This window comes from Phragmites australis, chromosome 18, assembly GCF_958298935.1.
Source record: "Phragmites australis chromosome 18, lpPhrAust1.1, whole genome shotgun sequence".
Classification (NCBI taxonomy): Eukaryota; Viridiplantae; Streptophyta; class Magnoliopsida; order Poales; family Poaceae; genus Phragmites; species Phragmites australis.
Genome location: NC_084938.1, coordinates 12,355,342 through 12,427,430, shown reverse-complemented (window position 1 = coordinate 12,427,430; position 72,089 = coordinate 12,355,342). Strand labels below are relative to the sequence as shown.

The 72,089-nt window shown below is 43.2% G+C and overlaps 1 protein-coding gene across 3 annotated transcripts; it reads left to right on the top strand.

The window, feature by feature from the left end:
* Positions 1–27,006: 27,006 nt before the first annotated feature.
* LOC133899057 (exocyst complex component SEC8-like) lies at positions 27,007–66,038 on the top strand. Of its 3 annotated transcripts, none has more exons than XM_062339970.1 (26): positions 27,007–27,274; positions 27,362–27,574; positions 27,683–27,856; positions 38,684–38,788; positions 39,647–39,756; positions 40,036–40,212; positions 44,681–44,816; positions 45,747–45,853; positions 46,359–46,657; positions 46,743–46,906; positions 47,518–47,633; positions 51,558–51,625; positions 51,862–51,974; positions 52,058–52,107; positions 58,297–58,397; positions 60,875–60,987; positions 61,071–61,178; positions 62,796–62,987; positions 63,536–63,621; positions 63,968–64,163; positions 64,260–64,337; positions 64,781–64,882; positions 64,976–65,050; positions 65,232–65,327; positions 65,399–65,448; positions 65,663–66,038. In XM_062339970.1, the coding sequence occupies exons 1-26, from the start codon at positions 27,212–27,214 to the stop codon at positions 65,748–65,750; spliced, it is 3,180 nt and encodes a 1,059-aa protein (XP_062195954.1). In that variant the 5' UTR covers positions 27,007–27,211; the 3' UTR covers positions 65,751–66,038. The 3 variants fall into 3 exon arrangements, with proteins under 3 accessions (XP_062195954.1, XP_062195953.1, XP_062195955.1); XM_062339969.1 differs by having other exon boundaries at positions 51,555–51,625; XM_062339971.1 differs by lacking the exon at positions 40,036–40,212 and having other exon boundaries at positions 51,555–51,625.
* Positions 66,039–72,089: the final 6,051 nt, after the last annotated feature.

Genomic DNA, 72,089 nt, shown 5'->3' with positions numbered 1-72,089 from the left:
TTTGGTGATTGTCAATGTTGTTTGATCAGCAATCTTGGTTGTAACACTCTTCTAGATGAAACAATTTATGTGATGGTTGCAATTATCTTGTATTTATTTGTTTGGGATTTCATTGCTTAAGCTTATGTTGTGGGCTAGCTAGATATGGAAAACACATAAATATCTGAATGAGGGAAATTTTATTGTTACAAAAAGATTAGCTAGTAAGATTTAGCCAGCTATACAAAAAGTTTGTGAGTTTTCATAGTATTTGTGTGCAAGAGTCATCAAGTACCTTATTGTTTTCATTTGAAAATAGGGTACGGCGTCATAACCTATGGCATCGTATTTTGTAAGTATGAAGCCACAAGGTACAATGTAATATCCCTTTGACACGATGCCATGGGTTGCTTCTTCCCAGAAAGTTTGGGCATGGCATCGTGCTGAAGGGGTATGGAGCCATAACTTGTGGCACTGTACTTACAAAATACAATGCCATATGTTATGACGATGTGCCCTGTTTTCAAACGAAAATAGTAAGCTACTTGATGGCTCTTGCACACAAATATCTTGCGCTGCAACCAACTACATATTTCAACATATACCTCAACCCTTTATGCATTTACTTTATATATAGATTGATGTTATCAATGGATGAAGGTTTGGCTAGAGTTAATGGATGAAGGGATTCAGGAAGTTAGTGAAGACAAAATTGATTGTAATAGAGAGGCACAACATAAATATCTCACATGGAGAGCTGAAATAACACATCAAATTTCATAATTGACATACTACAATGACCGTAATTAAAGGATCCAAGGATATTAAACATATATTTCACATCAAGTTGCATCATCAAGTTACATGAATTGAAATAACACATCAAACTTCTTATAACACATAACACTTCATCACGGACCAAAAGTTAGCCACAAGTCCCATGCTCATAACCACCATCGCCAAATGAGTCACATGCTAATCCTTGTCACCATCAATTAGCAACTCATCATCATCATCATCTTCAGGTACAACTACGAGAAAATTAGCCGCAAGTCCCTTCATAATCTCCATTTGCACCTCTTTAGCCGCCTCCTCTTGAGCCTTGCGCCTCCTATTGTACCAATCCATAACATCCTTGTGTGACTTGAACCTTAGGATCTTATATTCTCCCTCCGTCCTCCAATCCTCATACCCTTTAGATGACGGCGGGTATTTGTCACGATTCTTCTTCCACCACATCAATGCCTCCTCCATACATAATTTCTTCTCCCTTATAATTTGGCTCAGAACATCCCACGATGGAGATGACACACCATACCTACTCCTCATCTCGTTCTTAATCTTTTGAATTCACCTCTTCTTATCTGAGGGTGCGAGCTGGCGAATATGTTCCAACAATTCACTCTGACCAATGAAACTCTCCCAATTGCACCTCTATGTCTCTTGCCACATAGTATCTAAATATTAGAATTTCAAAAACCAACAACAAAGATACCATAATTCGTATACTCACCCAATCATCATCGATCATGTTACCATAAAAGTATCAATGTCTGAGCTCAGATGGCACTATACCCTCCTAAGCTAGGATCCCACACTGACACATTATCGGTGGGTTCACATCGCATGGCATCTTTTCATTATATGTCTTGTATTCTACCTGTTCCTCCTCCTCTGGTCAGTATAGCTTCAGACTATATATGAACTCTTCAAAGTTTCATACAGCCCATCCATCCATCACACATGTTCAAATTAGCATACCAAGATCATAATATTGTTATTTCAAGTGACATGCTTCAGCACTTACATGGTCCTGACTCAAGCAAAGGAAGAAAGGAGTATATGTCAACCCTCGCCCCCCCCCCCCTCCGACAGACCCTAGAGCTCGGCACGGACACCACAATGGCACAAGGAGGGTTCCTTTGGCACCTATCACTAGATTCCCTAGGTAGTGCAACTTCAGGATTGCCAGCACTCAGACAACCACTTCTTCCACACCTCTTTGGGCTTAGATGGAAATGTGGCCAGCAACCGCTAGCTGGAAACTATCGAAAGCTTTAGCTAGCTGCATCACCCAACTAGACAACCAGGTGGTACTAACATCCTCCAAGGGCTTGACCTGAAGTCCAACTATGCAGAGGGCATCCTAGAATAGGTTTATGGGCAAGGCAAGGTGCTGCTGGATGAAACTCATCCAGATCCCCTCTTGGACCAAGGTGTCCCGGGTTTTGGATAACTCTGCAACAAAGATACTCAGCTAAAAAGAAGGTAGTGCAGTGCGACAAGACATCTACTATGTACGAGAAGCTTACCCCAAGAATTGGAAGCCAACTCGGAGTGCAGCTCCTCCTTCTCGGTGGCCTCCTCAGCTAGCCAGAGATCTTTCTTGACTAGCCAGCAGTCCTTCTCGGTGTCTAACTCGGTTAGCTACTGCTCCTTCTCTGCATCATGCCCAGCCAGCTAAATATTCCAAATAGAGTTGATCTAGATCCCAAGTCAAAATTCAAATTTAAAATTTTCCAATTTGAATTATTCCCAAAATCCCTCCCTCTTTTTTTTTCCTTTTCTCCTTCTCTTTTTTTCTTCACCCGGGCCGAATTTCCCTCCCCCCTCTCTTTCTCAGCCCACCAGCCGGCCTTTCTTTCCCTCCTACAGCGCGTCGGCCCTTCCTTTCTCTCTCGCCGCGCTCGGCCCACATCACAACGCTGTCGGCCCAGCTCGCACGTGCGCGCTCGCGCCCCGTGCGCCGCTCGGTTGTCCGCAGGTCCACACGTCGCTGATCCGGCTTCCTTTCCGCACACATTATCTCCCACCTCCCCGTTCCAGCGCGACGACGCCTCCGCCGGTCGTCGTTCCCCGGGAAGCTCTCCCGACCGGCTCCCCCTTTCTCCGCTCTCTCTCTTATCTCTCCCTCTCTCTCTCTTTCTCTGCCATGCGTCTACGCCGTGACTTCGGGCGCCCATGCGCTTGGCTGGCACAGAGCATGCCCATGATCTGGGAAATAAGGTGGGCACCGGCTGCCACCTCACCGCCGACGTCCCCATGACGCCAGCGCGCGCACCGCCTCTTCGTGTTCTCTCTCCCCTTCTATAAATAGCAGCCCCGCGTCTCTCTCTCCCCCTCTTCTCCATTCGCCTCGCCACACCGCTGCCGCCTTCACCATTGTCGCTGCTGTGACATCTTCGACGCCCGTCTACCGACGATGTGCTACCAGCGAGCACCGAGGGGCCATCACCATCGTTGTACCACCGTCCAATCACTGGGAGCCTGACGGGAAACCGTCCGTGCCAATAGTCGGGCATCGCCGCCGCCACCTCTTCGACGAGTCGCCAGTCGCCGACCCGCTTCCCATCGTTCTTCAGCACGGTGAGCCTCTTGGTTCCCCTAACACCCCTGTAGATAGCATGTAGGCGTCTCCCAAGCCCCCTTTTTGCTTGTCGTCGTGTGCCACCGCATGATTGCCGCGCGCCGCCGTGCAAACGTCGCTACCGACGTGCTTATGCACTCTGTGTGGTCACCAGTCGTCGTGCCGTATGCTCTAGCGACGTCCCACCGAAATTCTTCAATGCCAATCGAATCTCTCCCCCTTCTCCGTCGCGCGCTCGCGCGTGCGTAGCCGGGCCGTCGCTCTCACGCTTGGAAATCGGCCATGGGCCGTGGCTCAACCTGGCTCGGCCCAATCGCTGGCCTCGCTGACCGACCCGCTAGACGGGCCGCTTGGTATGCCGACCTGCCTTCGCGGCCCGTTAGCCAGCAAGCCCAAAACCCAAGCGGGCCCATCCAAACCCAATCACGGCCCAATCTGGGCCCATCCCAGCCAGATAGGATACTGTTCATGTGGGCCCGAGTACTGTTCGTATTGCCCATCTATGAACAGTGCCATTTCTTAATTTCTCGATTTAAATTCTGATTAAATCTTTCGGGAGCCGTAACTTCTCCGTTCTGGCTCCGATTTCGGCGATTCTTTCACCGAAATTAATCTAAAATCAAGATCTATCCATCTGTCACGTTGTGGTATCCATTAGGGATCATCTGTCTTTCCATTTGGTGTTAAATTGATTCTTCTTTAGTATCACCATTGTTGATCGTAGTCATGATTTCAGGGCAACCCAAGTTCTGCGAGTGCTGCACCAGAAGCATCAGGTGTGAGGAGGATCTCGATTACAATCAAGACTTTGAAGAAAATTCCGGAAAAGGCAAGCCCTATGTCCTTGATCATACTGAACCTATGGTTTTCAAATAATATCTTTGATCAACTAAAACTGGACTTATTATCGCATGTGCTATATATTGCGTTTTTTTCAAACTATTTGTAGTAGTTAATCCTATCAACACTGTCATGCCTTACATGTCATCATCTAGAATACATATCACCCTAGGATTACCTGTCGTTATCTATATTAACGTTGGACGACTCCATGATATATAGCATGCTTAGGATTGAATACATCTCCTCGGAGATGTCACTTTTGAAACACATCTCCTTAAAGACAAGATTTACTGTTATCAATGACAACTCATATACCATGCCTCCTTGATGATTGTGAATTCCATGATGGTTGTGAAATCCTTGATGCCATGTGGGACATGAATGGTGACGTGTAAAAATGGGTGAAAACTGTTTTGACGTGGGCAGGTAGAGTGGTCCTCCAGGAAGGATGCTCTTGGGGGCTTGAGTTACATGGTTGTATTCATTGCCCATGAAGATGCCTAGCCTAACCGCTTAAGGACCGAGTCTTGCGCCGTCATGGTTAGCCACCCCCGTGTAACCATGCATCCTGTATGGGCAGGACTTGACTTTCTTTCACTGGATTGAGTTGGGCATCATACCAGGAGGCTGAGAGCAGCGAGTAGCCAAGGGTCCATCTGTCCCGCTGTTTGGAGGTTTTAGGGACCGGCTTAGGCTTAAAATGGGATGCTGGCCTTCGGAACATGCAACTCTGGGACTTGTCGTGTCTCGTGGAAAAGCCCGGTAGGAAAGGTGTTTGGAGAGTCTCGGTATGATTCGCTCCTCTTCTTGCAATGGTTGGAGGCTGGGCATATCGCGTGGCTAAAGTTGTACAATCTCTGCAGAGTGTAAATCTATTCGAATAGTCGTGTCCACAGTCATGGACATGCGAAGGCATGGTCATGCTTGAATAGACTCCGGGTGCGTGAGTTTTGATGAGTGAGTATGTGGACTAGATGTCCGTGTGATGTGGTTCCTAGCTCGCTCCGCCAGAAGCTGTGTGGTACTAGAGGTACTCCATATGTGATAAAACAGACTGCAGAGTGAGGTGTAGCCCCTCCCAGGACTGAGAAACCCCAAATACAGCTCATCACTGGTATTTGAACTACTTAAAATATCTTGAAGTCGATCATAGTTGATACAATTGGTAATCTGCATAAACTGCTTTACACTTAAATATAAACCGTAAAGCCTATCCTTGAATAAAACCCTTTATGCATCTATCAACACTTTGAAGTAGTATAGGGCTTGTTGAGTACCTTCCATACTCACTCTTACTGTCATTCAGATGAAAACCCCAATGCCGACTCCGCCGAAGGTGAAGCCGGGGATGAAGTTTAGTCTATGAGGTCGCGTTCGCCCCCTCATTGCTTGTGGCTTGGGCTTTTTCTTCCTTTGTGTGTTTTGCTGTCCACTAGACTAGGCTTGTAATATTCGGTATGGTTTGTAAGCCTTTTGTACCCAGAACCTTACTATTTACATACGAAGTTTGACTGTGATACTACAACTGTTATACTGTGTGTATCAGCTACGTAATTCAGGGACTGATACAAGAGGCACAAGAGATCCAGGTAATGGGGGTCTTACAGGAGTGGTATCAGAGCCATGCTTAGCTACAGGACGTGACCTTAGGATAAACTAGCTCATGTCTGTTTATTTCCAAAAAATATGTTAAAAAAATGCTTTTGTACTTACCTCTCGTCTTGTTACCCTTGAAAATTGGATATGCTGGTACTAAGTTGTTCCCTTTTCTCGGCAGATGGAAGATGAGGATTGGAACACAGTACGATGTCTACGAGTGAAGGGCTTCCCCAAACTGTTGTGGGAAGCCTGTTGCCGTCTAGGGTACACTCGACGCCCAGAGTACACCGGGCGTGAGTACGATGACAATGGATCCCAGAAGTGCCAGGTTTTTCTGCAGATCTTTGATTGTCCAAGGCACCCAAGCTGGCGACCGTGGCACGTCAGCACCATTGGAGTGCGGTACCTGACACATACCAGTTGGTGGCCTATGAGGCACTTCAGCACCTATGCGGGAGGCGTGTCAGAGAGGTTGCACACACTCCTATGAGGCTCTTTCCAGCTGTCGTAGGACAGCGAGCTGCTTGGTGTGCTTGTCTAACCGCCATGGAGGATGCAGAACAGGAGGAAGAGGAGGACGACACCACCGTGTCCGTCACAGCACAGTACCTCCATGCCTTGGAGCACAAGCACAATGAGAGCTATCAGCTGTTCCAGGATGCTCGTTATCGGACAAAGGAGTCTAAGACGCGGGAGAGATCTCTCTGTGTGATGCTAGATCAGACCAGAGTCCAGGCCGCAGCTGCAGAGGACACCGCGGTAAGGAACCGCGAAGGATGGCAGGGGGCGATGAGAGACCATCATAGGGATCTCAAACAACAGCATGCAATGAGTGGCTCCTGGACCAGGACGACTGCCAGGAAGAGCACCTTCAATATCCCTACAAGTAGGACCCAGCATGTTGTCCTTGCAGGTGTTCCTCTCCTACCACCACATATAGCAGCAGCTATAACAGATGGCCGGATTGAACCCTCGCTAGTTCCCGCAGCCACTAGAGATTTGGTGCCTGTCGAGCCGATCCAGGATGGAGATATGGTGATACCCACGGAGGACTCCGAGGAGAAAGAGGACCCTAGCGAGCGTGAGTTTGTTAGTGACCACAACGATGACAGCTTCTACAGGATCTCTGACCCCACTTCTGCCCCGACACCGGCAGGGACCTTCTCACCTACTGAGTCAGCTATTAACAACATCGCCGACAGGTTCACTAACGACGCTTGAGGACGATGCGTCATGGCCCGATAGTATTAGGAGAAGATCCTTTTGTAGCTTTTGTTGTAGATAGCCTCATAGCATGATGCTCTACAAGCACGCTTACGATGTAGTAGATCGAAAACTTTTGTACTAGTGACCTAGTGGAGATGGTCCTAGGGTTGTTTAATACATGTTGTTTTTACTCTTGTATGGTGTTGCTTCTTTTTTTGATCTTGTTACGTGATTGGCAAGGATTGTCCTTGCTCCTATCTTGTTTGCCCACGTCTTATAGCTGGATCTCAGCTCATTCTTTCTCTCTTATCTTCAGATAATAGATGGAATCATCCAGAGAGTCCTCTCGTCACCATCAACAACGATAGATCGTATCTATCAATGGAACCCGTGGGATGGGATCTCAAGCAGGAAGTACGATAGGGTCCCGAGGAAGGCGCTCCGAGGACCAAGGTAGAAGAAGAGACAGGGGTGCTAACTCCCAGCCCAGTCATGAAGTCCATCAGAACCACCACAGCAGTCAAAGAACCCCACTGCCCCCACCGCCAGAGAATGATTTAGTGGCAGTAATGACCAATCAAACCCGCCTACTGGAGGCCATAGCTTAGGCAGGAATCAACAATAGAAGTTATGGACCTCAGAGTAAAATGGCAGAGTTTATGAGGATCAGGCCCCCAACCTTTGATAGTACCGACGACCCATTGGAAACTGATGATTGGCTCTGGGCAATCACTAGGAAGCTCCATGTCGTCAACTGTGAGGGTCGAGACAGAGTTAATCTTGTCGCCCACCAACACACCGGGTCGGCAGCAGAATGGTGGGAGAACTACTGCGAAGCATCAATGAATGTCGATGCCATCACTTGGGAAGAATTCTGCAAGGAGTTACCATGTACCGATAGGGATCATGGAGACGAAGGCTGATGAGTTACGTGACCTAAAGAAAGAGTCAATGACAGTGAACCAATGTATTCGGAAGTTCATCCGCCTTTCCCGATACGCACCGGAAGAGGTATCAACAGATAAGATGAAGAAGGATCGCTTCAAGAAGGGACTGCAACGCAGCTTGTATGTTCAGCTTGTGCTTGTTATTTACCTTGACTTCAATACCCTGATGAACAAGACCCTCCTACTAGAAGAGGCCCATGCACCCATTGAGGTGAAAAGAAAAAGAAAGTTCGCTGATCGAAAGCCGTAGAGCAGTAGGTCCCAGGGGACCTATTCGAACTGAAGATCGAAAATTCAGTATCCGCAGCAGCAAACCATGCAGTACCCCAACTCCGGGATTTGCATCCCGCACAGCAGCATCTACTCATTGCAGTTTGAACCCAGGACAGTCTCAGCAGAGCAGTGCTCAGACTCCAACAGCTACACAAAAGACCTGCTTAATTTGCCATCAACCAGGGCACTACATGAAGAATTGCCCGAATGCTAATCAGAACAATATACCAGCTCGATCAGCCCCAGCAATAGGGGCTGGATGAGGAGGAAATCGATCAGTGGGATAGTCACGGAAGACACTCAGGAAGCCCAGGAAGCACCAGAGGATATACTCGGTGAGTTCCCCGTCAACTCCACCCTTGCAACAATTTTATTTTATTCTAGAGCCTCGCATTTGTTTGTTTCTTCAAAGTTTGTTGTACTACCTACTGTACCACTTAAGAATCTGAAGCTGGTTCGATCTCCTCCGGGAAAGATCCTTTGTCATCTAGGATGCCCCTGGGTTAAACTCCGTTTAAGTGGGGTAGAGTTCCTGGCAAACCTGGTGATCCTGAATTCAAGTGGAATAGATGTCATCCTGGGATAGATTGGTTAACCAAGCATAAGGGCAATATAGCCTGTGCTAGTAGAAAAGTTACCCTGGTCAATCACAAAGGAATTAAGGTAGAGTTTGAACCCAAGGGACCCAAGTTTGACCCTATGGCCTGCAACCTGTCTACCTAATCAATAGAGGATGTGCCTGTGATTTATGAATACCCAGATGTATTCCTAGAGGAGTTACCTGGTATGCCACCAAACCGTGATATAAAATTCGTTATTGATCTCTTACCCGGGACCGCCCCAATTGCAGAAAGACCTTATAGGATGGCAGTCAATGAACTGGAGTTATTAAAGGAGCAGATCAAAGAATTACAAGCAAGTGGTTTCATCAAACCTAGTTCTTCACCTTGGGGATCTCCAGTTCTATTTGTAGAGAAGAAAGATGGGAGTCAAAGGATGTGTGTTGACTACCGCTCCTTGAATAAGATGACCATCAAGAACAAATACCCACTACCCCGGATTGATGACTTGTTCGATCAGTTACGAGGAGCCAAGTACTTCTCTAAAATAGATTTGAGATCTGGATACTACCAATTCAAAATTAGGAAAAGTGACATCCAGAAGACCGCCTTTGTGACAAGGTATGAATTGTATGAGTTTACAGTCATGTCATTTCAATTGGCAAATACCCCGGGCTACTTTATGAATCTAATGAACAAGGTGTTCATGGAAGAACTGGACTGATTTATAGTAGTGTTTATCAATGATATTCTCATCTACTCAAGGAGTGCCGAAGAGCACGAGCAACATCTGAGAGTGGTTATGGAAAGGCTGAGAGCACATCAGCTCTACGCCAAGTTCAGCAAGTGTGAGTTTTGGCTTCAAGAAGTGACATTTCTTGGTCGTGTACTGACAGCAGAAGAAGTATAGGTGGACCCTTCCAAAGTAGAAGCAGTGGTCGATTGGATTCAACCACAAAATGTCTCAGAAATCAGAAGCTTCCTTGGATTGGCGGGTTACTACCGTAAGTTTATTGAGGGATTCTCAAAAATAGCTAAGCCAATGACCAAGCTTCTCCAGAAAGACGCCAATTTCGAGTGGGATGAAGCCTGTGAAGAGAGTTTCCAAGAACTCAAGAAGAGACTGACTACAACCCCAGTGTTGAAATTGCCAGATATCCAAAATAACTTTGTAGTTTATTGTGATGCCTCCCACCAGGGTTTAGGCTGTGTGCTTATGCAAAATGGCAAAGTTGTGGCTTATGCATCCAGGCAATTGAAGTCGCAAGAAGAGAATTACCTAACTCATGACCTAGAATTAGCAGCAGTTGTGCATGCACTTAAGATATGGAGACATTACCTACTTGGAAATAAGTGCGAGATCTATACGGATCACAAGAGCCTAAAGTATATTTTCACTCGGCCAGAATTGAACCTAAGGCAACGAAGATGGCTAGAATTGATAAAGGACTACGACCTGAGTATCCAATATCACCCGGGCAAAGCTAATGTGGTGGCTGACACCCTGAGCAGGAAAGTTTACGGCAATAATCTACAAGTGCAAGAGTTAAGGCCAGAACTTCTTGCGGAGTTGCAACGTCTGATTCTGCACGTAACACAGGGACAAGTTCACACTCTAATGGTGCGTCCAATGCTAGAAGATAAGATCCATGAGGCCCAGTCAGAAGATGAAGATATTCTAGAAGTCAAAAAGAATCTCGGCTTAGATAAAGCACCTGGATTCCGAGTAGATCAGCAGGGGACGGTATGGTACAAGAATCGGTTATGTGTACCGGATCGGGAAAACCTTAGGGAGTTAGTCGTGGATGAAGCCCACAACTCCCCCGACTCCATTCATCCTGGATGTACTAAGATGTTCACAGATTTGAGGGACAAATATTGGTGGACAGGAATGAAAGTTGACATAGCAGGGTTTGTCGTGCGATGTGACACCTGTCATAGGGTCAAAGCAGAGCACCAAAAACCAACAGGATTACTGCAGCCACTGCAAGTCCCAACCTGGAAGTGGGACAAAATTGGTATGGACTTTATAGTCGGATTACCCAGAACTCAGAAGGGTAATGACTCCATATGGGTTATAGTGGATTGTCTAACTAAAATGGCTCACTTCATACCGGTCAAGACAACTTATAGAGGGGATAAATTGGCAGACTTGTATATTAACAATATTCTGAGGCTGCATGGAATACCTAGCAGAATTGTCTCTGATCGAGGACCACAATTCACATTAAGGTTTTGGAAAAGTCTACACGCCGCCTTGGGAACTAAACTGGACTTTACTTCTACTTATCACCCACAGACTGATGGTCAGACTGAGAGAGTAAACCAGGTCTTGGAAGATCTTCTGAGAGCTTGAGTGATTACCTATGGGAAAGACTGGGAGAGAAGTCTATCATTTGCAGAATTCTCCTACAACAACAGCTTTCAAGCTAGTCTAAAGATGTCACCCTTTGAGGCCCTGTATGGAAGGAAATGCAAAACACCTCTGCTATGGTCAGAAGTAGGAGAGCGTACGCTCTTCGGGCCTGCATTGATTAGAGACGCAGAAGATCAAGTTGCCAAGATAAGAGAGAACTTAAGAGCAGCTCAAAGCAGACAGAAAAATGATGCGAATAACCGAAGGAGAGACTTGACCTTCAAGGTAGGAGACTACGTTTACCTCAAGGTATCCCCAATCAGAGGCACTCGGAGGTTTCAAGTTCATGGAAAACTGGCACCAAGATATGTGGGGCCATATGAAATATGGGAAAGAATTGGAGCAGTGGCGTATAGGTTAGCGCATCCGGAAGAGATGTCCGATGTACACAATGTGTTCCATGTTTCGTAATTAAAGAGGTGTCTGAGAGTTCCAGAGGAACAAGTTCCCTTGGAAGTTATGGATCTGCAACAGGATCTTCAGTATGAGGAAAGATCCATCCGAGTCTTGGATGTAGCAACTTGTCAAACCGGAAGAACAGCAGTCAGGTTCTGTCGAGTATAGTGGAGTAATCACACAGAAGCAGAACTTACATGGGAACGCGAAGAGGATCTGAAGAAGGAATTTCCAAATCTCTTCGATGAGCTTTCCGAATCTCGAGGTCGAGATTCCATTTAAGTGGGGTACGGTTGTAACATATTGAGTTTGTGCATGTTAATTAATTACAAAATTCATTCCAAATTAAAAACTTTTTAAGGTTAATTAAACTAACTATGTGTTAAGAGAATAGGTATGTGGATATATATATACCAGTATATGTATACATTCATATTTATAAGTTGAGCTGAGTTGCATAGGTAATTCAAAGTGCACTAGAATCATATTCGAATAGTCTCTACATTAAGTTGGTTCATATGCATTACTTTGAAATTTCTTTGGTTCTTTGTGTGGAGGTTTGAAATTGAATGTTTCTCAACTTCAAATCTACTCTTATAGAATATATTCAGCTCCAATCCAAATTGAGTTCGAATCCTTTGTTTCAAATCCTTCCCCAAAGATCTTATTCCAAATTCAAATCAAAGTTCAAATATTCCAAATAGAGTTGATCTAGATCCCAAGTCAAAATTCAAATTCAAAATTTTCCAATTTGAATTATTCCCAAAATCCCTCCCTCTCTCTTTTTTTTCCCTTTTCTCCTTCTCTTTTTTTCACCCGGGCCGAATTTCCCTCCCCCCTATCTTTCTCAGCCCACCAACCGGCCTTTCTTTCCCACTTCCCCCGCACCGGCCCTTCCTTTCACTCTCGCGCCGCTCGGCCGTCCGCAGGTCCACGCGTCGCTGATCCAGCCTCCATTCCACGTGCCTTCTCTCCCTCCTTCCCTTTCCAGCGCGACGACTCCTCCACCGATCGTCGTTCCCCGGGAAGCTCTCCTGGCTGGCTCCCCCTTTCTCCGCTCTCTCTCTTCTCTCTCTCTCTCTCTCTCTCTCTCTCTCTCTCTCTCTCTCTCTCTCTCTCTCTCTTTCAACTCCCCATGTGTCTGCGCCGTGACTTCGCGCGCCCATGCGCTTGGCCGGCGCAGAGCGTGCCCATGATCCAGGAAATAAGGTGGGCGCCGGCTGCCACCTAGCCGCCGCCATCCCCATGATGCCAGCGCGCACACCACCTCTCCGTTCTCTCTCTCCCCATCTACAAATAGCAGCCCCGCGTCTCTCTCTCTCTCCGCCTCCTCTCCATTTGCCTCGCCACAGTGCCGCTGTCGTTGCCATTGTTGCCGCTGCGACCTCTTCGACTCCTGTCTACCGACGACGTGCTGCCAGGGAGCACCGAGGGGCCATCACCGTCCTTGTGCCGCCGTCCAATCGCTGGGAGTCTGACGGGAAACCGTTCGCGCCAATAGCCGGGCATCGCCGCATCCACCTCTTTCACGAGTCGCCGTCCGCCGACCCTCTTCTCATCGTTCTTAAGCACGGTGAGCCTCTTGGTTCCCCTAACACCCCCCTAGATAGCATGTCAGCGTCTCCCGAGTCCCCTTTTTGCTTGTCGCCGTGTGCCACCGTATGATTGCCGCACGCCGCCATGCAAACATCACCATCAACGTGCTTATGCACTCTGTGTGGTCACCGGTCAATGTGTCGTGTGCTCTAGAGGCGTTAGGCCTCTTCTCCGTGCAAGATTGGCCCCTCCCCCTTGCAGGGGAGGTGCTATCCAGTTGCGTCGCACCGCTGTTTCCTCTTTGGAGGTGAACTGGCATCGTCTTCGCCGTCGGCCGACGATGAGATGCTCCCAGTCAAGTCCGCCGTATCACGTAGAAGGCTGACGCCTGCTCATCATCGTGAAACTCCAGTGAAAACCCAACCCCAACGACCTTTCCGGCGATGCCCCACTAAAATTCCTCGCCACCGGCCGAATCTCTCCCCCTTCTTCGCCGTGCGCTCACGCGCGCACACAACCGGGCCATCGCTCGCATGCTTGGAAATCGGCCACGGGCCAGGGCTCAGCCTGGCTCGACCCAATCGCCAGCCTCGCTGACCCAGCCACCAAATGGGCCGCTTGGTAGGCCAGCCTACCAAGCGGCCCGTTAGCCAGCCAGCCCAAAACCCAAACGGGCATGCACAGTGCGGGCCCAGCACTATGCAGCTCAGCCCGTCCAAACCCAAACCTGGCCCATCCAAGCCTAAACCTGGCCCAATCTGGGCCCATCCTAGCCCAATATGTTACTATTCATGTGGTTTCGAGTGACTGTTCACAGTGCCATTTCTTAATTTCTGGATTTAAATTCTAATTAAATCTTTCGGGAGCCGTAACTTCTCCGTTCTGGCTCCGATTTCGGCGATTCTTTCACCGAAATTCATCTAAAATCGAGATCTGCCCATCTATCACGTTGTGGTATCCATTAGGGCTCATTTGGCTTTCTATTTGATGTTAAATTGATTCTTCTTTAGTATCACCTTTGTTGATCATAGTCGCGATTTCAGGGCAACCCGAGTTCTACGAGTGCTACGCCGGAAGCATCAGGAGTGAGGAGGATCCCGATTACAATCAAGACTTCAAAGAAAATTCCGGAGACGGCAAGTCCTATGTCCTTGATCATACTGAACCTATGGTTTTCAAATAATATACATGATCAACTAAAACTGGACTTATTATCGCATGTGCTATATATTGCATTTTTTTTCAAACTACTTGTAGTAGTTAATCCTATCAACACTGTCATGCCTTACATGTCATCATCTATAATACATATCACCCTAGGATTACTTGTCGTTATCTATATTAACGTCGAACGACTCCATGATATCTAGCATGCTTAGGATTGAATACATCTCCTCGGAGATGTCGCTTTTAAAACATCTCTCCTTAAAGACAAGATTTACTGTTATCAATGACAACTTATATACCATGCCTCCTTAATGGTTGTGAATTCCATGATGGTTGTGAAATCCTTGATGCTATGTGGGACATGGATGGTGATGTGTAAAAATGGGTGAAAATTGTTTTGGCGCGGACAGGTAGAGTGGTCCTCCAGGGAGGTTGCTCCTTGGGGCTTGAGTTACATGGTGGTATTCATTGCCCATGAAGATGCCTAGCCCGGCCGCTTAAGGACCGAGTCTTGCGCCGTCATGCTTAGCTGCTGTTTGGATATAAGAAAATATATCCCTAAGTTTAAGGATGATAGAATTCTACTTAGAAAAGAGTTCAGAGGCTACATGTATATATACAAAGCCAAGGGACACTGCGGAGGACAAGCTAGAAAGAAGCGGCATGCGCTAAATGACTCACTACGAGCCTCAAGCCATCGACAATCATGATCCACATCAACATCTCGCCGAGACCACACACGAGGAGCCTTTAACTAGGTTTAGATCACATCTAGCTTAACCAAGACCCTCTTATAATCCATCTCGAAGATCAATATAAGGGCACATAATATAGTGCTATTATCCTCCTAGAGGCATGAACCTATATAATCTCTGTTTTCTGATGATTGATTCGGCAAAAGAAAGTATCCCCCATTCTAATCACATATTCATAAGATTGGCGGTTTACTAATCGTCGACACTATATCATTGCTCTTGACGTATTCGTTCAACAGTGCTCACATGATGTATTCACATCTTCATACCTTGAGAAACCAAGTTGAAATATGACTTGGTTTATATGTGATTAGTGATTGACAATGTTGTAATTTTGGTTTGTTGATTTGAGGATTGAACGAGCATTTATATGTGTTGCAATTATGGTCATGGCTAACCAAAGTTGCAGAGAGAAATGGAGTTGGCATGTTTGTCTTTGAGTCTAGGAAAATTATACACACTAGATAATCCAGCGCTTGGGATTTAGTACACGCCAGAAGATCCAGTGTTTAAAAGAGGTTCACGTTGCAGCATTTCTTCCAAAGAGGTTGCAAATTGGCTCCGATGGACTTACATGCATTGGATGGTCTGGCGAGGGAGTGAAGTGAACACTAGAGCTTTTCTTGCAGAGAGGTTGCAAACTGGCTTGGTGGACTTGTACTCGCCGGATGGTCCGACGTTCAAAGGGATGAATGTCAGATGCTTCGCCGAAGCATTTCTTGCAGAGAGGTTGCAAGATGGCTGATCCAGAGAAGCAGTACATGCTGGATGGTCCAGCGCTCAGAAGCTGTGAACACCGGATCATCACGCATTCATAATTTTTTAACATGTGTATTGACTGAGGATTTTGATTATGGACTAATTTTTAATGGAGTTGGAAATATGTGTTTGCTTGTCTCATGTTGTGCAAGTGATTGATGTAACTTGGTGGTCGATGGCAGAATGATCAGGGACAAGCGGGGTGCTTGGTGCTGGACGGTCGAGGAGGCCGGACGGAGACAAGGGTGGTCCTAAACTATGCACATAGAGAATGAGAAAAGCATGAGAAGATGGATGAAGACGGCGTGTTGCGAAGGGGATGTCGGTGCAAGTGACAAGCCGGTCTGAGGGAACGAGAGCAGGAGAGACTTGCCGGTGATCAACATTGCAAGATGGTGATCAATATCGAGATACTTGCTTGAGGTGAAAGTAAGTGGCAGCAAGTCACGCTTTGAGAAGTATGTAAGGCGGTTCTGTGGTTTGGCCTCAAAACTATGAAAGGATGAAGGGCATGCGGCATCATCGCAAAAATTGCGTCAAGGCGAAGCTAAGTTGTGAAGGTGCCATGGCCATTCAATTTATGGAGTGAAAAATAGACCAAAATGCGCTGTGGTAGGTAGGAGGCCATTGAAAGGGAGGGGTATTTTGGAACAAGGAAGCTTAAGGGCTAAGCTACCTCCCTTGGTCTATAAATAGAGGGGTAGAGCTATGTGGGAGGGTAGAGCTAGCCATTTGAGCTTTAAGTGCTAGGTTTTAATGGATACGAGAGATGAGAGCTTAGCGTTAGTAACAGGTGAGAGGTTTTTGTATGGAAAATACTTTGTAATTTGCCTAAAAGAGAGCTGACATTTACATGGAATGAAGTGCATGTTTCCTCTCATACTTGTGTTTATCTTCTTCTAGTTTTCTTCTATTGGCTCCCTTGCTTTGTTGCGAGTTTTTCTTTTTCGGTTGAGATTTTTGTTTTATTTGATGAGCTAAAATTTCTCCACCTTGGGAAGTTGTCCTTCTTGTTGCTAATGGCATAAAACTCACATATAAATATATACAAGTGAGTCTTGAATTCCCTTGCCTCTAGATCATTAACTCAGAGAACTTCTTTTTCCGGTGATCTTTACTTTGGGCCAAAGGTTTCTTCAGTTAAGTTGTTATATTTATGTGAAAATGATTTGTGGGATGAGTATCAATGGAACCTAGTGTTCATCTACATCCACAAGAGCCAAGCTTTCCTTGAGAATCTTTTTGTTGTAGCTTGTCTGTCTTAAGTTTTTGCTTCCGCTTTTGGTTTTGAGGTGCATTGGGTGACTAAATAGGAGAAGGCCATTAAAGAAATTTGTAAGGCATCTATTCACCCCCCTCTAGTTGTCGTTCTCAGTCCTACAATTGGTATCAGAGTTGTGTTAAATCACTAGTTGACCTTAACCAACTTTGTGATCTATATGCGATATGGAGAGGCATGGGAAGATTACGCTCTTTGAAGTTAGTGACTTCTCGTACTAGAAGGTGCGCATGGAGGCTTATCTCTTAAGCCAAGAAAGTGTAATATGGGAGATTGTGAACTCCAATTATGAGATCCCTGCTACTCGTACTTCTTAGGCTCAAATTGAATAATATGAAGCCAACAACAAGGCTAGGAATATATCATTCACCATCCTGAGTTGAAATGAGTTTGGTAGGGTTTAGCACCTCTATACTGCTCAGTAGATCTAGTCTACTCTGAGTGTCTTTTATGAAGGCACTAATCATATTAAGGTCAGATGCCAAAGCATATACATTCAAAAATATCAAATGTTTGTGCAAGAACCCGTAGAATCTTTTGATGCTATGTTTGCTAGATTTGATGGGATTGGTAGCAACCTTAGATCCACCGGTATTTTGCCCTACTCTGATTATGAGAGGACAATCAAGCTTCTCTATTTTCTTGATCATAGCATATAAGAAGTGAAGATCTCGAGCATTGAAGAGTCATCTAATTATGACACATTGACTTGTGATGAACTCCTCAGCAAGCTAAAACCTACCAGATAGCCAAGGCGGCTATAATAGGCCTAGGAAACTCCTGTCTTAAAATATGGCGTTGGTTTCAGGATCTAGTGGTAGTAGTCCTGCTAGAGTTGACTTTTCTTGTGTTAACCCTTCACCCAGTGGCTTTGCTTTGTCTTCTTTAGTTTCTATCACAAAGGAGCAGTGGACACACTTGATAATGAGGATCTTGCTTTGATCATGAAGAAGTTCATCCACTTCTACAACGACAGAAGAGATCGGATGGGAGGTGGCTCTCAAGCTTGTTATGAGTGTGGTGATATCACTCATTTTAAGGCTGATTGCCCAAAGCTAAAGAAGAAAAAAGATCGCAGCCACGACCATGACAAGCACAAGAAGAACAAGAAGCCCTTCTTCAAGAACCGTGATAAGCTGGCCAAGAAGGCGGCCAAGGTGACATCTCGAGCTTTCATGGTGGTGCTCAATGATGTCAACACTTCCTCAAGCGAGGAGGAGAGCTCGGTGGAGGATGAGCTACCACGGAAGAACAAGAAAAAGAAAAGGATTTCATCGGCTTCTGCTTCATGGAGGACGACAATGACTCTGAGCTTGATTCTTCTTATGTATCACCCTCCTACAACAAGCTTTTTATTCAGGTCAATACCTTAAATGATGTACTTGTTAGCCATGATAGATTGCTTAAGAAAGCAGTTTGTGAAGTTAATGAACTCAAGTTTAGGCTAGAATGTTCATCTTCTGAGCTTGAGTTGCTTAGGTTTAGAACTAGGGATGAGGAGTATGATAGTTTATTTGTGATCATGAGTGAGCTTGGTGAGCTTCAGACTTTACATGCTCAAGTCGCCAGTAGCTTGAGACTGTCAAGAAAAAGCTCCTTAAGGATGAGTCTAGACTTACTCTCTTAGGTGCTTGCAAGAATTACCTTTTACTCTTAAAGGATGTTGATGTGAAAGTTAAGCGTATAAAGGAGGTAGAGTGTAGATTGGAGAGTACTAAGTGTTCTAAGGATGTCCAACCAAACTATTCCACCTGCATCATCCTTAAGGATAAGCTCAGCTAGGTTAAAGGGCAAGTGAAAAAGCTCATGGCCGAGAATGAGTAGTTCCTTTCTCTTATGGAGAAATGCTCAGAAGGCAATGGCAAGATAACCCGAATTTTGGCCAAGACTAAAATGTGTGCAGATAATACGTGTTTAGCTTTGGGGTTGGGTTTTAAGAGGGTTGCTTACAATGGGGATGGTAAGACTATTTTCACCACAACTACTACCCCTTGAGGCTCAGAAATCCAAGATCAATACCCCATCACAACCTACAAAGAAGAAACCAACACCGCAATCCAAGAGAGCTCCATAGCCAAAGATGAAAATTCTTGTGAGAGAGTCTAGAGTGATCGACAGTCCAACTTTTGAGAGACGCTGTCACTGCACCTACTGCTAGAGAGAGGGTCACCTAATTGGGTTTTGCTTTCATCGTAGAAGGGATGAGCAGCGTGAGTGAGGGTGGAATACTCGGGACATGTACCACCCCTCTTTTGATGTACACGATCCTTTTCCTCACTCTTACTCACGAGGTCTTGGTGCTTCTCAGTTTCCTCCTAGATGTGGTGCCCGACGTGATTCTTACCATTATTCATATGGTTTTGGTTCATGTGTAAGACGCTTTCAGTTGTAGCGTTTTGGCGGACCACGTTTTCCCTATCGTGGCACTCGCCTACAGCACACTAGTATTGATTTGCATGCACCTGCTTCTACTACTTCAGGGTGGATGACCTAGTATTTGATTCACAAGAGGTTTTTGTCGAACCCCAGTACTGAGCCATCCATATATTATTCTTCTTATATGTAGGTGGCAGACGGAGGCCTAGAGAACAAGTGACTCATCGACTCCGATTGTTCGCGCTATATGACTAGAATGCATCATGATTCTCTAGCCTCACTCCGACAAAGCGATACGAGTACATCACATTCGGGGATGACAGAAAAGGTAGAGTGAATGCTAAATGTATGATAAGAGTGAGTTAGTTTCACTCTCAATGATATGGCTTTGGTGGAGCATCTGGGATACAACTTGCTTTATATATCTCGATTGCTGGATGAGGACTTAGAATGCACTTCAAGTGCAATACTTCTCGAGTTCTTGATTCCACGAGCACTTTGATTTGCCGGATTTCTTGAGTAGGGAGATTCTTTGAAGCTGATTTTTCTGAGTCTTTAGGTTATTCTCGATGCTTATTTTCTCAACCCTCTTTTGAGCTTTGGATATGGCATAAGAGACTAGGGCACACGAGGTTTGATTTGCTTTCTTATTTGAGTGCCCTAGGCTTCGTTCGATGATTGTCCAAACTCAAGTTTGAGAAGAACCTTGTTTGTGCTTGTTGTCAGTATAGCAAGATGGCTGCCGCTTCTCACCTACCAGTCAATCTGGTGATGACTGAACGACCGGGGGCTACTTCTCCATATGAAAATTATTGGTCCTTGCCGGGTCCGTTCGGTGGATGGGAAGTGATATGTACTCATCATTGTTGATGACTACTCTCGCTACTCTTGGGTGTTCTTTCTTATCAGCAAGGATGGAGTGTTCTCACCCTTTCGGAGCTTACCTTTGAGATTGTTCAAGAAACTTCTAGGTGCATTGAAAGTAATTCACAGTGATAATGGCACCGAGTTCAAGAACTATCTCTTTGATGCTTTCTACCTTGAACATGGCATTGAGCATTAATTTTCTATCCCAAACGTTCCTCAACAGAGTGACATGGTTGAAAGAAAGAATCACACTTTGGTGGAGATGGCTAGGACGATGCTCGATGAGCGTAGGACTCTTAGAAAGTTTTAAGCTGAGGCTATTAGTACCGCTTGCTATATCTTCAATCGGATTTTCTTATGCTCGATCTTGAATGTGACTTCTTATGAGTTGCGTTTTTGGAGGAATCCGAAGGTTTCTCATTTGAAAGTTTTTGGATGTCATTGCTTCATCCTAAAGCGTGGCAATCTTAACAAGTTCGGGTCACGTTTCTTCCGATGGGATTTTCTTAAGGTATTCTCTTCATGGTTATTCTTACAGGGTTTACAATCTTGATGCTAACACCATCATGAAATCTTGTAATGTGACTTTCGATGAATCAACCCCGTATGCTAGTTCTACTTTCAAGTGTGTAGGTGACAAAGAGATTGGCGAAAATATCTTTGTAGATGGCGACCTTCCAGCTCTCAGAGATGATGAGGATGATCCACTACTTCCTTCCATCATACCTCCTCCCGAGCTGGCTCCCACTTCTTCTACATTGGCTAAGGGTCCTACAACCCCTACTTTTACTTCAGCTGCTTTTGAGCTTGCACCAGCTACAATTGAGGGAGAGGTTGTCACACAATGCGAGGCCTCTCAACACATTCAGCTGATACATCCCCCTCAATAGATGATCGGCGACCTTGGTGAGAACGTAACGAGATCAAATCTTCTTATCATGCTCATTTCACTAATTCTACATTTGTTGCTTCTTTTGAGACCCATAATGTTGGACACGCTCTTTCTGATTCAAATTGGGCCAATATCGTACATGAACAACTAGAAAATATTGAGAGAAACCAAGTTTGGGTCCTTGTAGAGCCACTCCCAAATATTCAGACCATAGGCACCAAATGGATTTTCAAAAACAAATAGGGGGGATGGGTCTGTAGTAAGAAACAAGGCTAGATTTGTGGCTCATGATTTTATTCAAACAGAGGGGATAGACTTTGGAGAGACCTTTACACCGGTAGCTAGATTAGAAGTCTTTAATATCCTCGTTGCATTTTTTGGCATTCCATGATTTCAAGTTGTACCAAATGGATGTTAAAAGTGCATTCTTAAATGGGTTCATAGAGGAAGAGGTCTATGTCAAGTAACCCTCGGCTTTAAGCACCACAAATACCCACATAAAATATATAAGCTTCAGAAATCTTTGTATGGGCTTAAGCAGGTACCTAGGACTTAGTATGATAAGCTTAAGTCCTTCTCATACTCTTGTAGCTAAGTTTGCAGAAACTATGAGTAAGAAATTTGAGATGTCGATAATGGACGAGCTCAACTTCTTCTTTGGATTGCAAATCAAGCAATCAAATAAGGTACATACGTCCATCAGACGAAGTATACCAATGATTTGTTGAAGAAGTTCGACATGAGCGGTGTGAAGCCCCAGGTGACACCAATGACAATCTTTTAAATTTAGGCTCCTCTTGATGCTTTGACATGAATCATTCCAAACAAGCTAACTTTTCTAAAGATGAAACTTGGCAATTTTATGAATCATGTAGACTATGAAATGCTATATTTTTATCACCATATTCTTAATTACTTTGGCTTAATCAATGCTTGTGTTAAGACTAGTTTGATAAATATCTTGCTCTAGGCTTCTTGGTTCAAGATAGTGGATTGGAAAACATTGCACTATATTTTTTTTTATCTTTGTCAAATGTTTAATCCATGATAGAACCTTAGGGGAACATGTGTTCCTTGTATCGTAAAGACACTACTTAACTTGGTCTAAGTGAAAACTTGATAATTTATGAAATTTGCATTCTTTTGAGCAATCATTTTCCTTATGCTAAAATATGATCCAATATGGTTCTCTTGGTACTTTATGTGATTTGCCAAAGAAGTAAACATATGGTTTCTATAGTCAACTTAAGGATAAAATGAATAAAAAAGAAATATACCTAAATGATCAATTTTGTTTGTAATCAATTGATCTAATAAAGTCTTGGTTTCATATGTGAGTATTTGCAAAGCCTACTGTCGTGAATACTTGCTTGCCTAGTTTGAGATAGAAGTTTGCGAGTTCTTGATGCTTGTATTGCATTGACACGAGTAGATGCTTATGTGGTGGTCACTTTTAACATTCAACTACTTGAACTTAAATGAACCAACAATTCTTCAAGATTAGCTTGTAAAGCTTCATACTCTTATGCCAATATCTCTTTTCGAGCCTTTATGTGTTGTGAGCTCTACATTCTACTCTCCATAGCCCTTTGATGTTTCTAGCTTATGCAAATGCTTCGTGGTATACTTGTGAAAGCTCATTATATTTGTATATTCATGCACTTCATAGCACTTTTGGCCCTTGATATTTGTATTGCCAAAGGGGGAGAACTTATGCACTAAATCATATAGAAGAAGAATGTTGCATAATGAAAACTGTGCATTCATCAAGGGCGAGATTTTGCATATTTGTCTTGTCTCTACCTCTCTTCGAGCTTTTGTGATCCTTCTTATGCCAAGTGATATCTTTTGTTTTTTCTTGAGTTTTGGTCACTTGGATGCATTTTTCTTGTTGAGCTTCTTCAAATCAAAATCTTTGTGCTTTGAGAGTTGATAATGCACTCATTAAAGGGGAGATTGAGAAACCAAATTGAAACGTGTCTTGATTTATATGTGACGAGTGATTGACAATGTTGTGATTTTGGTTTGTTGATTTGAGGATTGCACGAACATGTATATATGTTGCAATTATGATCATGGCTAACCAAAGTTGCGGAGAGAAATGGAGTCGGCGTGTTTGTCTTTAACTCCAGAAAAATTGTACACAATGGATGATCCAACGCTTGGGATTTTGTACACGCCGAAAGGTCTACCATTCAGAAGAGGTTTACGTCGGAGCATTTCTTCCGGAGAGGTTGCAAATCAGTTATAGTGGACTTACATGCACCGGATGGTCCGATGATGGGCAAATGTACATGTCGAAGTATTTTTTTTCAAAGGCATAGATTGAAGTGCACATCAGATGATCCGGTGATGGAGTGAAGTGAACGCCGGAGCTTTTCTTACAGAGAGGTTGTAAACTGACTTTGGTGGACTTGTACTCGCCAGATGGTCTGACGTTCAAAGGGATGAATATCGGATGCTTCGTAGGATCATTTCTTGCAGAGAGGATGCACGATGGCTGGTCCAGAGAAGAAGTACATGCCGGATGGTCAGATGCTCAGAAGCTGTGAACACTAGATCATTTGGCGTTCACGATTTTTCTAAGATGTGTATTGACTGAGCATTTTGATTATGGACTAATCTATAATGGAGTTGGAGATATGTGTGTGCTTGTCTCATTTTGTGCAGGTGATGGATGCAATTTGACGGTCGATGGCGGGATGATCGGGGTCAAGCAGGGTGCTTACTGCTAGACGATCGAGGAGGCCGAGTAAAGTCAAGGGTGGTCCTAAGCTGTGCACATGGAGAACGATCAAAGCATGATAAGATGGATGAAGATGGTGTATTGACAAAGTCAAAGAAGAGGATGCCACTACAAATGATAAGGCGAGCTGAGGGATCAGAAGCGGGAGAGACTTGCCGATGGTCAAGATCAGAAGACAGAATAGATATGTCGATATCGTGATGCTTGTTTGAGGTGAAAGCAAGTGGCAGTAAGTCACACTTTGAGAAGCGTGAGAGGTGGTTTTATGGTTTGGCCTCAAAACCATGAAAGGATGGAGGACATGTGGCATCATCGCGAAGCTTATGTCGAGGCGAAGCTAAGTCATGAAGTCACCAAGGCCGTTCGATGAATAGAGCGTAAAATAGACCAAAATACTCTGGTGGTAGGTACGAGGCCAATGAAAGAGAGGGGTATTTTGAGAACAAGGAAGCTTAAGGGCTAAGCTATCTCCATAGGCAAATAGAGAAATATGACTATGTGGGAGGATAGAGTTAGCCATTTGAGCTTTGAGTACTAGGTTTTAGTGGACAGAGGAGGGGAGAGCTTAGCCTTTGTAATAAGTGAAAGCTTTTTTGTGAGGAAAATATCACTACAATAGAATATGTCATCCGTGTCGCTCTATCAGTCCGGTTAAGCACAAACCGACACTGATGAAGTATCAGTGCCAGTTCATAACATTCTGAGCTCAATCAATAATTAAGTTTGGTTGAACATTCACTAATACTCATTTCTAGTTAACAACCGGCACTGATACTTCAGTGACGGTTCGTAACCATGGACCAACACTAATATTCTTTGAGCTGGACCCAAAATTTTACAAAGGTAAAATAGATTCATGAACAAGTCCGTGTACGAGCTCTCAGCCTTATCTCCACACCCCTCACCAATGGAGTTCTCAACCTTATCTCTCTCTCGATCTCTCGATCACTCGACGCATTCGTCGCCCATGCTGCCTGCATTCTCCTCACCCTCCGCTCCCCGCCGTCGTCCCCTCCCACAAGCGGTTCTCGTCCAACACGACTCTTCTTCCGCTCTCACCTCTCTGTCTCTACTCACTGCTCGGTTCTTTTCCCTAATTGATAGTTCACTACCATAGTCACCAATTACCCTTGTATCAACTCCTTTGCGGCGAATCTTGGTTTCCACTTTTTTCGAATTGAAGATTTTGCCGCACAGTCTAGCTCTTCCAGTACTACAGCCTAACTGCGCTCTTCGATCAGCGGATTGGTGAGTTTGTTGCAGATAATTTTTGGGTCCTCTAGTACTCTATTTTGTTGTGAATTTGTTCAATTATTGTAGTGATGTGGTTCGATCCTGAGTTTGTGGTGGCCTAGTGGGTGAAGTGAGAATTCATGAGGCTTGTACGCATTGATATATTGTGTATAACATGTTTGGTTGATGAATTAGTGGGTCATATTGGAGGTACAGAGTCTCTAATCTGCTTTAATGTTGGGTTATGCGAAATGCCGTAGGTGAAATATGGAAAGCTAGATATATTTTTGATGCGCGATTTGTTTGGGACGATGACATTGATATATCTGTTGGACGCATTCGATTTTGTAATATGATGTCAGTTTTCTGCAAATCAGCAAGTGCATTTGTTCCATACATACGCGATGAAATCTTTTTTATTTCTAAATACTTTTTTTGGCCCTATAATATGTATCAGTGTCAGTTGGTATTAGGAACCGGTATTGATAGTGGTAGTATCAATGTTGGTTCTTCGTTAGGAATCGATACTGATAGTGGCAGTATCAGTGTTGATTCTTTGTTAAAAACCGGGACCAGTAATCATGGATTATCTGTATCAAGTAATCAGTGCCGATTCACTGATGACATTTTTTAGCCAGCACTAATAACTATTTCTATAGTAATGTAGTTTGTAATCTGTCCAAAAAGGGCTGACCTTTGCAAGAAATAAAGTGCATGTTTCCTTCGATGCTTGTGTTCACTTACGATGCTTGTGTTCACTTATTCTAGTTTTATTCTATTGGACCCTTGCTTTATTACGAGTTTTTTCTTTTCGGTTCAGATTTTTGATTTGGTTGTTGAGTTAAAAAAATTTCACCTTAGGAAGTTGTCATTCTTGTTACTAGATGCATAAAACTCACATACAAATATATACAAATAAGTCTTGAATTCTCTTGCATCTAGATCATCAACTCAGATAACTTCTCCTTCTAATGATCTTTATTTTGACCAAAGGTTTCTTCCATCAAGTTGATATATTTATGTGACAATGACTCATGAGATGAGTGTCAATGGAACCTAGTGTCATCTACATTTACTAGAGCCAAACTTTCCTTAAGAATCTTTTGTTACAGCTGATCCATTTTTAAATTTTTGCTTACGCTTTTGGTTTTGAGTGCATTGGGTGACAAAATAGGAGAAATTCATCAAAGAAATTTGTGAAACGCCTATTCACCCTCTCTCTAATCGTTGTTCTCGGTCCTACATACCTTGAGTTTATACTTGATATTATCGTGTCTAATGTTTGTGTTTTGCTTATAATGCATGAACACTTTGCTAGTTTCTACTATATAAAACACGAGTTGGTTTCAACGTTACCTCTTCTCACTACTCCCTTTCCATCTAATAAAAACCCTTAAAATTCGAATAATTTATCCATTTTTACCATTTACCCTATTTCTTTAGTCTCCCCGTCTCTTACCGGCTACGGATACATGATCCGTTTTACTAATAAAAATAAATAAATAAATTAAAAAAAATTAGCGAATAACCTCATTCTAATTTTTCAGATCCCATTCAATAGCAAGCTACGACATCGCTCCCAACGTATTCGTTCGGTAATGCTCCTATGACATATACATCTTTATACCTTGAGTTTGTGATTAATATTACCGTATGTAATATTTGTATTTTTATTGCAACGTTCGGACACCTAACTAATCAAATCATAGTTTATATTTCAAATATTCACTGTTAAACTCACCAACCAAATGGTGGAAAAGTATTTCATGTGAAATACTTTATCTTAACTCCCCTAAAAAAAAACAAACGATAGAGACTCCCATCCGACTCCCTCCTCCAGCTCCCGTTCCCTTCCCCTTCCCCTAGCCGCCAAACGCACCCTACGTGTATTCCTCCCCGGCTCGCAGATCATAATACTCCCTTTCGATCCCTCCCGACCCAACCTCAAGTCCAAACCGCACAACCACCTCAGATCTCGCACCTTCCCCGTGCGGGCGCCCCTCGCCGCCGGCACGATGAGCCGCAGCGGCTCCCGCCGCGGCATCTTCGAAGGCCTCCCCATTCCGGCCGACAAATCCGTAAGTTCCCCTCTTCCATTCCCTACCGTTATTTGTTGACCCGGATTTGTTGATGGAAATCCCAATTTCCCGCGTCTGGGGCTGCAGTACCTGAAGGAAGGGCTGTCGCGGATCGACGAAGGGTGGACGGCGGCTCGGTTCGACTCGCTGCCGCACGTCGTGCACATCCTGACCTCCAAGGACCGCGAGGGCGAGATCCAGTTCCTCAAGGAGCAGAGCGACCTCATCGAGGACGTCGTCGACGAGGTCGTGCATGCCTACCACCACGGCTTCAACAAGGCCATCCAGAACTACTCCCAGGTCCGGTCCGATCCCCCTACCGGGCATTTTGTTTTATTTCACTGGCAAAACCTTCATTCATATCAACATGCTGAGTGGAGTTGTTCTGTTTACATGTCGTGATGGCAGATCCTGCGGTTGTTCAGTGAGTCCGCGGAGAGCATCACCGGACTCAAGGGTGAGATGGCGGAGGCCAAGAATCTGCTTGGCAGGAAAAACAAGCACCTTGGGCAGCTGTGGTACCGGTCCCTCACCCTGGGTCATGTGCTCTCCCTTTTGGATCAGGTCGAGGATGTCGCGAAGGTCGGTAGTGCGTAATCTACAAGCTTATGTTAAACGGGATTTGGACATTGACTCTTATAAATATCTAGTTCAGTTGCTACAGCGAAATTGTTATAATTTATAGACTTCAAGTCAAACTAAACAAGTGAGTTTTTTAATCATAAGCAACATTTAAATATTTTCATGGAACATGTAAAATGGTCTAGTTTCAACCACAGAATATAGACCATAAATGCCACCCAGGTTGACTAACATTATAAAACAGTTTTTCAAAACATGTTAAAGAAACAGTGTAGCACACCTTCCGAAAAGCCATTTAGGACCGTCTCGAACTCAAGAAATTTTGCATTAATTTCAGAGGCAACAGTTGAGTTTCCACAGGAACTAGAAAAGATTCCTGTGTTCGAAATAGGGATGTAGTTTGACCTGTATTGCATGTTTACACTTTAATTGGGTTAAGTAACTTCTCTATGCATACAATACTTGCTGTGAAAATGTCTTGGTGAACGGTTCTATATCACCCTACGTATAATTCCTGTACATAATATGCATTATGTTCATACTTGGTAGTCAAACGTTGACAATAGGAAATTATAAAGAGAAATGAGTAATCAGCGGTCCTTCAATTTATTCCGCGGTGCCATCTAGGTCCCTAAACTCTTAAAATGTAGATCTGGATCCCTAAACTTGTTTAGTATGCCACTCGATGTCTAAATCTCCCTAATCAACAAGTAATTACCTAATGTGGCACAATAGCGTGGAGCCTGAGATTTTCCTGTTCTCTACTATGCACTCATGGTCGTTGCTGCCGCTAGCCTGTCCACTGCATTTCAGGTGCCATGTTGGCATGCCACATAGGCAAGTTTATACTAATTAGGTTGTTTTGGACCTCGAATGGTACACTTAGCAAGTTTAGGGACCCGAATATACATTTTAAGAGTCGAGGACCTAGATGACATCACGTGACAAGTTTAAGGACAACTGATACATTTTACTCAAGAGAAATTATAAAGACTAATTTTCATCACTTATGGGAAGCAGAAAAGTCTAGTGTCTAGGTGATAAAATGGTGCCATTTCATGCTTGTTTAACAGTCATTGTGCGAGTTCATTTCAAGCTGAACAGCTGCTCCTGGACTTCTTGCATAATCTAAGTAGGTGAATTCTAGTAACCATGTCGTGAATATTTGATTGATCCGTATTCTACAAGGGTCTTTGCAGAATGCAACAGTTTGTGGATTATGTTATGATTTTCCTTCTGTAAAAGATCTGTGACAGTTCCCAAAAGCAAAACTTGTCGAGGATTTGTTTTTGATAATGTATCCGAAAAATAACAGGGTTATCTTTGTGGATCAGAAATCGAACATGAAGCGAGGCACACGCGATGTATACAGGTTTGGGCTTCTGGTTGGGGTAATACTTTACGTCCAGTGTGGATGATTATGTATATATATTCACCCGAGTACAGACAATGTCGCTAACCTATTACAAGGAGTAGATCGGATCTAATATATCCTAGGGCTAAAATCGTTGAGTTCCTTCTGTGTCAAGGTCCTGATGCTTTGCCTCGAGTAGCTAGAAAAAAAGTCTCCCCTGGGGGATCTGGGTCCCTGTCTTATATAGAGGTGATGTACCGCCTCCTATCTATCCGTAGTTGATAGAGAGTCCTTCTTGTCACTCTTCCTGATGTGCGTTACTTCTTGCCATTCAAATTTTTTCTCGAGCTTTTGCACCTTGTTCAAGCTGTCATGTTGTTCGAGCACTGATACTCTTTTTGAACTTAGTTCACGATTAGCTGTGAGTCCCCTTTCATGAGAAGTCGCCTGATTCCAAGTGATGCAGTTGTGCGGAGCTCGTTTACTAGTCCTTCGTATTCTACAACATTGTTGAAAGCATTAAAATCTAATTGAACAACGTATCTGAGTTCGTCGCCTGCTGGGGATTTGAGTACAATGCCAGCTCCCGAGCCCTGAAGCGTGAGCGACCCATCGAAGAAGAGCGTCCAGTGGTCTTGGACCACACTGGGTCTTGTTTCTTCAACCCTTGTCCACTCGGCGATGAATTCCGCTACTACTCCCGATTTCACACTTGTGCGTGGCACATATCCGACGTCGAATTCATTAAGCTTGACTGCCCATTGCGCGATTCGTCTAATGGTTTTCCTATCGCGTATGACATCTTCAGCGGGTACGTCGTCACGATGGTGATCCTGTGCGCTTAGAAATAGTGTCATAGCTTCCGGGAAGACATCAAGATTGCATATAGCAACTTTTACACTTGCGGGTATCGTAGCTTGCTGTCTTGTAGGACTTCGCTCACATAGTAAACATGTCTCTGGACCTTGGCCTTCTTCTTGGGACATTCCCGTTCGACCACTAAGACCGTGCTTATAATTTGTGGGGTAGCTTTAATGTACAAAAAGAGCTCATCTTTTTCATTAGGCGGTGTAAGAACTAACGGAGACGATAAATACCTTTTTAAGTCCTGGAAGGCGCGCTCCGCTTCTTCCGTTCACTCGAATCGATCATGCTTCTTTAGCAATTTGAAGAAAGGCATCCCTTGCTCGTCCATCCTGGAAATAAATCGACTAAGAGTTGTAATGCATTCTGTTAATTTTTGAATCTCCTTCAGTGTTCGGGGTGACTGCATCTGGTCAAGAGTCTTGATTTTGCGTGGATTGACCTCAATGTCTCGATTCGACACCAAGAAGCTAAGAAGCTTGCCGGACAGAACGTCGAACGTGCACTTCTCTGGATTGAGCATCATACGATACTTCTTGAGATTGTCGAACATCTTTTTGAGATCGTCAATCAAAGCATCCTCGGTTCTCGACTTGACTACAATATCATCGATATAAGCTTTCACATTGCACCCAATTTAGGGCCGAAGACAGTTTTGAACACACCGTTGATAAGTAGCACCAGCGTTTTTTAAACTGAAGGGCATCCTTACATAGCAAAATACATCGAAAAGAGTAGTAAAATCAGTTTTCTCCCCTTTCTCTATTCCCATACTAATTTGGTGATACTTTGAATAGGCATCTAGAAAATACAGCAATGTACAACCCGCTGTAGAGTTGACGATCTGGTTGATATGTGGAAGAGGAAAATGATCTTTCGGAAAGGTTTTGTTGAGGCCGGTGAAGTCGACGCACATTCTCTATCTACCATTACCTTTCTTGACGAGGACGGGATTTGCGAGCCACGTGAGGTGACAAACTTCTTGAATAAAGCCTGTCTTAAGTAGTTTGTCAACCTTCTCTTGGATGGCTTACTTCCTATGCTCGATCACTTCCCTAGGACTCCAGGTATATCGAATGGTTGCCATGCGAGCACGTCTTGGTTTGTTCGGAGGAAAGTGATGAACTCGAATTTCTATTTAGGGTCGAGGTTAACCCCAACCTTAACCGTCTTGGCCAGTTCAGGTGGGTCGAGGGGGATCGCCTTGACGCCATCATCAGTCTTTTTGTTGCTAGTGCCGTCGTTGGTCTCACCCTTAGCGGCATCGTTAGACTTAGAGGTCTTAGCAAGACTTACAAATTTGGAGTCCTTGTGTTCAATGGTGGCTTGATGCTTCTGACGCTTGGAAACTGCGCCTTTAGAAGTGGTTGCTGCTCGACTGAGGTGTTCGATCATATCTAAGTTCCGCTTGTCACATTTGACCGCTGCACGTTGATTTTTCTGACAGTTATGACCCCTTTGGGCCCAGGATCTTGAACGTTTGGTATGCATAGTGCACCACTGTCATAAACTTGCCTAACATTAGGTGGCCCACGATCATGTTGTACGCTGTCTCGAAGTCCGCGACATCAAAGGTAAGCTTCTTTGTACGAAAGTTGTTAGGCGTGCCAAACATGACCAGTAACTCGATTTGGTAGGGGTACGGGGGTTATGCCATGGAAAGGCTCGACTCCCGCCTTAAGCTCTGATATCTGAACTCCTATCTTATCTAGGGTCTTGGTGAAGATGAGGTTTAGCGAACTACCCCCATCGACCAAAGTTCAGGAGACTTTGATATTAAGGATAGTCGGTTGGACCACAATCGGGTATCGACAAGGGTGTGGAATCGTGGTTAGGTGGTCAACTTGATTGAAGGTGATAGGAACTTCCGACCACTTGATGTATCGAGTAGGCCCAATCAGAGACAAATTGACTTCTCGTTCTATCGTCTTGTACTGCCTTTTAGATTCATATGCGGCGGATCCTCCGAAGATATGTGCTAGACTTTGGTCGGCCTCGTGGAATTCGGGCTCGTCACCGTTAACGTTTGGCTTGACTTGTTTGTTATGCTCAGCAACAGCGGGCTTGAGCTTTTCATCGTCCTTTTTGATGACATGGCATTCGTCGAAGTCTTGTTGGTTGGTTCGATGAACAGGGCACCACTTCCCACCACCTCGACTCAGGCATTCGTTGTCCCTAGTGTTGTGCGACTTGCTCCTGTCATCGAGTTTGTTCTTCCCCTAGTTCTTCGAGGACACGGACTTGTCCTTACTAGATTGAGGATTTTTGTGCGTACCTGGGCTTCCGCTCGCTTGCACACTTGTCGGTCAACTCAAAGAGCTCTTTGACCATGTGGATCTACCGAGTAGCCATCTTCCTGACCATATCCGTGTCCCGGACGCTTCGCTTGAAGGCGATGATGATTGGCTTGTCAGAGATGTATGGGATCATGTTACGTCTGTCGCTAAACCGGCGGATGAAATCTAGGAATGACTCGTCCTCATCCTGTTTCAGCTGATGGAGATTGTTTTCCGTTCCTGGGCACTCAAATGTGCCTTGAAAGTTAGCTATGAACTGAGCCTTCAACTCGGCCCACGATCGGATTGAGTTAGGAGGCAAGCTCAACAACCAGGACCTGGCAGGTCCATCGAGCGCGGTTAGCAGATAATTGGACGTTACCTTATTGTCATCGTCCGCAGCTCGAATAATCGTGGTATAGATCTGTAACCACTCGTTGGGGTTGATCTTCCCATCATACTTCTGAATCGGGCCTGACTTGAACTTCTTGGGCCACCGTATCGACCAAAACTCGTGTACGAAAGCTTCGCAACCTTCATTGAATTCTTCAGGAGGAGGTGGGGAGGACTATCACGTCTATTCCTTCAAGCAGGGGAGTCACGTCGACCATCTTGTCCTAGAGATCGGTGATCGTAATGACGGCTGTCGTCCTCGCGATGTTTCTTATGGCGGTTGTCTATCACTGTATGTAGATCATGTCGATTGTGAGGAATGCGATTTCTGAGGTCTTCCTGGTTCGTACGCCTATAGATAGGACAGTTACAGTTTGGCCCGCAAAGTGGTGCTTGAGCTCGATCACTTGAGCTTCCCGCCTGGGATCCCTCGACCTGGGGATACTTGCGTCTGTGGCTTCTCGAGCTGGCGTCTTGCCGGGTGGGGGCCTAGATTTTCTAGGATTGTTTGCTCGAGCGGCTTGGATTTGGACCGCATCGAGTAATGTCCTGACCTGGTTAATCATATGGGTTAAAGGATTCGTCGGATCCAACTCTGGAAGAGATCTCAGAATCAGATGGGCTCCCTGGACATTAGCATTCGGAGTGCTGAAAACATCGCTACCCAAACTTGGCTGGGGTCGAGACGATGCTGCTCCGTGGTTGCTATTCTGGGAAGCTCGTCCCTTATGCTGGCGGTAGAGGTGTGCCCACCGGAAGTCGTCGTTGAAGACTAGAGGTATCTGTCCTCATGCGGTTCGTCGATGGAGAGTTGTGTGAAGGACACGTAAGGTTCCAGCTGCAGATGTTTCCGACGGCATATCGCTGGCAACGCTGGTACCATGAGGGGCCGCTAGTTCCTCGGGAATTTTCGTGCTATTGTTTACCATGGCGTTTGGATGTACCGTCATTGGATCAGGAGGTGGGGTATCGACATCCGTCACCGAATTGTCGGGATTGATGGTTTGAGGAGTTTCTCGATGAAGACTCCTACGAGTACCCGAGCTCGGGATGAAGCGAGTCTAGGGAGTTCATCCGCACCAGAGTTGTCACTCCTCCTGGTGTGCGTTACTTCTTGCCCTTTGAACTTTTCTTTGAGCTTTAGCAACGTGAAGAAAGGCATCTCTCGCTCGCCCATCCTGAAAATAAATCGACTAAGAGTTGCAATACATCCTATTAATTTTTGAACCCTCTTCAGTGTTCGAGGTGACCGCATCTGGTCAAGAGTCTCAATTTTGCTTGGATTGGCCTCAATGCCTCGACTCGACATCAGGAAGCCGAGAAGCTTGCTGGAGGTAACGCCAAACGTACACTTCTCCGAATCGAGCATCATACGATACTTCTTGAGGTTGTCGAACGTCTCCTTGAGATCCTCAATCAAAGCATCCCTGAGTCTCGTTTTGACTACAATATTATTGACATGAGCTTCCACATTGCGCTCAATTTAGGGCTGTAGACAGTTTTGAATACACCATTGACAAGTAGCACTAGCCTTCTTTAAATCGAAGGGCATCTTTACATAGCAAAATACACCGAAAGGAGTAGTAAAAGTAGTTTTTTCCACATCTTTTATTCCCATGCTAATTTTGATACCCCGAATAGACATCTAGAAAACATAGCAATGTACAACTCACTGTAGAGTCGACGATCTGGTCGATGCGTGGAAGAGGAAAAGGATCTTTTAGACATACTTCGTTTATGTCGGTGAAGTCGACGCACATTCTCCATCTACCATTAGCTTTCTTGACGGGGACGGGATTTGCGAGCCATGTGGGGTGACGAACTTCTCGAATAAAATCCGCTTTAAGTAGTTTGTTGACCTCCTCTTGGATGGCTTGCTTCTTATCCTCTGCAAATCTTCGCTGTTTCTGCACCACAGGTTTGGAGTCGGGCCAAACTACTAGTTAACGCTAGATCACTTCCATAGGGACTCCAGGCATATCGGGCGGTTGCCATGCGAACATGTCTTGGTTTGTCTGGAGGGAAGTGATGAGCTCGAATTCCTATTTGGGGTCGAGGTTAGCCCTAACCTTAACCATCTTGGCCAGTTCAGATGGGTCGCGGGGGATCGCCTTGACGTATCATCAGTCTTTTTGTTGCTAGCGTCGTCGTTAGTCTCACCCTTGGCGGCATCGTTGGACTTGGAAGTGTCAGCAAGACTTACAAGCTTGGAGTCCTTGAGTTCAACGGTGGCTTGATGCTTCTGACGCTTAGAAATCGCGCCTTTAGAAGTGGTTGCCGCTCGATTGAGGTGTTCGACCATATCGAGGCTCCGCTTGTCGCATTTGACCGTTGAACGTTATTCTCCCCTGACCGTTATGACTTCTTTGGGTTCGGGATCTTGAGTGTCTGGTATGCATAGTGCACAACTGCCATAAACTTGGCCATCATTAGGCGGTCTAGGATCACGTACGCTGTCTCGAAGTCTGCGACATCAAAGGTAAGTTTCTCTGTACGGAAGTTGTCGAGCGTGCCAAACGTGACTAGCATAGTCGATGAATTAGGGGTTAAACCATGGAAAGGCTCGACTCTCGCCTTAAGCTCTGATAACTGAACTCCCTTCTTGTCTAGAGTCTTGGCGAAGATGAGGTTAAGCGAACTACCCCTGTCGACCAAAGTTCGGGAGACTTTGATGTTCATGATAGTAGGTTGGACCACAATCGGGTATCGATCAGGGTGTGGAATTGTGGCTGGGTGGTCAACTTGATTGAAGGTGATTGAAACCTTCGACTATTGAGGTATCGACAACCAGGACCTGACAGGTCCATCTAGCGCAGATAGCAGATAATTGGCCATTACCTTGTTGCCGCCCGCGGCTCGAATAATCGTGGTATAGATCTGTAACCACTTGTTGGGGTTGATCTTCCTATCATACTTCTGGATCAAGCCCGCCTTGAACTTCTCGGGCCACCGTATCGACCGAAGCTCATGTACAAAAGCTTTGCAGCCCTTCATCAAATTTTTCAGAAGAAGGTAGGGAGGACTATCATGCCTATTCCTTTGAGGGGAGTCATATCGACCATCTTGCCTTGGAGATCTGTGATCGTAATGACGTCGATCGTCCTCACGGTGTTCCTTACGGTGGTTGTCTATCATTGTACATAAATCATGCCGATTGTGAGGAATGCGATTCCTCAGGTCTTCCTGGTTCCTGCGCCTTTGGATAGGGCAGTTACAGTTTGGTCTGCAAAGTGGTGCTCGAGCTTGATCACCTGAGCTTCCCGCCTGGGATCTCTCGACTCGGGGATACTCGCGTCTGTGGCTTCTCGAGCGGCGTATGACCTAGGATTGTTTGCTCTAGCGGCTTAGATTTATGTCGTATCAAGTAAGGTCCTAACCTGGTTAACCATAGGGGTTAAAGGATTCGCTGGATCCAGCTTCGGAAGAGATCTCAGAATCAGATGGACTCCCTGGACATTAGCATCCGGAGTGCTGAAAACATCGTTGCCCAAACTTGGCTGGGGTCGAGACGATGCTACTCCGCGGTTGCTATTTTGGTGGAGCTCGTCCTTTGATGCTGGCGGTGGAGGTGTGCCCACCAAAAGTCGTCGTTGGAGACCAGGAGGTATCTAACTTCTCGTGGTCCGTCGATGGAGAGTTGTGTGAAGGACACGTAAGGTTCCAGCTGCAGATGTTTCCAGCGGCATATCACCGGCAACGCTAATACAAATAGGGGCGGCTACTGCCGCTGGATCCTTGGGGATTTTCGTGCCATTGTTTACCAAGGTGTTTGGATCTATCGCCCTTGGGTCAGCACGTGGGGTATTAGCTCCTCTAGCTATGAACATGTATCGATCTGTTCGGCTGCTCTAGCTGGCGGTGGAGTCGTCATTGCCACCCTCGTCACTGTCGGTGTCCATACATCGGAGAATGTTGGGCTCCTTGGGATCTCACTCGAGATGTCCCACTTCGCGGTATGCGTTTAATAGTTTGGTCTCGATAATACCGGCGCGGATTAGTTCACCTTGATGGTGCCAACAAAAGATCATAGTTCCGAACGTGATCTTTGACCTGGCAGGGGCGATTCGAGGGTGATCGAAGTTGACCCGAAGTGGTCGTAGAAATCGACGTCGGAGAATCCAGTGCCGATGTGCACTCGAGGCAGTCGATCTTGAAAAGCAGAAGACCCCTACCTGGCGCACCAACTGTCAAGGATTTGTTCCCAACAATGTGTCCGGAAAATAACGGGGTTACCTTTGTGGATCAGAAATCGAACATGAGGTGAGGCACACACGATGTATACAGGTTCAGACCTCCGGTTGGAGTAATATCCCACGTCTTGTGTGGATGATTATGTATATATTCATCTGAGTACAGACAATGTGGCTAATCTATTACAAGGAGTAGATCAGGTCTAATCTAACCTAGGGTTAAAGTCGCTGAGTTCCTCCTGTGTCAAGGTTCTGATGTTTGCCTCGAGTAACCCGAAAAAAGAGCCTCTCCTTATATAGGGGTGATGTGTTGCCTTCTATCCATCTGTAGTCAATAGGGGGTCCTAGTCACCCAAATAGATAAATCTGTTATGGATACTAGTTTTCTCGAGTTCGGTAAACTATCGATGCCTTCTTAGTATACACCTTCTAGATTCTGGGAGTACCAGATACTGCAGATTCGGTTCCGTAATATTTAGAGTTGGTAAGTATGCACTGGTATATCCTGTCTATATAAAGTATACTCCTTATGCGTATATAGTATACTCCCTATATGTATATATTCCATAGTTAGTTATTGGACAAACTATTAAAAGATTCTAAATCGATTTTGGACTGTAGTGTAAAATGCAAACTCAGGTTGGTTAGATCGGTGCAAAGTTGTCTTTTTCTTTTTGAGAAGAAAGTGCAAAGTTGTCTTGAATACCGCATCTTGAAGATAGAACTCCCCACCCCCAAGAAAAAAACTTTGAAATGATACCTGCACTTTTGGGATGCATTTTGTTGATTTTTAATCAGCTGAACGCAATTTCCAGGGCCAAAAAATGATGTGGATGACACGTGTGCCTTGAAAGACACTTATCAACATGATACTTGCACTTCTTGAGATGTAGTCCCTGCTCAAGCGTAAAGTTTCTAAAGCGAAGAGAGAATATTCAATTGAATCTGAAATCTTCGATACAAGCTTTTTGTATGCAGTAGGTGTGGTCCTTTGCACTGAAAATTAGTTACTTACTGCAAACAAGAGCATAATGGCATATATAAAATTCCACTCGGAAGTATGAAATTTTCTTCATGCCACTCCAAAATTGATATAATTCTCTCAATGCCCCTAAATAATTTATTCCCCAATTAATTAGTGAAAATATTTAGATTTACTTAGAGGTGTTTGTCTGTGGAACCTTTTTCCTTGATTTGTAAGCAGTTTTGTGCGGTAGGTGGGATGGGAGGGGTAAATGTGTAGGTGAGTAGGTCTGTAAACAAGCCGAGGTTGAGCGAGCTTACTGCCCAGGTTTTAGCAGAGCTCGAGTCAGCCTTCGAGCTTAGAGATGGGCTTGAGTAATCTCAAACTTCACTTTAATGTAAAATTTTATATAAAAGCACTACTAAAGCTTGACCTCGGCTTGAAAAAGTAGAGTAACTTTACTTTAATATGATGCCTTATACAAAAGCTCGGCCAAAGCTCAAGGTTAGCTTAAAAATGTGGGTGGTAAACCTGTGGGGAAAAAGGTCAAGAACAAGTAGATCAAGCCTTAACCACACTATTTGAGCTTGAGCTCGATAGGCTCATGAGCTCGGGTTTGATGTCCGAGCTCTGCTTGTTTGGACTTGTATATATATCTAATTTCCAACCTTTGGAGTCCTATATACTTATACCATTTACCTTTTTGTGTCCACTTTCAACCTTTACTTTCTTTATATCCCAAACTTGAGGGAGTTATTCTCTCTGCTAACATAGTGTATCCAACAGGTTCCTGCTCGAATTGAAAACTTGATGATAGGGAAGCAGCTATATGCTGCAGTGCAGTTGCATGTCCAATCAATGCTGATGCTAGAACGAGAAGGCCTTCAAGCGGTTAGTCTCAACATCCAATCATGATTTTTTTGGTACTTTCGTGTTCTGAAAATTTGGGCTAAGATTACCTTGTATTTAGCTTGCATGTACCTTTCATCTGTTGTATGTTCTGCAATAATCCATCAAAATGCTATACTGCCCTTGTCCTGCATTGCACTGTTAATTGGCTTACAATTCTCTAACTTTAGCTCAATAGGTTCAGGGAGATTTCATGTTCAATTGGTTTTATCATCTTTTGCGTATGCAAACTTGGCTCCTGGGTCCTCAACTTAGCAAATGCTCAGGAGTGAAATTTGCGGTTAAGTTGTGTCTCACATCTGCGGGAGGAGCCAAATGTGCTGTGCCTATTATGCTGAATGAATGAATATGCTGGGTAACTAGCTAGTATTAGAAGTGATGAACATTTTAAGAATTGCAAATATTGAATTTAGTAAGCTAGAATAGGTGAGAATTTTAATAACTTTCCCTAACGACTAGATAAAAGGAGCCTGATTTACCAAAATCTCTTATGGATGGTTAGATATTCTTACCCATGGTTTAATTTGGTATGCTATATTAATGAGTTTGTTAAATACTTAGCTCAGCACCATTGTGTGGTGATTAAATCATTAAATAGATTTGAACATGGTTTCACAACTTTCAAATTATTATATCTTCTTGAGATGGCGCACACTTTTTTTTTTTCAAAGTGATGACGGAGCATATTTCAAAGGTTTACTAGTTAAGGTCATTATTCTATGCTGATTAGGTTTTGTTGTCCTTCTACATGGTAGCTCAAGACAACTGTTTAGCCTATCATGAGCTTGCACATATTTTTCTTTCGCCATAGCAATATTACAGGCTAACAAAATTTTGAAGGTAGGTGCTCTTCAAGATGTTCGTTCTGATCTAACAAAGCTGCGAGGTGTACTGTTTTACAAAATTTTGGAAGAATTGCATGGCCATTTGTACAACAATGGAGAATATAGGTAAGGTTTGCTCTTTTTAGTCTGTTTTGATGATCTCAGTTGTTTCTTTAGACCGTAGCCATCTTTGTATTTTCTATAGTTACATGCTTGCTATGACACATTCAATTATAATGGTGTCAACGCTGGTGACTATGTGTTCTGCAGTCTGCACTGAAATCCTCCTTTTATTGTGACTTCTTGTTAATTCATTTGGTAATGATTAAAAATATGCGTCAAGTGACTATCTCCTGCAATTCCATCATCGGTCAACAATTGTTCATTTCCAAGATTCTCTTGCAGCTCGGTGACTATAAGCATGGTTGACAGTGATGAAGTACCAACTTCTACAGCCACTGGTTGCTTAGTAAATAGCATGCAACCACTTTCGAGGAGAACTAGGTCAATTAAAGGCGATAATCACATTGGTGGACCGACCACTGCAGATGGGTTTCCAAAAACTAGTTCTGTTGATGGAGGGTATGTTCAAGTCCCTATCCCGCCTCCATTTTAATTTGGATTGTTAGGATAATCCTTGTGTGTTATTGTTGGTAGGAGTATCTCGGTTGCTGTAGGAACAATACGTAGGCTACTGCAGCACCCGACTTACTGTATCTACAGTAGATTGGTTGCTGGCCTATAAATATGGGATGACCCCCTGTAGGTGTGCCGTATGCATTGGATGGAAGCTCGGGATGAGCTTCATCCCTTTAGGGATTGTCAGCAACTATAGGCTTTTGAATGTCTGAATAAACATCAGAAGCTACTAGCAGCAAGAAAAGCATCAAATGTGCGGCGTCAGATGGAAGCATCGAATGTGCTTCATCCGATGTAATCCGTAAGAAGCTGTTGGTAGCGAGAAAACTTCATGTGTCTAGTGTGTGCTCGCGTATGTGTTATATCAACCTACTTCTCGCATGATTTGAGTCCAACAATTGGTATCAGAGCCGACCCTCGCGGTTAAACAGGCTCGTGTGCGCCAGGGGAGCGGGCATAGGGCGCATGACGCGTGTGGGCCTTGAGTGGTCACATGGCATGGCATATGTGCCGGCACTAGACATACGAATGTGTGCTAAGAAGGAGCATTCCTAGTCATTTGCTCAAGTGGGTATGTTTGACCAAAGCCAGGGTTGATCAATCCCACGACAAGTGCCACTGTGGGCGGTTTGGTCTAGCGCGAGGACGAAGAAGATGAGCTAGCGCTCCTGGTGGAGCAGGTGTGCGCTCTTAGTGATGAGTAGGAGCCCACGCCAAGCCACGACCACCTCGACGAGCTGCGCGTGCAAGTCCACCTTGGTGCCAGCGACGACGGCGACCACTTGGAGGGCTGGTACTTCGACACTGGCCCCACTAACCACATGATGAGTCGCCACTATGTCTTCGCGAAGCTCCATCGGTTATTGTTGCGGACAGTACGTTGGTTACTGTTACGGATAATACATTGGTTATAGTACGTCGAGGTGTGGTGGGCTCCGTCCGTTTTGGAGATGGCTGGGTGGTCGACATCCGTGGCTGGCACCATCCTGTTCGCACAAGGCGCTCTCCGGTGTCTACTTCATCCCACGGCTGAAGAACAATATCATCAGCGTGGGCTAGCTGGACGAGGGTGGTTCCAAGGTGCTGATCGAGGCCGGCTTCTTGCGGTCAAGGCGATCCAAGCGAAGGCGGAGGTGGAGAGCAGTCGGAAGCTTCACATCCTCCGCATCGACAATGATGGAGAATTCACATCCATTGAATTCACGCGCCACCGTGCGGATTGCAGCGTCCAATGACACTTCTCCGCATGTACAGTCCACAGCAGGACGGCGTAGTGGAGAGACGCAATCAGTCGATCGTCGCGACGGCGCGCGTGCTCCTAAAACAGAGGGGCGTGCCAGCGGAGTTTTGGAGAGAGGCGGTGAGCACCGGTATCTTCCTATTGCACACCGACGAAGAGCCTGGATGCCATGACGCCGTTTGAGGCGTGGCACGGCCGGAACCCGACAGTGAACTTCTTGCGCACCTTCGGTTGTCTGATTTATATCAAGGAGGTGCGACCAAATCTGTGGAAGCTTGATGACAGAAGCACGTCCTGTGTCTTCATTGACTACGAACGTGGCGCGAAGGCGTACTGCCTCTACGACCCCGAGCACCAAGCGCTTCCGCGGGTCGCGAGATGTGATCTTCGATGAGGATGCCGGATGGAGCTGGTAGGCGAATGCTGTTGGGAGAGTGGCTCCATCTAGTGATTTCGCCGTAGAGTTCATGGTGAGTCAAGTCCATCTCTAGGCAGCTGACAGGCCCACCTCAGCCAGAGGATGAACATCCAGCGGTTCACAATCGCAATCGCCACCGCGTTTCAGGGTCCGTGATAGCGGTACCAGCAGAAGTGGCGTCGGCGATGGCGGCGACCTGGTGGTACGACGAGTGGTGAAGGAGATTGGCAGATCGGGCTGTGTACCTGACGCTGACACTGACCAATTATGCTGACTGGTCCCTCATGATGAAGGTCATGTTGCAGGCGCGAGGCCTGTGGGACGCAGTAGAGCATGGTGTTAACGCCGTCGAGGAGAACGGGACATGGACGCTGGTGGAGTTGCCGAGTGGGCACCAACTAATCGGGCTCAAATTGGTGTTCAAACTCAAGAAAGACGAAGTTGGGGTTGTGATCATGTACAAAGTCTGCCTCGTCGCCAAGGGCTATGTGCAGTAGCCGAGCGTGGACTTCGACGAGGTATTTGCTCGTGGATTGAAATCCATGCTGGAGTCTGTTGGGAGTCCGTGGGCATGCTGCTAGTGCTAGTTGCCCAAGAGAAATGGCCGGTCCATCACATGGATGTGGAATTAGCATTTCTCAAATGACTAATTGGAGGAGGATGTGTATGTTGCAGGTTCGTTGTCACCGGAGAAGAGTGCAAGGTCCAACGGCTGCAGAAGGTGCTCTACTGCCTGCGACAAGCACCGCACGCATGGAATGCGAAGCTCGACAGCACTTTGAGGGTTCTTGGCTTCGAGCAGAGCGCGCATGAACCTGCGACGTACCGGCGTGGCCATGGCAACACATTATTGCTCCTTGGAGTCTACGTGGATGATCTGATCATCACGGGATTGTCAGAGGAGGGACGGTTGGTCGGCTACACACAAGGCTTAGTGGGAGTATTGTTAGTATAATCCTTGTGTGGTACTGGTTGCATTAGTAACACGGTATTGTAGCAGAAGTACGTTGGTTACTATAGGAACAACACGTTGGTTACTGTATCAACCGACGTACTGTATCTGCAGTAGGCTGGTTGCTGGTCTGTAAACTATGTGGTGACTCCCCTCCCCATGTAAGGTGTGCCGTATCCACCGGATGGAAGCTCTAGATGAGCTTCATCCCTGTAGAGGCTGTCAGCAGCTATAGGTTTTTGGATGTTGAAATAAACATCAGAAGCTACTGGCAGCAAGAAAAGCATCGAATGAGCTTCGTCGGATGGAAGCACTGAATGTGCTTCATCCGATGTAATCCATTAGAAACTATTGGCAGTGAGAAAACTTCTTGTATCCAGTGTGTGCTCACATGTGTGTTCTATCAACCCACCTCTCGTAGGCTGTGTTACAGGGACACGCGAGTCTGAATTTTTTTTTGCCGCGTCGACGTGTATCGCTGTGTCGATACGCGTCGGACGCGATGCGACACGCATCCGACGCGCTGCAACCGTGTCCAAGGCTGGGGAGAGGAGCGGAGGAGGAGGCGGCGGTGGGGGAGCGACGGAAGCGGCAGGGGAGCAGGGGAGCGGCGGAGGCGGCGGGGAAGGAGGAGGTGGCGACGGGAGAGCGGCGAAGGTGGCGGGGGAGCAGGAGGCGGCGACGGGAGAGGAGCAGAGGAGGCGGCGGCGGGGGAGCGGCGGAGGCGGCGGGGGTGGGTGGGGAGGCGGCGGAGGCGGCGGGGCGGTGACGGGGAAGGAGCAGAGGAGGCGGCAGTGGGGGATCAGAGAGGAGGCGGCGGCGGTGAGGGAGAGGAGGCGGCGGGGAAGTGAGGAGAGGAGGATCGGAAGGGAGGTAAGTAAGAAGCCCTAGTGGGCTTCTGTGTGGGCTGCAGTTGGGCTGATTTGTTTTTCTCTTTTTTTTCTCTTTTCTCTTTTTTTTCTCTTTTTCAGCAGCTTTAGTGTAGTTTGTCCAACTACATAATGTATTTTTAATATAAAATTAATATAAATTAGACGAATCCCCGAATCCTATTTTCTAGAGTTTATCGAATCGGACACCCGCATCCGAGTCGGACACCGACACCCGTGTCCGTGTCCCGGTGACACAGCTCGTAGGATCCGAGTCCAACATGGATAATGTATTTGTCCATCTCAAAATTATAAAAATAAAAAAATGATGATTTTTCATGACTTGATTTTTGGCCCAAAGGTTTCAATGCATCTCCCTCTGGTGGTTTCCTAGAATGCATGCAGCCCAAACATTTTAACTTTGACCAAAAACCAGCAAAATCTTATGAATGTTAAATGTTTAGGCTGGCCGTATGACTGTACATTTATATTTGTCTTGAAAGTGCTTTCATAGATTACAATTATCTTAGGTTAAAAGTATATTACATTGAAAATTTATAGTCAAAGTTGTCTTTTGGAGATTTTGTAAAATGACCAAAACTATATGACTACTTTGTTAGTGACTGGAGGAATCTATGGTAAGTTGACGAATAACTGCATGATATGAACAGTATTATACTTCCAAGTGATGCTTCTTAAAGGTGATTAATCTTCAGAACACTTCAGTTCATATCTAGTAAATTTAAATGTGTCAGCACAATCTCATGCTTATAAAGACGCACGAAGTTGTAAACGTAAGCTTTTGCAGGATCCTTGTTTCCATGAATTATGCTAAGAATTTTGTATCAGAATCAATTAGTTGTAATCCTATTCTTTAATGAATGGAATACATTGACAACTAATGTGTTTCGATTTTGTTTTCGTATTTTCAGCTCTTCATTTGATGGCCCAGATGGTGATAGTAGCTCAGACATGTGTGAAAGCAATGGACATAGGTGGAAGGATTCCAAAAGTATTTCTCGTGAAGTCCCAATTTTTCTTTCCCGTGCTACACCAGATGAGTTCCTTGTATGGCTTATTATGTTTCTCAGTATGGCGGTGTATTTTTTCGGTCATATTGCTTCACTTATTTTTCGAGTGAATTGCACAAAACTACAAGTATTTTGCCATTTGTAACACAAAACTACAAGTATTTTGAATAGTAACACAAAACTATTATTGTGCACTAATTTCACACAAAACCCGATTTTAATTAGATTTACCCAAAAAATAGTCTTTTGTTCTCCAAAAATTGTAGAAAACTTTTACGTGTTCCATAATCCAAAAATAGTATAACTTTTTTACGTGCAACCCATTTTAATTAGACTCACCCAGAAAGTCTATGTAGAATTTAAAGTGAAATTATCTAAAAAGGCTACTTTTATAACTCCTAACAATTGTTAGAGCTCAAATAAAATCCCAACAATATAGGAAATTCACTAATATTCTTATTATATATTGAAATAATTTCAAAAATTATTTTCAGTCCTAGGTTATATGGTGAAAAAGTGAGTTCCTTTGTAAGTATATAAATAGAGCATTACAAAGGAACTCATTTTTTTACCATATAAACTAGGGCTGAAAATAATTTTAGAAATTAGTCCATCATATAATAAGAATATTAGTGAATTTTCCCATATTTTTGAGATTATATTTGATGCCGTAAAAATTGTTAGAAATTATAAAAGTAGTCTTTTTGGACAATTTTAGTTTAAATTCTACATAGGTTTTTTGGATGAGTCCAATTAAAATAGGTTACACATGAATTATAGAACTTGTACAAAAAGTTTTAGGATTTTTGGAGAAACATAAGACCATTCTTTTTGAGAGAATCTAATTAAAATCAGATTTTGTGTGAAATTAGTGCACAATACTTGTAGTTTTGCGTTACAAATTGCACAATACTTGTAGGTTCGTGCAATTCACTTTTATATTTATTTGTTTTGGATTTTTCTTTAGGAATCAATGATCAAGGCAGATACTCCCCTCAATGTGAAATACCTGAGAACATTGGTGCAGTGCTTATCCATGCTTGGAAAGGTTGCAGCTGCTGGAGCTGTGATATGGTACTTCTTATCCTATTGTCTTTTCTATTTTTCATGCTGAATAAGCTCTGTATTTATCACAAATTGGTTTTCATACAAATATACTGGATAAACATATTTCTTCCAGAAAACATGACCATCCTTATTGGTTACCGAATTCATGGAAATATCTACAAAGATTTAAAGTTTTGTAGGAGTATGATATTTTTCTCTAAATTTGAGAGCCATTTTATGTTCTATTGAAAGGGAGATCGTAGAAAAATAGATCTAGTACCAGAACATGCTCCCCTCCCCCTTCCAAAAATATGATTAGAACTACCTGATACAATGGTATTAGGACAATGACAGGAACATCTTGTTTTCTGGCATTTGCAAGATTGCTTTTGAACTCCAGTTTGTGGTTTAGAGCAAAAGAATTGTGCCATTGCTGTTTTGATTTTCACTCTTACTTTTTTTGTGCCGTTGCTGTTTTGATTTTCACTCTTACTTTTTTTTGTGATTTTAGTTAATTTCATTTTCATGGCAGCCAACGAGTGCGCCCTACAATCCATGATGTTATCACTTCAAAGATTAAAACCTATTCTGAAGAAGCTTCAAAATCCAGTATAGACAAAGCTGCAAAAAGAACATCTGATGTGTCACATCCGTATGGATCCATTTGGCGCCATGAATTGTTCCAACAGAAAACAAAGAATAGTGCATCACTTATGGCAGCACAACTAGTTGTCAGTCCCATTTCGCCAGCTATGGCACCGACAGGAGATGCTCAGCTTGCTGCTAGTCAACTTCTTGGTTCAATATTTGAATGTCTTGTAGACATACTTGGTAGGTGATGTGTATCAATTAGTTTGGTTGCTTATAAAGTATGTCTTGTTTATTGTGCAACTTTGAAAATTCTTCCACTTGTCAGAGAACCATATTATTGTTGGAGAGCTTCTTGAACAAAAGTCATCATCTGAGGTTGACAATGTAAACGCACCTCATATGAACTGTGATGCAAGCTGGAATCCAGATTCTGAATCTTCCCAAGCTACTGGTTGTTTCAGCATTGCATTCTCTCTATCAGTGGTGCAGGTAGTTTCTAATATTACTTGTCTGTTGTTTTATTATGATCTGATTTCTATACTTCATCGACAACTATTCCTTCTCTCAAGTTTGATGCAACACTATGTATTCCATTCGTGTTCTGGAATTCGGTATAGCATCATAATTTTCATTTGAAAAGGTTTTATGTAATGAGCCTATTAATTGGTATGGGCCAATATGCTATCAACATGGTCTGTCATTGTGCAATGAAATGAGTAGTTCCGCCACTGTAGTATTATCTTATTGTTTTAGTGGCTTTTTGATAGGATTTGGATAAACACTGCCGAGAGGATAGTCAGACGGCGTTGGCTGCTAGGGGAGGGATTATACTATAGATTGGAGAGACTTAGATTAATTCTCATTGCTTCATTGATCTGATTATGTGACCTTTATAAATAGGACTCTCAATCTGGTCATGGAAAGTCCCTGACCGAATCCAACTCTATCTCCTATTCGATTCTATCTCTAAATCGAATTATCCTTTACCCAATTTATCTTAACTGAATTATTGCTTACCAAACTTATCTAAATCGAATCTAAACAGACTTATCTCTTGCTGACCATAACACTTTCATTATTGTCTGTGTTTCTTTGATTAGAGTGAGTGCCAGCAACTTCTGTGTGAAATTTTGCGGGCAACTCCAGAAGCTGCTACTGCTGATGCAGCTGTCCAGACAGCTAGGCTTGCAAATAAAGATCCAGTGAAGGAAAAGAGGCAAGTATTCGCCTGTCAGTGACCTACTATTTGATTACTTTTTTTATCGTGTATTTACAATATTCTAATCAAGTGAATGATTTTCTGATCCCTTGAGCAATGAATGGTGATCTGTTTTACATTGCTTAAGGTGCGGTGTACCTTTAGCTGCTGTCTTTTTTCGTATCGAAGTGCTAATTTTGGGAAGTTTAAATTGTTGCATAGGAATCCCCTGCAAATGCTTGCCTTTTTGTTAGTCTTTTGTCGGCCATAACTTTATTTTGCAGATTTGGTTCACAAGCAACAGATCATGGATGTGGTCTTGGCTACATGAAAAGGAAGAAATGAGCATATGTAATTTATGTAACTTAAAATTGATACAAAAGATAAACATCCGCATTTAATAATGAGATCATGGATGTGTTCTTGGCTACATGAAAAGGAATAATTGAGCATATGTAATTTATGTAACTTAAAATTGATACAAAAGATAAACATCTGCATTTAATAATGCTTGAAGCTGGAGTGTGCTTTGTATTGTTATGGCTTGCTTCAAAGGACTTCATATTTGTACTTGTTGGACATCTTTTCGGTAGATGCCACTAAATTCTATGTGGGAGCACAGCTTAGAAGGCCTGCCTTTTGCATTGCTAATTTAAAGAGTTGAACTAAAATTGTGCAGAAACATGTATACCTTGTTAAGTATATATGTCTAGGCCCATGGCCCATGAGGACTCTATATATATTGACATCAAGGTATTGGATTATCTATCTTCCTCTTCACACAATTCCAGTTAAGGTAACATGGCATCAGAGATTAGGGTTACCTAGTCTTGATCCTGATCCGGTTTTTTGGTGTCGTCATGCGTCCTCCTTTGGCACCGTCGCGTCTCCTCGTTCTTAGGTGCTGTCGCATCGTTACTCCTTCAGTGTTGTCACGTCGCCTGCCATCTCGCTCTGTTTCGTCGAGTCCTGTCACCCTGTTCTACTGCGTCCGGCCGCCGCTTGGCTCACCCGTCGCGAAGGACTGGCTTGCGGCCTATTGCTGTGTTGTTCTGTCATGTCACGTCGCCAAATCATCCGCCCTCGCGGAGCGAACCTTCTCGATTCCTCGTGAATTCACCCCTCGTCCTGATTTGTCGTTGCTTCGCCCTTGCACGGAGTCGCCATCCCTTTCAGCTGCGGTTGGTAGCTGTGTCATTGCGGCCACCCCTCATCGAGGCCGCCTCTGTCGTATTGATCTTTAGGTCGCCTACTTCCGCTGTCCTCAAGTCGTCGAATTTCTGAGGTTTCTGATGCTGCTTGTCCTTAAGTTGCTCTAGCGTGGTAACCAGCCGAACCTCCTCCGCATTGTTGTGGTACCTACTCGGTTTTTCCCATCACTTCTGTGCTTTGCTATTGTTTGTCTTCAATGTCACAACCGAGTGCAATCGCTATTTCTATTAAGCTTGATGGCCATAACTATCGCGAGTGGGCATTTTCTGTGAAAATTGTGTTGAGGGGTAATGCTCTAGCATCTCACCTAACTGATGATCCACCTATTGATAAGTCAAAAGATGGTTATGATGCTACTGAAATCAAGAATTGGCTTCATGATTATTGAAGGGTAATGAGTGTTATAGTCACTAATATGAAGGAATCCTTAATTATGAGTCTTGAGCATCACAAGTCAGCTCAGGAAATGTGAGATTATTTGCAATGTCGATATGTTCAAAATAGTGATGCTCTCTTGCATACTCTGATGATAGGACTTCATAGCTTGCAGCATAATGATATGTCCATAGATGAGTACTATATTGCATTTGATCGTTTGATAGGACTGTTGCTCTCAATTGTACCTCAGTGTACCAGAGGGTGTTCAGGCTGTTTTGACAGTAAGAACAAGTTCATTGAGAAGTTCCTTATGTACTAGTTTTGTCATGGACTAAGATCAGAATTTGAGTCTATTCGTATGCAGCTGCTCAACAACCCTACTACATCTATTGCGACTCGTCTTCGTTCGCTCATGCCTGCTTTAGTGTCAGTACCTTAGTGTGCTAGCAGCTTCTCAGAGGACTAACATAGCTAGTGACAGTTCCTCAGAGGCTATTCCTTGTGAGCATTGCAAGAAGACTGGTCATCGTCTAGAAAATTGTTTCTCTCGTCATCCAAAGAAGTTGGCTGAGTTCCGTGCATGCTATTCTGCTTGTACTTGGCGTGCAACTCCTTCCTGAGGCTTAGTATCTGTTGCTGCTTCTTCTCATGACAGTGATTCTCAGTTTTGGGTTTTGGATTCAGGGGCTTCTTTTCATGTGACATCTGATAAGCCCAGCTAGTTGCTTGCAAGGCCATCATTGCCAGAGATTCTATTCAGACAACTGATGGTATATCTTGCCATATCACTTGTCATCCAGAACGCCTCATCTTTTTTTATTCAGGATCTTCGAAGCGGGAGTGTGATTGGGATTAGCTGTAGCCATAAAGGGTCTCTTGGCCTCTACGTTCTGAACACTTTGTGTCTTCCTCCTTCCACTAGCTCCACTGCTCATGTGTCATCTGCTGCGTCATCATCCATTTCATCTTTTGCCAAGTGACATCATCGTCTTGTCACTTATGTGGATCTCCTCTGTCCACTTTGATTCGTCAGGGTCATTTAGGTCATACGTCCATTGAGTCTAATTTTTATTGTAAGGGTTGCAAGCTTGATAAACAACTCCAACTCCCCTATTCAAGTAGTATTTCTTATTCTGTTAGACCTTTTGATCTTATTCTTTACGATGTATGGGGTCCTTCACCTTTTGCTTCAAAAGGTGGTTATAGTTACTATGTCATTTTTTTTAATGATCATTCTCGATATACATGGATTTATTTCATGAAACATTGCTCCCAACTGTGTTCTATATATCAATCTTTTGCTTGTATGGTTCATACTTAGTTCTCTATTAGAGCCTTTTGCTCTGACTAGTGGAGAATACCTGTCTTCTGCTTTTCGTCAGCTCCTCACCTTTGAGGGCACTCTTGCTTAGCTCTCATGTCCTGGGGCTCATGCTTAGAATGGCGTTGCTGAACGCAAACATCACCATTTTGTAGAGACTGCTCGCACACTTCTCATTGCATTTTTTGTTCCTTTTTTATTTTTGAGGAGAAACTGTTTCTACAACAGTTTATCTTATTAACCAGCGGCTGTCTTCAAAGCTGGTTGGAAAATGCCCCGGTGAGGCTCTTTTTGGTACTGCTCCTAGCTATGATCATCTTTGGATTTTTGGATGTGTGTGCTATGCCTTGCTTGCACATCTTGAGTGGATTAAATTGACTGCTCAGTTGATTGAGTGTGTTTTCTTGGATATAGTCTTGAGCATAAGGGTTATTATTGCTATGATCCTTCCTCATCGTATGCGTAATTCTTGTGATGTGACTTTTGTTGAGGACCGTCTTTTCTTCTATAACCCCTCTACTCAGCCCTCATCCTCTCCCACAGAGTCCACTTACTTTCTATGTCTTCCTCCATTTGGCAAGGTATACCTGATTACATTTACTTCTCTTTAGCACCAGCGGTGGTGCTTGCTGACTGTTCACTTTTGTCTGTGAGATGAGTGTGGAGAGAATAGGTGATGATAAAAATCTCACGTAGAGTGCTTAATTTAATTCTTTCATCTGACTATTTCTGATCACCATAGTGCTTGAGCTCTGGCATCTTTCACCAGCCAGCATGTCGCAGATTGCAATACTGTCACTGGATCTGTGAGGGCTTGTGAGGCTACTGCTTTTCTTAGAGAAGGATCTAACCTTGGATCAAATCCATAGGTTCTTCTAAATGAATGGCTTGGATTGTTTCAATCTGTCTGTTATATAAGAATAGTTTTTAAGCATATAAACTTGTATTTTTGTAAGTAATTTTGATATATTTTACTCTTCTTTGTTTCCTTTTCTTTTACATCACTGATTTACTAAACATTCTTACAGCAGGGATGGATCAGAAGGCCTTTCTTTCGCTTTCCGCATTACTGATGCAGCTACCTCAGTGCCAAATGAAGGTATTTATTGACCAGCTTAGCACACATCTTTTGGATGAAATCTTGTTATTTCACGGTTTTATTGGATGTATCTATCAGTAGCCTGTTATGACTACTATAAATATATCTCTTCTTGCTTTTGTTTTTTGTTTGGAAATTAGTCATGCACCGTAGCTAATTATTGCTTTTATATGGATTTACATTAATTTTGCTATTAAATTATATCTTGCCATCTAAGTTATTCTGATCTGCCACAGGTCAAGGATGGCGAAGAAATTCAAATATACCACAAGAAGGGTATGGAACAGCAAGAGTCATACCTGACCAAGGAATTTTCCTAGCCGCATCAGTTTACCGTCCTGTCTTTGAGGTGACCTGTCACATAGTTGTCTGTTGTACATGCATCTTGCAGTATCATTACTATGTTGTTCATGGAGATATTTTATTTTGCAGTTTATGAATAAAATAGGGTTGATGTTGCCTAAGAAGTACTCGCAACTTGGGTAATGTGCTAGATCTCAATCTCAATTTCTATTGACATTTATATCTACAATTGCTTCTATTGAAGATTTACGTTCTTATAACCTGAGTTATATAGATCTCTTGATCATACGCAAGTGTATAAGTGTGAATGTGCTCCTCTTGACCATGTTTGTACGTTGACTACTGTCCAGCCCCCCCCCCCCCCCACCCACGCCACAGAAAAAAGGGAAAAAGTAATATATCCATGCTGCCTTGTATAGAGTACCAAAGAAGTTGTGGCCTTGTGGGTTCGTGTTACAAAAAGTAGCACTCTATTACTAGATCGGAGGACCTCTGGTTTAATTATCTCATTTTGCATAGAAGCTAGTATGAAATTTCAGAGGAATAGCAATATACAAAAGAGTGCTAGTATGATAGTTACACCTAAGGGGGTTGTCTTTAGAGGACCAAGATGTTTGGCTATTTATCACCTTGGGGACAACTAAAAGCCTGGAGTGCTACAAAACTTAACCTACAAGCTCGCCGAACCTTAAAAAAAATTCAGCAGCGTCTCCCCTGCAACTAGAGGTTTAACTGACACATCCACAGAGATATATACACACGTGCTATTGTACACTCTAGGTGTAGAATCTACACCTTGCTCAGCCCAACCCAACCACGTGCTCGCCTAGACTCGTGCACGTCCACTCATCCTAAGAAGAGAAACGACTTGCATACGCTGGCCCGCTAGCTTGCACACAGCCCACGTGATCGGACACAGCTGCAGCGACTGACTGAGTGCCTGTACACAACGGCACATGGCCCGCTAGCTCGTACATGCTGACCAAGAGCCCGTCTCCACATGTGCCTGACGAGCAGCTACAAAAAATATAAAAAAAATCAAATTGCGACCGAACTGCAGCAACAGAAAAAAATGAACTCTTGACTCAGACTGACGCACCCATCTGATACATGGGCCTTTTTGGTCAGTGGATATTCTTTAGGATGAGGGCCATGGCGTGTGCGCTTTCTATCTCTTCCCTTCTCTTCTATTGGTTGTCGAGTGTCCAGTGTCCAGTCCAAGGAGCAACACCTTAGACCATTCTTGGTCATGCGTTTCTGGGTGCAATCTGGATAAATGCACCTGTACTAGTGCAATGACCTTCAAAGATAATAGATACCTTTTTTTGGAATTTTGGGAAGTTAATTCCATCTTTTTAGTTGTCAGTAATTGCCAGTAGTATCAGCAGTTTTTGTTCAGTAGTATCAGTAGTTTTGTTCAGTAGTTGTCAGTAATTGTTTAGTAGTTTTAAGTCATAGAAAAATTGTTCAGTAGTGTCAGTAGTTGAATATTCAGTAGTTTCAAAGTATAGTAAAATTGTTCAGTAGTTTGTGTCAGTAGTTGCCAGTAGTACCAGTAGTTTGTTCAGTGATGTCAGTAGTTTTTGTTCAGTAATTATTTAGTAGTGTTAGTAGTTTTAAGGTCATAATAAATTTGTTCAGTAGTGTCAGTAGTTTAGTTCGGTAGTTTCAAGTTATAGAAAAGTTGTTCAATAGTGTTATCTAGGCTATTTAGCTTGTGTAATGGCTCCACTATTATCAGAATAGAGATCTATTGGACTGGACGCACTAGAGACCACACTCAACTCAGAAACAATTTTCTGATCCAAACAATATCCTTTGCAGCTTTGGAAGCTGTGATGTACAACCTTTGTTGTGGAATCAACTACTGTTTCTTGTTTGGAACTTTTCTAACTCACTGCTCCTCCATTGAGGCAAAACACAAAACCAAACCACGATCTAGAATCATCCTTGTCCGTTTGGAAGCTAGCATCAATGTAATCACTTACAACAAGCTCCTCCTTACCTCTATAGACCAGGAACATATCCTTAGTTCTTAAGTTCTTAAGGATATTCTTAATTGCTATCCCGTGAGCTTTACCTGGGTTAGATTAGTATCTACTCATAACACTTAGAGTATAGGAGACATCCGAGCGTGCACAAAGCATGACATACATGATGGATCCAACAGCGGAGGCAAATGGAATTGTACCCGTCTTGCTCATCAAGTGTCTCGGGATACTGACTCTTGCTAAAACTAATGCCATGTTATCATCAGGCCGTGTCATGTACACATCCTTATTTAGGTTTCCATTAAGGAAAACCATTTTGACATCCATTTGTGAAATCTCATAGTCATAATATGCAGCAATTGCTAGGATGATCTGGATAGACTTTAACATTGTGACGGCGAAAATGTTTCATCATAATCAATACCTTGAATCTGTTTAAAATCTTTCGCCACCAATCGTGCTTTATAGGTTTGAATATTTCCATCCATGTCTATATTTTTCTTAAAAACCCATTTACACTCAATAGTTTTAACACCATCGGGTGGATTAACCAAGTTCCAAACTTGATTATTATGCATGGATTCTATTTTAGATCTCATGGCTACAAGCATCTCTCAGAGTCCGCTCCCACTATTGCTTCTACATAAGCCTTGGGCTCATCATTGTCCAACAACAATATGTCATGTTACTCCGTGGACGGGCCCTCTATGACCGTCTTAGAGCTGGTACCTCCAATACAGGCTTATCGGATTTGGGAGTGAGCTTGTCGGACATCAAACGTTTTACATAAACCTCAGAACTCCATATCTTAAGAAAAGACAATCTGGGATGTTTCCCGGTCCACATCTCATATGATGTATTCTCTACAGTTTTAGATGGAACTCTAATGTGAAAGCATTAGTTTCTAGAGCATATTCGCAGAGGTATAATAGAAGATCAGATTGGCTCATCATAGACTGAATCATGTTCAACAAAGTTTGGTTCCTCCTTTGTATAACCCATTCTATTGAGACGTACCTGATGGTGTCAACTATGGAATAATTCCGCATTGCTTTAAATGATTAGCAACTTAATAGCTCAAATATTCACTTCTATGATCAGATTGCAGAAATTTAATTGTTTTGCCAATTTGATTTTGTACTTCATTCTGAAACTCCCTGAACTTTTCAAAGGATTCAGATTTGTGCCTTGTTAAGTAGATGTAACTGTATCTACTAAAGTCGTCGGTAAAAGTAATGAAAATCACTTCTGGCTGTAGAGCTCATTGGTCAACACACATCTGTATGTGTAAGGGCTAATAAATCACTCACCCTTTCTCCTTGACCGGTTAAAGACGTCTTAGTCACCTTGCCAAGTAAACAAGATTCACATGTATCGAATGACTCAAAATCAAACATATCTAGAAGATCATCTTTATGGAGCTTCTCTATGCGTTTCTCATTTATATGACATAAGCGACAATACCAAACAAAAGTGGGATTCAAATCATTAGGTCAATGCCTCTTCGCATTAATGTTATAGACAGGAAAATCCTCAAGATCTAGAATATATAATCCATTCACTAATGGATAAGTACTATAGAGCATATTATTCAAATAAATCGAACAACACTTGTTCTTTGTTATGAACTCATAACCATCTTTTTCCAAACATGAAGAATTGATAATGTTTTTGTCCAAGGAAGGAATGTAATAACAATGATTTAATTCCAAAATTAATCCTGACGGTAGCAGCAATGAATAAGTCCTGATGGCCAACGTATCAACTTTTGGACCATTGCCGATGCGAGCATCCATTTCGCCTCTTACACATTATCTAGTCCTTTTTAGTCTCTGCAACGATTTACAAGTATGAATCATCAAACTGGTATCAAATACCCATGCGTCATTAGGATAAGTAGCAAGCTTAATTTCTATAGCATTTATAACTGAAGCGCAAGTCTCACTTCCCTCTTCTTTTTTAGTTCTTCCAAATATAGTTTGCGGTTCCTCCACCAATAACTAACTTTATGGTAGTGGTGCCATGCATCAGCAGCAGTGGGGCTAGCCTTGGACTTTCCAACACACTTAGGATTTGAATTAGAGATCTCATCCGAGGCTGTGACCTTGGCGTTGGTCTTGCCCTTTCTCTTGGGATTGAGATTTCTTATACAATTGAGGGTCTTTCTGTCCCAAAAGAAGTATATTTAAGATCTTGATCGTGCTTCTCTTACTAATGAGTGTGTTGTTGAGACTCCCATAGAGTTTAACCTTCTTCGGTCCACTGATGGTGAGCTTCTTGCGGATCCCATTAGTTACCGTCAACTTGTTGGGAGTCTTGTTTACTTTAGTGTCACTCGTTCTGACATTTCTCATCCAATACACATTCTTAGGTTTCTGCTTCCATTTAGCTCCACCATAGTCATCTTCTGCGTGTTTTGCGCTATCTTCGTGGGACTATCTCTTGTCGTCTCTTTTTTCTATGTTCTAGCTCTCGTGGGACTATCTCTTATCGTCTCTTCTTTCCATGTTCCACCTCTTTACACCTTCGTGCTTATTCTGACGCTACTTGGGCTAGTGATTCTCCTGATCGTCGGTTTTTTATGCGTACTGTGTTTTTCTTGGTGGTTCTCTCATTGGTTGGAAGACTAAAAAGCAGATCGCAGTTTCTCGTTCTATTGCAGAGGCTGAGTTGTGCGATACGACGTTATTGACAGCAGAGCTCAATTGGTTTTGGTGGTTACTTGAGGATTTTGGTGTTTTGTCTCCTGCACCTACTTCTCTTTACTTCGACATTACATGTGCTATCAGTGTTGCTCGAGATCTGGTGAACATATTTTTGGCGATGCTTCTCACATGGATATAGTTACATGATGAAGTTATTGCTCTTCAGTATGTTCCTTTAGAGCTTCAGTTGGATGATTTCTTCGCGAAGGCATAGAGTACAACTCAACACATGTTCTACCTTTCCAAATTCAGTGTTTTTGATCCCCTATGAGTTTGAGGGGGTTGTTAGATATATTGCCTTCTTTGTAATATCCACATGTTATAAGGGGTTCTTTGCATATTGTCACTTGTACATGTATATATACTAGCCTATGGCCTCTAAGAATACAAGTTGCTATTCTTAACAATTTGAATAAGTACATAAATTAGCACCAAAACACCGCAACAACAAAAGCAAAAGAAGATGCTCCTATGGCTTACAACCCCACATACAAGACGATATAAAAAACGACGGAGAAACATCTACTGCTTGACTAGCAAAATGATGGGTAAGATCCCCCTCTAGTTAGATCGAGGACCGAAGAACCGAAACAAAAGCCCGAGCCAAAACACATCGGTCAACAACACTATTTATCAATTATTCCTAATCCGCTCATCCAACACGAACAAGACCAGTGCCATCAGAATGATATCCGCAAGACCTACAACCTTCATTTTTAGGCTTATGGTCGAATTTGACACCGATTAAACCTCAACTTCAGAATTAACTCGCTGCAAACTAAACAAATCTAAACACTAACCTGACGACGAGATCGATCGTTTCTCAACTATTTACAAGCATCTAAGGACTAAATAGAAGTCACGTTCTCGACGAGTAAGTTGAATTGATGACAGATTTGGCGATTCACGCAAAAATCCCTCCTCTTCCCTTCCTCTTCTCCCCCCTTTCCTTATTTCTTCGTTCTTTCTTTCTTCTTCTTTCTTTTTTCTCCCTTTCTTCTTTTCCCCACACCTCCACCTTGCTCCTTGTCATCCTCCTCCAGGCCTCAGTCTCAACTAGCCGTGGCTAATTGTGATGTTGCGGTGGGCTGGCCGGCGGGTGGCGGCCGATGGCAGATATGTGGTGAGGTGGCGGTGGGTAGCGGCTACGGCTGGCAGGGGCGGTCGATGAGTGGCGTCGGCTGAATGGGTGGGATTGGGGTGAGGACCGATCCCCCTGATCTTATCCCCTCTTTTTATTATTATTTTCCCATCCAACAGTCTAGATTCATTAGGCTCGCTACAGATTCGCCGAGTGTCCAAACGTGATGTTTAGATAGCAAACGGTTTGTCTCGATAAGATCTATGCATCCGTGGTCTCCGATCGTCCATCTGGGCAACGGTTCAAAAAGTCAAAATTGTGCACCCCTCATGGGTCCTGTGGTCAACTTCTGAATTTTGAAAATCTTTGGTTATTACAAGCTACTTATTAATTGGTTGACTGGTCGCGACTAGTACCAAGTTCTGCTATAATGTGATGATTATCTCTATTCCCATGTACTGTGAGTCTTATTATCTAACTCATCATTGTCAAACAAGGATCTAAGTGAAATGTCTACTGTGTTCAACTTTTAAATATGACAGATTTGAAACTAGACCATGTTTATTTATTATTCCTTTTAAACTTATGCAGAAATGATGGCTTATTGGCTTTTGTGAATAACTTCTTGAAGGAGCACTTCTTGCCAGCAATATATGTAGATTACCGAAAATGTGTTCAGCAGGCTATATCCAGTAAGTCAGTGACTGTCCACCATCATATAGTGAAGTATAATTTGCGATAGTATTCTCCCATTCATGCATCTTTGTGATAGTACCTAGCTAATTTTCTCTTCCACATCAATAACATTATTAGTCTGGTCATTTTACATGCATCAATAGAACAGTAACTTCATTAGTTTGATCATTTTATTCCATGAAGCATATAGTGGTACTTCACTGATGGGAATCTGAGTGGTCCTATTCGGCACTGATCGAAATTGCTAGGGTTTCAAGGAGGGGTAACTAGTAGCCAAAAAATTTGATTCAAGCATTCAGCATGTTGACTTGTTGTTAGGGTATATTAATACCACATTGGTTTTACTCATGTTCCTTCATGCACCCTATATAGTGCCCTTGGCCTCCAATATTAAACTATCTGTAAAGTCCTATCAAAACCAGTACAATGCTAATCCTGTTGTAATCATAATAACCTAGTCCCTCAAGTAATCCTCAAGTAATCTACGCCGTAGCAAAGCTCCGATGAGTATGGGATGGGTTGAGGCCTTTTAGAACCTTGAATCATTAATTCGTGACTAGATATTAAAAGGGCCAATGAACAAATATGTAGCCCACAGATATATTTGGAGAATTCTTAGTGTTCGTAATTGTTAAGATCCTAAGATCATAAGAGGGATAAACACCACCAGAAGGATAGCTGGACGGCGTTGACTGCTAGGGGAGGGATGACTATTGGGGAGAAGGGACTAAAGGAAGGGGACTGGGTACTAGATTGATTTCTCTTGCTTAATTGAAATAAATGTTGCGCTCTCCTTTATATTGAAGCCGATCCTAACAATTCAGACAAAAAAAATCTTATCTTTAAGATTAACTAATAGATCTTATCTCTAACTAATCTAATCTGATTTGATCCCTAACAACCAATCTAAATAATCTTATCTCTAACCAATTCTTGCGCATAACAACTTCACCCCTCCTTGCAAGACAACTCATCCTCGAGTTGTGGCAACCATGGCGATAGCCTTTGCTAGCCCCACGTTGTCGCAATCTTCGGACTTGCTAGAATTGGGTGGGGTGCTGTTGCGGCCACATTGGGTATTGCCATGGCACACAACGTGCAACCTTTGTGGATGTTGCCACCCGGTGCGATACCACAACCACCGCAAGTAGAGAGGATGCCAGCACGAACATCGTCTCCTGCTGCGCCCCGCGGCAGTGACGATTGCTACGTGAACATTGCCTTTTACTTTTGTGTCGTCGGTGACTAGCTGGTCTACTGCACGGGCATCGGCTCTTGCTTCGGATGCGAAGCGGTGTTGAGAGCCTCGACGAACCCGTGACGCTCTTGCTTGGGCTCAGGAAAGCCAATAGGCAGCAATCCACTGTCGAGAGGTGAGGAGACAGATTGGCCATCTGCTGCTGCTGGGTTGCTGCCGGTGAAGGGGCTACTGTAGGGTGTGCTGCTTTGCAGCGCAACCAGCTAACTTGTATTGTCTAGCGAACGCTTGTCGATGGTAACCACCTGCTGAGCCAACTCGTTGAACTACTGCTTCATGTCGGCCACTAGCTTGGTTAAAGCTTCAATGGCTTGAGAGCTGGAGCCCTCCTCGTTGTCAGAATTTAGCATCTCTGATACCAAATGTTAAGATTCTAAGATCATAAGAGGGATAAACACCGCCAGGAGGATAGCCGGGCAGCATCGACTGCTAGGAGGGATTAGAATAATGGGGAGACATGACTAGGACTAGGGTTATAGGAACTAGGTTAATTTCTCTCGCTTAATTGAAATAGATGTTGTGCCCTCTATGTTGGAGCCGAACCTAATAATCTAGACTAACAAATCTTATCTCTAAGACGATCTAATAGATCTTATCTCTAACTAATCTAATCTGATATGATACCTAATCTAACTAATCTTATCTCTAACCAATCTGATCATGCGCTACAGTAATGCTCTGTGCTAGTCAATTTTTTTAAATAAAAATGTTGATGCATATAATGATATGGGATTAATGCTAAAGGAAGGTGACATGTAAACGAAACAACAAAAAGAAGGCAATATGCACAATTTTTGTTTCCTGTAAATGTCTTTTATTTCCTATACCAGCTGATTACTGGTTCTCGGCTATGCAAGGTCTATTTACAAGGTTATTAATCTAGCTCTGGCATTGAACTTATCAGACCTCCAGCATAAATATGTTGTTTGAAACTTCCATGAATGGGACTTCTCTTGTGATCGTTTTTGTAGCCATTGCTGACAATTGCTTAATGTTCCAGTATTACATATGCAAAAAAATGTAGATGTTTGTGGTGCTACTATATAAATATAGTTGCTGTATGTTCTATACTACCCATCTGTGAAGAAATGGACTTAATATAGATAGTTTGAGTTCCAAAACTGTTTTTACATGTTATAATGACTACAATAATATTATCATTTGCTTTCATCCTTGCATATTTGAACAACTTTATTACAATATATCTTTTGACAGGCCCTGCGGCATTTAGACCACGTGTACATGCAACCTCAGTATATAGTTCATCAGTTGGGCTTGGGCGTCCTGTGTTACAAGGGCTTCTAGCCATTGATATAATAACTAAAGAGGTAGTGTCTCCAACAATAATGTTTGTGTTTTCCTGCTAATTGTAATTATATTTATTTGATATAGTTTCTTATTTTCTCCTTAGGTTCTTGGATGGGTTCAATTGATGCCTAACTATGCGACTGAGCTCGTGGAGTATGTCCGCACATTTTTAGAACGTACACATGAAAGATGTCGTGCATCATATATGGAGGTATTTTAATGAACCTATGTATATTTTGTTGCATCCACGATGATAGAATTAAGTCTTTTTTTTTGGTTATGTAATTAAGGCTATCACGGGCATAGATCCGTAGGAGGGGATTGGAGGAGGGAGAGTGCGCGACGGAGAGGATGTGCGGCGTCGTGAGGCCGACGCATGGCAGCTAGTGGCGAAGAGAGAGAGAGAGAGAGAGAGAGAGAGAGAGAGAGAGGGGGGGGGGATTGGAGAGTTGAGAACAGGAGGGGATTACCGCTTAATCCCTGCTTGTCCTTTATTGATGCACTATCTGTCTATATTTATATAGAGAGAGGGTAATTTGACCCCTAAGTAATCTATTACAATCTGGAATGTTCTAGAAGCTCCTAATCTACTTAGCGGGCAAGTAATCTCGTGGGCCCAGCTAGAGCTACAGTTATTGGGCTATAGGCCATACTAAAACATTACTTGAGCAAGTGCAGCTCCGGGAAAGTGCCGAAGTCCCTCTGTACATTTATATATTGACTTCAATGTTACATTGCCTTACCTACATAAATTTGAACAAAAGATGAGCCAAATTGAGCTTATAGTTTTATTTAATATTTGTACATCCTCCCTTTTAGCGGGACATAGATATATTTTCCAATATGTAAATGTGAGATTCTGCCTTATGCATCAGAATTAATTGATAATAAGTAGGTGTTGATGTCGAAGTATAAATATTAGGAATTTCATGAATAAGGTATCTTCATTTGAAGGACTACATTCATGGAACAACCCTTATGTTATATTCTACAGTAAGTGATCAGCTTTGTTATTCCTAAATGCGTTTTAATTACCTTGAGAGTATCACAGGTAATTCTTGTTCAGAAATAATTACTTATCTGTTCATCATGTTTATAGACTAGTATTTTGTCATGCTTGAAATAATGGCTCAATTTATGAGCATGGCGCTAATGATTGCTATATGTCAGACATGTTTCATGTCTGTAAACTGACTCATAACTAGTGCATGCCTTAATCTTGTACTCTAGGTGCTGAAAGTAGCTTTTAATAATTTAGTGATTACTGTAAAAAAAATAATAGTAATTTAGTGATGTACTATTGTTTCTAGTTGTACTTTAGGCATGTTTCTGAGTTTACATATATTTCGATTTAGACACAGCTAATGGGTTATGCACAAGGAAACTTACTCAACCAATTTTATCGGAATACCTAAATTTAGCATCAATAAAATAGGGTGGGTCCCAATGGTGTTTAAGGTGTGTTGCTGCTGCTCTATGAGACATTGAGGCTACCTCTTATACTACCGGGATGTTTTGATGGTGTTTGTAATTCGTCTTATGGTGCAACCCTTTTGGGATTGCGTATTCTCTCCTAATTGGAATGAATGGCAGAGCTCCTGCCATTTGTTATAAAAAAACAACAATAAGTTTTGTCTAAGATCATATCTCAAACTTTTCGTAGCCACTTACCTGCAATCACATATTTTTTTGATTCTATTGCAGCTCAGCTAGCATTGTGCTACATTAATAAAGAAAAAGTTCTCTTTTTTTCGTAGCTACATCGGCACACTTTTTCTTCTGTCAAATGCAAAGTTCATGATTCTTTTATGGTATGTCAAAATCGCAGGCTGTACTTGAAAAGCAAAGCTATATTCTCCTTTCAAGGAATGATGTTGAAAGTTTAATGTGCCTGGAACCAGCAAACATTTCTTTGCAAAATTCTTCTGGTCAACTTGATAACGATGTAACAGATGCAGAGGGAGTCGAAGTAGAGATTGAACTAAGTGATCTCCTATTAGATATGTGCCCAATAAAACAGGTACCTTTTACTAGTTTTAACTTTGTTGAATGTTTTTTTATTTTTCTTTATTTGATGAATACTATATTTGTTTTATTTATGAATTTCTATGAGCATCCATTGTAATCCATAACTAATCGTGTGGCCATTCTCCAAGTGCGTCCTGCACGCATTTCTGCCAGAGTTATAAGTTATAGTAGGTTAAGCTGTTGATTTTTAATCACAATTTCTTCTTGATTGTATCTGCAAGACTGATAATAATGTAAATGTTAAGATCTGGTTCATATGTGTTGCAGGAAAATATAGGACACAAAAATCATCTGCCTTAAGAACAAGTACCTGTTTTGTGTTAGTTTGGCTCAAGCAGCTTACTATTTTCATTTTTTTTCTTTCTAATTAGGAGTTTAAAAGAGTTCATACAATCCTCAAATCCAAAATTTAGCTCAACAATGCTGCAAATATGTACAAATTAAAAAATTACATCCAATCTGATGTTATTTCACTATGTCCAAGATACTTGTAGCGTTACCACTTTTGACTCTTTTCTTTTGGCATACTTTTGTATGCAGGAAAACTTGATCCATGATGACCAGAAACTAATATTGTTGGCTTCTCTTAGTGACTCGTTGGAATATTTAGCTGATTCAGTTGAAAGGTAATCCTATTATTTCACTTTATCATTGTGACGCCCATTTTAGTTGAGAAACTTTGCTTGCTAATTACTTTGGTAAAGTGTACCCTGCTGAACTGTAGTATTGTTCCATTCATAATATTTAGAAGGGCCAAGCTGGAGCAAAGTGCTTAATACTACAGATCTGCAAGTTTGACAATAACCATCAGAATCCATTTTTAGTACCCAATTTTAACCTAAGCAAAGAACCATTATCGCCATTATTTTTGTAGTTACATTCTTTTGGACTTTGCATCCCTAATACTCTATCGCTGCCCAATATTCTTTGCTGCATGAGATTTCAATACTTTTGGTTATTGAGGAATTTCAGGTTTGGAGAATCATTCATAAGTCCACCAACCACCTCAGAGAGCAAAAATCACATCGAGCATGGTCGACATAATCGCTCAACTAGTGCAATTCCAAAAGGTCTTGTATCTCTTGCTAATGAATACAGAAGGCTAGCAATTGACTGTGTCAGAGTATTGAGATTGGAAATGCAGCTAGAGACAATATATCACATGCAGGTACTAGCAGTCTAGCACTGAAGTTTCTTTTGGTATCAATCCTTTAGATGGATGTATTCTATGTCAAGAATTTTCTACCAACATAAATTTAAACAGGAAATGACCAAAAGAGAATATGTAGAAGATCAAGATGCTGAAGATCCTGATGACTTCATTATCTCACTTACAACTCAGGTATGCTGATTTACCTTCGGATAAACACATCTTTGGTTCTCTTTCGGATAAACACATCTTTGGTTCTCTTTTTAGTCTTGTATTAGATCCCCTGATTTTAGCATGCATACTACCTTCACAACAGAATGTATCTGCAAGGAATCATATTACGAAACCAAGTTGTGCTATATATATATATTTAAGTGTACTGCCTTTTATTTGTGAATAACAATATAATAAGAAAATTGAGGAAAGTTGGGTGATTTCTTACAATTTTTTTTCACTTAATAGTCAATTCACATTCAAGTGACTTAGAATTAGTATATGAGAATACTAAGATAGAAAAGAGATTTAGGTTCCTAGGCACCCAGGTAAAAAAGATCATGTTAATTGTAAATTTGTTCTTCCAACTTGCTGGTGTTTGTGGGGTGTACGATGTGTTCTGAGCTTTAAAATGCAAACAGATTGCACGTAGGGATGAAGAAATGGCTCCTTATATCACGGAATCAAAAAGGAATTATGTATTTGGTGGCATTTCCAGTGTTGCTGCTAATGCGTCAATAAAGGTTTGTTTTGTTTAACCGCAGGCTTATGTTCTTGCTATAAGCAAATACAGTAAATTCAGATATCTTACTGTCCTTGTTTGTATGTTCATTCAGGCACTTGCTCAAATGAAGTCAATCAACTTGTTAGGAGTCCAGCAAATATGCAGGAATTCCATAGCATTAGAACAGGTGAATTTTTATACGTAGTATGATATAAACATTAGATTGAATTTTTATACGTAGTATGATATAAACATTAGATCATATTATAATGCCGTAGCTGTCTGCATGTGCATTTTGACATAAGTCTTCGACAGTAAAAGGCAAATTTATATATGCAGTCACTCATGAAAATTAAATCTCTCTGCAGGCTCTTGCAGCCATACCCTCAATAGACAGTGAAGCAGTCCAACAGAGATTAGATCGTGTTCGAACATTCTATGAGTTATTGAATTTGCCTTTCGAGGTACATCACTTTGATTATGCTACCATATTGCTAGTCTTTCATTGTTCTTCACACTACTACTCCATTTGCAGTCTTTGCTTGGATTCATCGCCGAACATGAATATTTGTTTTCTGCAAAAGAGTAAGCCTGCCAAATATTTTCACATAAGAACATTCATTTGTACATCTTCTTTACAACCAGTAATCAAAGGGCTCCTAATCACTTGACTGGTTGCTCGGAATCAAATGGCTCAAAAACCCAGTTGTAATGGAGTTATACGAATGGGTTGTACATGAAGTATTTCCCTATTGTTTATAATTGAACTGTATTGATTTGGTTTAAACGTTCCTTGTAGATACTTGAGCGTACTGAAGGTCAATGTTCCTGGTAGAGAGATACCAGTGGATGCTGAACGACGCATATCACAAATTTTGGGTCATTAAATCGAATTCAAACATGATGGTGATAACTATATTCGATTGAGGATGCCTTTTTATTGGTTTTGGTTACCTGATGGGACTCCACCTGTTTCCATGGCTATCTTGTGTAGCTTTAGTTGATTTTTGTTATTTATGTCTAGTTTCTTTGTTTTGATTCGCAATTGAAGTGTAGGTGATATATTATTTTGTATGTCTTATCATTGATTGTAAATTTGTAGCATTCTGAACAAAGCTTCCATTCTTGAGTATGACGCAGTAATAATAATAATAATATCCTCAAGTTGTGTATGACGCACGGACCTGTTCCCAGTCAACAATTTTTACATTACTGTCCGTAAAAAATGGGTAATTATTTGGACATGGATTGAAGGATAGTTCCTAAACATGACTCTAATCAATAATATTTGAATCTAATAGAAGTATGATACCATGAAAATGCGTTTGGAGGCAAACAAGTATGCATTATATTGTGCAATAAAATGGAGAAAGTTATGCCTCAAATAAAACCTGAACTACATCATTCCCTTTCAGTTGTCATGCGTAGGGATGAAAACGGAACGGGAAAATCCCGTTCCGTCTCGGTGCCGTATCCCCTTTTTTTCAGTTCGTTTTCGTTTTTTCCCGTTCCCGTCTATCCCGTTTTCGTTTTCGTCCGACTGAGAAAATATGAAAGTGAAAACGGTATGGGATTTTTCTGACCGTTTCCGTCCGTTTTCACCCCTACGCTCACTTATATCTTTGGTTGAGACTGATCACTTATGTTTATTATATGCTCGAGTATCGAGTTAAGGTTTATGTGGTTCTTTTTTAGAGGGATACAAAACATGACGTACATAACCCACTTATATCACACTCACACCTAACGCGCGCACACACGTGCATGTCCTAAGCATACACATTACAGATATATTCTCGCTAAACGGGCACGTGTGTGCATACCCCTAACTACTAAGGAAAAAACCCCGATGAGGCTCGTGGATCGATCCTAGGGATCGAACCCACGACTGGCCATCCCTGTCAGTCTGCCACTGAGAGCGAACCAACCGAGCTACTGCTCGGTCCTAAAGCTTATATTGTTGTATCTTCGTATCTTGTATTATTTGAGTGAAATATTGATAAAAAATGATATGTCATGTGAATCGAAAAAACATATGACATTTTTTTACTTTAATGCGACTTGCTGATTGGATTGGTTCATTAAACTTATTAATTCAGTATTATCTGAAGATAATGTTAAACTTATACATGTTGACATGTCTTGATGGTTCTGTAGGTCAGTGTTTCCATTTTGTGTTTTCGAATCCCGACCGATACCGGTATTTTTCCGATCGGATTGGTTCGTTTTCGACCCTCCGATTATGTCCGATCGTTTTTGTTTTTTCCCGTTCCCGCCTATCCCGTTTTCGTTTTCGTCCGACAGAAAAAATATGAAAGTGAAAACGGTTAGAGAGTTTTCCCGATCGTTCCCGTCCGTTTTCATCCCTAGTCATGCGTGAAAAGTGTAGAGTACAAGGTACTCGTAAAACTAGCCATTGCTTTGGTAATCTTTAGTAGTTTAGTTTGTCCAATGGATCTATCTTGTTTATCTTCAAACAGTTATGTGATTCTTCAAACTCAACTACTTCAACAAACTTGACAACTGACGTCATCTTTAAATGCTAGGATGAGGTTAGAGGACCTTGCACCTAGAAATTGTGTCAGGCCCGGTTTTCATTGATAAGAAAGTTCAGGCAAGAACATATGTATATTTTTCATGTTACTATTCTTATAAATGCTAAATAACAATGAGTTAATCTTGAAGAAGGTGCCTACTTTGGCTGCTACACTCTAGCCGCTGCCTTCCCTTCCACCACATGTGACAATGGTGTTGTCGTCGCCTCCTCTATGCCCACCCTTGCACCCTTGCCATCATCGGCTCACCACCTCCCCTCCCCTCGGATTTTGTAGCCTAAGCAGGGAAAGGGGGCGGAGGTTGAGATACCCCAGCCCTAAATCCTAAGCAAGTTGCCACCTAGTGCTTGTAGCCCGATCAATAGAACTCTACACCAGGCGTTAGGAGGCAACACTCAAATATAATAAAAAGACGTGCAGTTTGCAAGATGCTGAAGCTTTGCAATACAATGGATGTAACCATAGAAGATCAATGAACTGACTTGGTTGATTGTTTGTACTTCTTAGCGATTAGTAATTTTAGTGGGACTACGCGTTTCCTGCATTCTTGAGATCCAAGTGTTATCTCGGATCAGTTTCCTAGTGTGCGAAGGGGACACACGCCTTGTATCTCTAAAAGAAATTAATTGATTTGGTCAGATGGAAGAAGTGATTTGAGAGAATTGTGCAGTAGGGTATTGGGAGGCCCTAAAACTGATAGGGTAGTTTTATTATTTCTTTCTTTCGACAGGTAGAGTAGGGTTTGGTGGCAACTATATATACTAGGACGAAGCAAAAGAAGAAAGAATGCAAGGAACACTCACTTGAGGTGGTTTGCATTATATTCTGGTGTAGTTGTTGGCGATTCTTACGCCGCACTACTCGCAAGCTCTCTTAGGCCACGATGTGGATGTGGCGACCATGGAGAGGAGCGGGGTGTCCATGGTCTTGGTCGCCATGGACGGATATCAGTGATTGGGGTCCGAGCATCCTTAGGCAGAGATATTTGTGATTGGGGGTCTCTGAACCTGTTTAGAGACCCCCGGCCCAGGATGGCATTGTAGACATAGGGTACGTCCACGATATCGAAGGTGATCACCTCGGTCCGCGTTACAAAGCCCTCGTTGAAGATGAACGGGAGCTCTATTTAGCCTATGGTGTCAAGAGGGGCCCCATCGAACCCTTGTAGGGGCCTATGGGCTGGAGAGAGTTGGCTCCACAGAATACGGAGTTGGTTGAAGGCATGTATGAAAAGGAGGTCCGCCGAGTTGCCTCCATCGATCAGCACCCTCTGGACTTCGACCTCAGCGATGCTGGCTGAGATGACCAAGGCATCGGAGTGAGGGAACCTCACCCCTTTGGCGTCATCGGAGGTGAACGTTACGGGGGCGTCGGCCCAACCAGGGGCTTGATGATGGATGCTGGTTGCCCCAATGTTGTTCACCCCACTTGCATAGTCTCATCATTGCTGTTTTGAGGAGCAGTCAAAGTTCCCTCCTCCTGTTATGGCAATGACCACTTGCCTAGCCCGAGGCCCCTCGTCATTGTAGTCCTCTGCGGATGGTGGAGGCAGAGAAGGTAGAGCCAACTGGGGAGGGGTCTATAAGGCCAAGTGATCAATCTGGCGGCCTGTCGTTGGTCTACGACCTTCGGGTCACCCGTCGCTGGCTCCCTCTACTACAGTGTGGGCTGCCTGCATCCTGAGGTATTCCTCTCAGAAAGTTATGAGAGTTTGGTAGGCCTCGGTGTTGTGCCCCCATCTCGCTCCGTGTAGAGTGCACTAGAGTCCCTCTTCAGGGTATCAGCTTGGGGTGTGGTGTCGCTCTGGAAGGGATCTAGGGCGCCCTCAGCCACGGCACCTAGGACGGGTTGGGTTTGGAGCCCTGCAGCCTTGGTAGATGTTGTGGATGCCACTCTGCTGTTGTTTCTATTCTGGAGCCATTAGGTTCCTCAGAGCCCCTTTTTACCGATGGAGGACGAGGGGTGTGTGAGGACCCCGCTTGTGAGTGCGACTTCTCGGGCTTGCTGCTGGGGGTTGTGGTAGCTTACGTGAGCCTTTGGTAAAACTTTTCTTCCTCTGCACGTGCGTATTCCTTAAACTTTCACATGAGGGTCTCCATCGAGCATATGGGGCGCCGGTTCAATCGATCGTACAGGGGCCCTTCGGCCAGACCCTGGGTTGCGGCATCAATGACTGATGAATCTGATATGCCTCTAATATGGGCCTTTGTTGGGAAAACCTCCTAAAGTAATCCCGGAGGATTTCGTCTGGCTACTGCCTGATGGTGAATAGGCTTTTAGAGGTCACTTGCTCGATGAAGGTGCCCTGAAAATTGTGGCAGAAGATGTCTCAGAGCTAGGCCTAGGCATAAACAGTCCTAAGCTCCAGTGCCCAGAACCATTGGATGGCTATTAAAGGAGTGGTGGTGGTCACGAGGGTAGTTTGTTGCTCGATCCGCAGGGCCTCCTATAGCTCCTCCAACTAAGTTTGGAGGGCTAACAAGCGTGATTGTTGTTCAGCCAGGGTGGCGTTCACAGTGGCAGTGCCGGTTGCAGCCCCTAGGTACGCTACGGGGTCCTCACCATGCCGCTACTACCAGGCCTCCACGACAGCCCCCCCTAGCGTCAACCATAGCTAGAGTCGTGGCTAGGCCAATGGTGGCCGCGGGGCCTTCGCCCCCCCCCCCCCCCGATTAGAGGACTATCGCTGGCATGGCATATGCTTGGTCGTGCGGACCTTCGCACAAGCGTGGTGGTGGTGGTGGGGGGGGGGATTGGCCACCGGCGCTATGGCCCTGGTGCTTTTCTTCTTGGGTGGCATCCTACTCTCTTAGTACTTATGCACTTGAATCCCCACGGACGACGCCACTGTTGGCTGAAGAAAATTTATTCATTGAACAAGTATAATGAGAGCACATTCACACGAATGGCTCAAACTTGGAAGGAAAACCATATGTATTGATCATTCAAGGATTCGTCCCTTGCCTTGATGGCCAAGGGTCATCAACATAGTATGGTTTTGGGTTATGGTTTTGAGTAGATGATGCTTAGCTTTGCTTTGGGATGGAAATCATGATAATTGTTCCATGAACTTGATAATGGTCCTATGCAACAATGATAAAATATGATGGAATCATTTTTTTTGTCGCAACATGGTATAGGGATTTGAGCAGGTGGTATGATGAGATGTATGGTTGGGAAAGTGGTAGTCTTGCTCAAATCTAAGGATTGATTTGTGGGGTTACCTTTCTATGTTTACAATACAACCATAAGCCTAGAATTAGATGAGCCTAGCAAAGTAATTTACTTACTCTTAGCATAGTGTAGAATAGGCAGAAGAGCGATGAATGGACGATGTCTTGGGATCCGAAAGGTGCAAGAGGGGCTTCCGTTGTTGAGAAGAAATCACGTGGTAGTGAAACCTTAGCGGGTAGACATGTGCAGAGAGGGGCATTGTAAAGGCTTTGTAGTGGATTCCTCGCGCACACCTCGGTAGTGTGTAAGAGTTCTCCGTCGGCCAACAGATACTTGGCAAAATGGGATGAAATATCTTGTGGATAAAGTATAACCTCTTCAGAGTTAAAAACTAAATATTCAGCCGTGCTCACGGTCATGAGCGACACTGAAAACCTACCATGATTATAACTTGATGTTTTGGTTAGTCGGGTCAACTGTGATGGTAGGAACCATAGTTGAGGATGGTCAATCATAGTGGTGGGAAACATGATTGAGGGTTCAACCTTAGTGGATAGAACTTTGGTTGAAGTGTTGGTTAGTTGGTTAAGTCAAGATGGATAGAATCTTGAAGTGGTTTGTTATTCAATTAATTATTATTGCTTTTCAAATATTTTTACTTAAATGCTGATTTATGCAAGAGAGCCATATTAGCCTTATTCTTGCCAAGCCTTCATATGCATACTATTTCCTTCAAAACTTGCTAAGTACGATAAGTGCTTACTCTCGCTATCACCAAACACTCAGTTGGAGAAGGTATTAAGGAGTACGCTGAAGGTGGATGGTTCTATGATATTTTCTATATCAATGATGCCTGTGGAAGAGTCGTAAAGGATTAGAGTTTTCATATTTCGTTTAGTTCCGCTGCAGTTTATTTGGTTCTTCAACTCTTGAAGGTCACTTTTGTAAGACGATTAATTTGATTAAGTATGGATATTGTAATGATTATGATTAATGAATTCACTATGTGTTGGGATTCATTCATAGGCTCAGCACATAGATGAGATTGGTTTGTTTCTTGAACCGAGAGGTAGTATCAGAGCCATATCGATCTAGAACGTAGCCTTAGATAGCTGGTCAACCCTAAAAATAGGATCTTTGGAAAGAATAAAAGCTATGCTTAATGACCACTTACCCTCCTCTCATCTAGTCAGGTTTACTTACCCTCCTCTTGTGCTCAAACCTACAGATGGAGTCAGATCTCAACGAAGTTTGCCATTCCAATGGTTTGCGCCAAGGGATCTTGCCAAGGATGTTGTGGGCCTTACTTATGGACATGGGACATCAAAAGAAGCCGATGTATGAAGGAACAAGGCAGGCCAACCGCACAGAATGATCCATCACCATCTTCGTCTATGGACGCCGCGCACATAAGGGAGAGTTTAGAATTGTAGACACCTACACCATGGAGACAAGGAGGTCTAGCTTTGAATAAGGCATACATCATATCACTCGTCA

Bases quoted from the DNA above. Each gene is read 5' to 3' on its own strand.
- LOC133899057 (XM_062339969.1), top strand. From the start codon at position 27,212: ATGAGCCGCAGCGGCTCCCGCCGCGGCATCTTCGAAGGCCTCCCCATT. The intron at 47,634-51,554 runs GCAAGTATTCGC...ACATTCTTACAG, and splicing joins GATCCAGTGAAGGAAAAGAG to CAGGGATGGATCAGAAGGCC. The intron at 61,179-62,795 runs GTATTTTAATGA...TCAAAATCGCAG, and splicing joins GTCGTGCATCATATATGGAG to GCTGTACTTGAAAAGCAAAG.